Source organism: Lithobates pipiens, unplaced genomic scaffold (genome assembly GCF_037356315.1).
Source record: "Lithobates pipiens isolate NorthernLeopardFrog02 unplaced genomic scaffold, aLitPip1_a1.2 Scaffold_25, whole genome shotgun sequence".
NCBI lineage: Eukaryota > Metazoa > Chordata > Amphibia > Anura > Ranidae > Lithobates > Lithobates pipiens.
The window spans coordinates 30,766,391-30,827,338 of record NW_027507787.1 but is presented as its reverse complement, the minus strand read 5'-3'; the positions used below and the strand labels follow the sequence as shown (position 1 = coordinate 30,827,338).

At 45.3% G+C, this 60,948-nt stretch overlaps 1 long non-coding RNA gene across 1 annotated transcript; it reads right to left on the bottom strand.

Annotated features, from left to right (window-relative positions):
• Positions 1–14,458: 14,458 nt before the first annotated feature.
• LOC143929864 (uncharacterized) lies at positions 14,459–15,008 on the bottom strand. Its single transcript, XR_013262611.1, has 3 exons — positions 14,928–15,008; positions 14,686–14,816; positions 14,459–14,596 (listed from the first exon to the last, which is right to left on the bottom strand). It is a non-coding gene; the product is annotated as an uncharacterized LOC143929864 (long non-coding RNA).
• Positions 15,009–60,948: the final 45,940 nt, after the last annotated feature.

The following is a 60,948-nucleotide window of genomic DNA, read 5'->3' as shown; positions in this document are numbered from 1 at the left end:
AGATATTTGGCCTCTTCTAGGGCTAGAGCACACTTCTCGGCATTTATGGTCAACCCTGCATCACTTATGGCATCCAACACGGCCTGTACCTTACAGAGGTGACTTTCCCAATCAGGGCTAAAAATGACCACATCATCGAGGTAGGCGGCTGAGTAATCACGATGTGGTCGCAGAATCAAGTCCATCAACCTCTGGAAAGTTGCAGGCGCTCCATGTAACCCGAATGGCATCACTACATACTGGAATAGCCCATCAGGGGTGGAGAAAGCAGTTTTCTCTTTAGCCTCGTCAGAAAGTGGAATCTGCCAATAGCCCTTTGTGAGATCGAGGGTGGTTATGTACCTGGCGTTACCCAACTTCTCAATCAACTCATCTACCCTGGGCATAGGATACGCATCGAACTTGGAGATCTCATTCAACTTTATGAAATCGTTACAGAACCTCCAAGTTCCATTGGGCTTTGGGATTAGCACAATTGGGCTGGACCATTCACTCTGTGACACCTCAATTACCCCCAGAGCAAGCATACGTTTTACCTCGGCAGATACGGCTTCCCTACGTGCCTCGGGTATCCTATAGGGCTTAAGGTTTACTCTGCTTCTAGGCTCAGTTTCAATGTGATGATGGATGAGGTGTGTACGCCCTGGGAGGTCAGAGAACTTGTTTTTGTTTTTCTGTAAAAATTCCTGAGCCTCCTGTTTCTGTGATACTGATAGAGTATCACCTACCTTGACTGGAGGGATTGGTTGTGACAAATTATTAACAGTATTTGTCGCCCCCAAGGATTCCCTGTCTTTCCAGGGCTTGATCAAGTTTATGTGATAAACTTGGAAAGGCTTCCTTCTACCTGGTTGGTGCACCTTGTAGTTCACCTCACTGATCTTTTCAACAATTTCATAAGGACCTTGCCACTTCGCCAAGAATTTACTCTCAACAGTGGGGACTAGTATAAGGACCCTATCGCCTGGGTTGAATGTCCTGATTCTTGCGGACCGGTTGTAAATTCTACTTTGGGCCTCTTGAGCTCTCTGGAGGTGTTCCCTTACCAGGGGCATTACAGTGGCTATACGGTCCTGCATTTGTGCTACATGCTCAATAACACTCTTGTATGGGGTGGACTCATTCTCCCATGTCTCTTTTGCAATGTCTAGTAGACCCCTAGGGTGATGACCATAGACCAACTCGAATGGTGAGAACCCTGTGGACGCTTGGGGCACCTCCCTAATAGCAAACATGAGGTAGGGTAATAAATGATCCCAGTCACGACCATCTTTTGCCACCACTTTCTTCAACATATGTTTCAAAGTTTTATTAAATCTCTCCACCAATCCGTCCGTCTGGGGGTGGTATACAGAGGTACGGATGTGTGAGATTTTAAATAGTTTGCATAACTCCTTCATTACTTTTGACATAAATGGCGTACCTTGGTCAGTTAGGATTTCTTTGGGGATCCCAGTCCTAGAGAACATATAAAACAACTCACGTGCAATTGTTTTAGATGCAGTGTTTCTTAAAGGTACAGCCTCAGGATAGCGGGTCGCATAATCTAGGACTACCAAAATATACTGGTGTCCTCTAGCTGACTTTACAATGGGACCCACTAAATCCATGGCAATACGCTCAAAAGGCACCTCTATAATAGGGAGCGAAACCAAAGGACTGCGAAAATGTGACACTGGGGCACTAACCTGACATGTGGGGCACGACTCACAGTATTTTTTTAATGTCATCATATATGGCCGGCCAAAAAAACCTCTGGAGAACCCTCTCTCGCGTTTTGTCAGTCCCCAAGTGTCCCCCAAGAACATGGTTATGTGCCATGTCAAGCACCTGACGCCGGTACGGCTTAGGTACCAGAAGCTGTTCCACAATCTCATCCTTAACCTTATTAACCCTATAGAAAAGATCATTAGTCACCGAAAAATGTGGAAATCTTTTTTCAGCATCTGGTTCCTGAGGTACCCCATTCATTACAGCAACCTGCTCTCTCGCATTTTTGAGAGTGGGGTCCTGTAATTGTGCAGCCCCAAAATTATCTCTAGACACCTCTAAGTCTAGTATATTTTGCTCAGTGGGAGGAGCCTCCTCCTCCCCAGCCAGGACCTGTAAAGGAAAACAATCATCTTCATCCTGCATACTTTTATCATTCACAGTGGACAAGGCAACCCCCTTAGAGGTATCCTCACTCCTTTTGGGGATTTTTCTTTTTTCCCAGAGAGCCCAGAATAATGGAAAATCGCGCCCCAATATTACATTATGCATGAGGTTTTTAACCACACCCACTTCATATTGTACGGTGCCTTGTTCAGTCCCGACTTTAGCCAGCACTATAGGGTACACTTTTGTATCACCATGTATGCACACAACACTCATATGCTTTTTAGACTCTAAGTCCCCAGTCACCAGGCTAGCATGCACCAAGGTTACAAGGCTTCCTGAGTCCATTAACGCTTTAACAGGAAAGTCATTGATTGTAATATCGCAGATTTGCGGTTCAGTCTCTAGTCCAGGAACTGCAGCACAAGATGGTTCCGCAAATAGCGACTGACGCCGGCTAGCGTCACATTCCATGGGTTCAGAGGTAAGAGGGCAATGGGCCGACACGTGTCCCGCCTCATGGCATCTCCAACACTGGATAGGGCCTGGTCTCTTTGGCAAGGAGTCCTTTTCAGAGCCCCTTAGCCACCCGGGACCATCACCAGTCTTTTGTCCCTGAGACACCACTTGAGCCCTTTTCCCCCCATCAGCACCCCTCCACACTCCCCCAATAGATGGAAGTCTCTTACCAGCTGACGGCACAGATCTGGCGCTCCGGGGAGGTGAAGATGCTGCAGGAACATCACGGAGGTAGTTCTCAGTCGCCTGGAACCTCTCCACAAGGTTGACAAGTTCGTTTGCGTTCTTAGGATCACCTTGTCCCACCCAGCGTTGCAGGTCAGTAGGAAGCGCTCGGAGGTAGCGATCCATCACGACCTTCTCTAGGATTTGTGCAGGAGTAGAAGTGTCTGGCTCCAACCACTTTCTTGCCAAATGGATTAGGTCATACATCTGGGACCTCGCTGATTTGTCCAGACTGTAGCTCCAGTTGCGTACCCTCCGGGCACGGACTGCAGTAGTAACTCCTAGTCGGGCAAGTATCTCCTCTTTTAGCCGAGTATATTCCTTAACCTCTTGCTCACTGAGGTCATAGTAGGCCTTTTGGGGTTCACCTGTTAAATAGGGCGCAATTACCTCTGCCCACTCAGCGGCTGGTAACTTCTCTCGCTCAGCCACGCGCTCAAATACTGTTAGAAAGGCCTCAACATCGTCCTCAGCAGTCATCTTTTGCAGCGCTTTCTGCACAGTCCTTCTCCCAAAAAAAATCTCTGGAGCGGCTCCCATCACTATGGGTGGATTAGTAACCACAGGCGCCTCACGATTTACTATCAGGTGCTCGATAAGTTGTTGTTGGCTTTGGCGCAAAGCTTGCAACTCTTCCTTATGCATCTGCTGTTGTGCCGCCATGGACTGTTCATGTCGTTGCTGTTGTTGCAAACTCACTTGCATAAACTGCTTCAGCATCTCCTCCATGTTGCTGGACTGTTCCTGGAGTGTCATTGCAGCTTTCACCCAAGACATAAGCAGCTGTAGCCAAGTCTGTCCACACCGTTGCCCCTAGCAACCGACTTTGCCCGCATTCGAACACCAATTGTAAGGGATCTTCCCGGGGTAGGGTGTGTTTGGACACAGTTCACAGCAGACTTGGAATTTATAAAGCAGATCTTGGCGTTTATTCGTGGTACAAACAGTCCAGCAAACAAAATATACAGCAACACCGTGCTTTCTAAGTACAACAAAAATAAAAGTCCTAGCCCGGCTGGGCGCTTACTAACAGGTTCTGCTCACCTATCTGACACTTACAAACACAGCGTCTTTCGCCTGGATATCGCAGGGTGAGTTTTAGCTCCAGCAGTGGCTGTGCTTGCAGCTTCCTTCAACACACAGATTGTTCATTCCCTGGCTGAGAGCGATCACCTGCAGACTCTGCAGAGCCTTTAGCTTCCCAGGCTAATTAGGATCAAAGCTCACCTGATCCCAAACCCAGAACTGGATCGGGGGATGTGGAATGACAGGTCCCTCTACCAAACCTACCTGCCATTCCATATAAACCCAGGCCCGGCAAAATTAAATAACAACTCAGCAGCATATCGCTGCTGAGAAACTGATCCATCCTGGATTTACCATCTCACACTGTGTAGCAACCTAGGTGAGATGTACACCCCCTCGATCACTTCTCCAGTGACATGTCTACAATATATATATATATATATATATACAGTGGTGTGAAAAAGTGTTTGCCCCCTTCCTCATTTCCTGTTCCTTTGCATGTTTGTCACACTTAAGTGTTTCGGAACATCAAACCAATTTAAACAATAGTCAAGGACAACACAAGTAAACACAAAATGCAATTTGTAAATGAAGGTGTTTATTATTAAAGGTGAAAAAAAATCCAAACCATCATGGCCCTGTGTGAAAAAGTGATTGCCCCCCTTGTTAAAACATACTATAACTGTGGTTGTCCACACCTGAGTTAAATTTCTCTAGCCACACCCAGGCCTGATTATTGCCACACCTGTTCACAATCAAGGCATCACTTAAATAGGAGCTGCTTGACACAGTAAGGTCCACCAGAAGATCCTTAAAAGCTACACATCATGCCGAGACCCAAAGAAATTCAGGAACAATTGAGAAAGAAAGTAATTGAGATCTATCAGTCTGGAAAGGGTTATAAAGCCATTTCCAAAGCTTTGGGAATCCAGCGAACCACAGTGAGAGCCATTATCCACAAATGGCGAAGACATGGAACAGTGGTGAACCTTCCCAGGAGTGGCCGGCCGCCCAAAATTACCCCAAGAGCGCAGCGACGACTCATCCAAGAGGTCACAAAAGACCCCACAACAACGTCCAAGGAACTGCAGGCCTCACTTGCCTCAGTTAAGGTCAGCGTTCATGCCTCCACCATCAGGAAAAGACTGGGCAAAAATGGCCTGCATGGCAGAATTCCAAGGAGAAAACCACTGCTGAGCAAAAAGAACATCAAAGTTCGTCTCAATTTCTCCACAACACATCTTGATGATCCCCAAGACTTTTGGGACAACATTCTGTGGACCGATGAGACAAAAGTGGAACTCTTTGGAAGGTGTGTGTCCAAGTATATATGGCGTAGAAGGAACATTGCATTTCATAAAAAGAACATTATACCAACAGTAAAATATGGTGGTGGTAGTGTGATGGTCTGGGGCTGTTTTGCTGCTTCAGGACCTGGAAGACTTGCCGTGATAAAAGGAACTATGAATTCTGCTGTCTACCAAGAGATCCTGAAGGAGAATGTCTGACCATCTGTTCGTGTACTCAAGCTGAAACGAACTTGGGTTCTGCAGCAGGACAATGATCCTAAACACACCAGCAAGTCCACCACCGAATGGCTGAAGAAAAACAAAATGAAGACTTTGGAGTGGCCTAGCCAAAGTCCTGACCTGAATCCTATTGAGATGTTGTGGTATGACCTTAAAAAGGCCGTTCATGCTCAAAAACCCTCTAATGTAACTGAATTAGGACAATTCTGCAAAGATGAGTGGGCCAAAATTCCTCCAGGACGCTGTAAAAGCCTCATTGCACGTTATCGCAAACGCTTGGTTGCAGTTGTTGCTGCTAAGGGTGGCCCAACCAGTTATTAGGTTTAGGGGGCAATCACTTTTTCACACAGGGCCATGATGGTTTGGATTTTTTTCACCTTTAATAATAAACACCTTCATTTACAAATTGTATTTTGTGTTTACTTGTGTTGTCCTTGACTATTGTTTAAATTGGTTTGATGTTCCGAAACACTTAAGTGTGACAAACATGCAAAGGAACAGGAAATGAGGAAGAGGGCAAACACTTTTTCACACCACTGTATATATATATATATATATATATATATATATATATATATACACATACACACACACACACACACACACACACACACACACACACACACACACACATACATACACATATCAGTGTTTTCTTATTCAATGTATTTTAACAGTTTTAATGAGGGCACAAGCAGACCTTTGACCCTGTCAAACTTAATTAATGTATTGTGCATAACTTTCCCATATTCCACATAATTATTTCTAAACCACCTGTATAAGATGTTCTTATATTCTTATGTTCTTATCTCTATGACTTATATACATTTCAAGGAGTTGGAAACAATTCTATATAACTTGAATTTATTTTAATGAACTTTCACCCTGTCAAAATATCAGCATGAAGCAGAGAGGTCATCTAAAGTTTAAAGACTTTCTATATCTACGAACTAACATAAAATATATATTGGTTAATACAAAATTCTACTACTTCTAAGCAATCTTTTGCAAACAATCAATCAATCGCGTTTTTTTTAAAAGCCAGCAGCTACAAATAGTGACACTTACCTGTCCAGCGCGCCCGCAATGTCGGCACCCGAAGCCGATCGCTAGGTCGTCTGTCGGGTCCTGCCGCCGCCATCTTGGGTATGGGAATCAGGAAATGGAGCCTTTCGGCTTAATTTCCCGGTTCCCTACTGCGCATGCGCGAATTGCGCTGCGCAATAAGGACGCTCCCCGCTGCCTCTGGGAGCTGTGTGTTTCCCAGCAGGCAGCGGGGCACTTGCGGGAAGGGGCGGGCACTTGCGGAAAGGGGCGTAAGTTACGCCCCTTTCCGCAGAGAGCTGTCCCGGAAGTGGGTGCAGTTACCTGGATTATCCAGGTAACTGCACCCCCCTCCCCCCTGAAAGGTGCCGATTGTGGCACTGGAGGGGGGGAGGGTTCCGATGAGAGGAAGGTCCACTTTAGGGTGGACCTCCGCTTTAAGCAGCAAATGCTGGTTAATGCACAGACCCAGGCCCACCAGGAGCAAGTCCTGGTACAGACTAGACATGTGCAGTTCATTTCGTTCCAAATTGAAATTCGGACGGATTTTCATTTTTTGGAAATTCAGATGTATCCAAATATCCGAATTACATTATCTAAATTAAATTGGTCTGAAATTCAAATTTGAATTGATTCGAATAGTTTTTGAATCAATTTCGAATAGTTTTTGAAATCAAAAAGTTTTCGAATTTGAAAAGTTTTTGAATTCGAATAATTTTCCAATTTCCAAAGATAATAAAATTGAATAGAAAATAAAGGAATAAAATAGAAAAAAATAAAATAGAATAAAAAAGAATATAACAGAAAATAAAATAATATAATATAATAGAGTAAAACAGAACAAAATATAACAGAAAATAAAAGAACAGAATAGAATAGAAATGAATAGAATAAAAAAAAAAATAAAAAAGAATGAATATAACCATCTTCTGAAATTCGAATTTCAAATAGAATAATTTGAAATTTGAATACATAAGAATAGAATACAAAAGAATAGAATAGACTATAATAGAATAGAAAAGACTAGAATTCAAAAAACAATAGAATAGAGAGAATATAACCATTTCACAAAATTCAAATGGAATCAATTTGAATAGAATAGAAAAGAATAGATTGGAATAGAATAGAAAATAACAGAATAGTATAGAAAAAAACAACAGAATAGAATATAATAGAAAAAATATAACCATCTTCTGAAATTCAAATCTTGAATAGAATAAATTCAAATATGAATAGAATAGAATAGAAAATAATAGAAATAAAATAATAATAAAAAATGATTAATAAACAAATAGAAAGATAATAGAATTAAAAAAAACAACAGAATAGAATAGAAAGACTATAACCATTTCCCAAAATTCAAAACTAATCTATTTGAATAAAATAGAATAGATTAGAACAGAAAACAACATAAAAGAGTAGAAAAAGCAACAGACTAGAATAGAAAGAATATAACCATCTGCTACACATACCGATGCAGATTGATATGTTAAGAGCGACTCCCTCTGTGGAAATTCTCTGCTGCTATTCACTACCAATATCTGTATAGATTATAATTCTACTTTTATTTTTGTGCAATTGAGCTTCAGATTGTTGGAATGATATTTACATATAATTTTTAAAAGCTTGTTAGATTGTATCATGGATTGACTCTGTATTAATGAGCAGTGTGAACTGAAGCATTGATGGAATGGGGACACAGGTGATGCGCATGTGTGGTGATTATACACCGCCCATTGAGAGCAATTTGGGGAAAATAAAAGTCAGTTTGTCTTGCCTAGTGACCAGGTCCATGATTAAGTCAATTTTATGACGAAACATGTCGGATTTTGGCTACTAGGCGAATGAGAGAGGTACATATAGGATGCTGAACATCTTACATTGATCCTTGTAAAGCGGCAGTACAGTTAAGGAGCGGTGAGAGACTATACATCATTCCCGCATATCCTGGGTCCGCCGTGACCACCTATGCTTCAGTATGAGTTATTCAAGAGTGCTGTGACTTTTTACATTTGGCGTGTTTATTCATCCTTTAATGTGAGTGCAATGTGAGAGGTTTTTTTTCACTTTCAAAAGGTTTATTAGAAAAGTTGCGGTACATAACAAATTGAATAGAACAATAATGTGTACAGCTTTTATGGTACATAATCTGTCATTAAAACAATAAATCAATGAGAGGTTTTTTATGTGTGATTAAAAAGTTTTATACTGTATCACGCTATGGAAGCAAATCTTTTCTTTGTTGCATGAGAGTATCCATGGGAACAGCCGTGGCATCTATGGGAACAGCCGTGGCGTCTATGAGAACAGCCGTGGCACCAGCCCTGCATTCCGAATTGGAAATTTGGATATCCCATTTAAACCCTGTAAAGGGGAAAAGCACATCCAGTCAAACACGAAAGTGTGAGGCATATACAGCGGGTGAGTGTAATAACATAAGGGGAGAGGAGTCACATCTAGAGCGGTGTGGTGGAGGAGTGTAGATGTAATCTGCTGTTTATTCAAGAAACACTGGTTAAACGTTTTTTCACTGTTTCTTCACTATTTCATTATTTGGATTATGATCTGAAGATTCAACGTATGGACTATGATTTTACTGGGATACATTATATTATGTTCTCAGGAACTTTCACAGTGGTGATGGTAACAATGTTTTTAGGAAGTGGACATTGTCTGATAGAACTTGAAACAATTCATTTGATTCTCGTTATTTGTTTATTTATCTTTAGTGTTGAATAATATTTAGTCACAGGGTGATTTATCTCAACAGATTGTATATATTTGCCATCACTATTCATCTGGTGACATGCACTATACAATAATTTGTGTTAATTGATTTCGATACAAGTTATTAATTCTTTTTTTCTATTTTTGTATTTTTGTATGCACAGGGCAGGGTTTGCACAGTGTAGTAACATTTAGTAATTCATGTTCACTGGACTGGGTCTATAGTATTCAATATTTTTGAATTCACTGGTGTGGATTTATATTCAGCGCTGCTTATTCTATTGTTTAGATAAGGATTATTGTACATAAAATGTGAGTTTACATCATTGCTCTTTTTTTAATTATAGTTGTCATACAGTCTGCACCCAGAGGCGCCTCCTTCTTCTTGTTTTTTTTTAGTGTCTTGGGAAAATGGGTTCTGTTTCCACCGGACGGGGGCTGTGAGGGTGGACTTCTCTACATACCCCTTTTCTCCTCCCTTTCTTCCCCTTCTCCCCCCCCCCCCCATCCTGTTCTTGCATTGCTGTTGAGCATATTGTGTCCACATTTGCTATTGTGCACTATTTATGGACTTCCTCATTTTTATCCACACATATTACACATAACAGACTTGGTATTTCTATGCTCTTCTAGCATTTTGTTGTTTATATTACTTTATATTGGATTACTGCGTTAGCTCTTTGCGACAATTACTTGTTTGGGATATTTACATTCCCTGTGATAACAATAAAAGGGATGAAAAAAAAAATGAAAGGAGCAGTGTAAAAATAAAATAAAAACGCAAAATACCGTATTTATATATAACACGCACTTTTTTCCCCTTAAAATCAGGGGAAAATCGTGGGTGCTTGTTATACGCCGATCCTCCGCGATTTCTGATCAATTTTTGGGCTCTGGGCAGCTTTCAGCCACCTTGGGCCCTTCTCGCGGCTTTTGCCCGCCTTCGGCCCTTCTCGGCGGCTTTCGGCCGCCTTCCGCCCTTCTCGGTGGCCAGAAACCGCAGAGAAGGGCCGAGAGCGGCCGAAAGCCGCCGAGTACGGCCGAAGGCGGCCAAGAGCCGTCGAGTACGGCCGAAGGCGGCCGAACTACCGGGCGCCGCCGAGATACACAGGACATCTCGGCGGCGCCATTTTTAAAAATAAAAGCCGACATCACTGAGTGGACAACGATGCACGAGACTGCAATGACGGACAGGCTGCATGACAGACAGGCTGCATGACAAGGCTAAAATGATGGACAGGCTGCATGACGGACAGGCTGCATGACAAGGCTGCAATGACAGACAGGCTGCATGACAAGGCTACAATGACAAGGCTGCAATGATGGACAGGCTGCATGACAAGGCTGCAATGATGGACAGGCTGCATGACAAGGCTGCAATGATGGACAGGCTGCATGACAAGGACACTGACAAATGACAAATGACACTGTCAAGGCTTCAGATGGACACTGATAAGACTGCATTGATGGGCATTTAAATGTACGTTTTTTTTCCTTAAATTTCCCTCCTAAAAGTTTTTTTTCCTTAAAATTCCCTCCTAAACTTGGGGTGCGTGTTATATGCCGGTGCGTGTTATACGCTGATAAATACGGTAAATAATAATAAGAAACAAATTAAAGCACCCCTGTCCCCCCCCATGCTTGCGCACAAAGGTGAAGCATAGGTCTTTTGTCATATGTAAAGAAAAATTGCACCATGCATGTGAGGTATCACAGCAAACATCAGATCAAGGGCAGTAATTATAGCAGTAAACTCTCTCTGTAAATTTAAAGAGGTAACCTGTAAAGGCTTTTAAAAATGTATGTAGTTTGTCGCTGTGGCACAGGTGTGTGCAATTTTAAACCATGACGTGTTTGGTACCTATCTACTTGGCATAAGATCATCTTTTATATTTTACCAAACATTTCAGCAATATAGTTTGTTTTTTGGCATTTATATTACAAAAAGTGTTTTACTTCCCAAAAACTTGCGTTTGGAAAATCACTGCGCAAATACTGTGTGCAAAAAAAAATTGCAACACCCACAATTTTAATCTTTAGGACCTCTGCTTTAAAAAAAAACAAACATATACAGGTCCTTCTCAAAAAATTAGCATATTGTGATAAAGTTCATTATTTTCTGTAATGTACTGATAAACATTAGACTTTCATATATTTTAGATTCATTACACACAACTGAAGTAGTTCAAGCCTTTTCTTGTTTTAATATTGATGATTTTGGCATACAGCTCATGAAAACCCAAAATTCCTATCTCAAAAAATTAGCATATCATGAAAAGGTTCTCTAAACAAGCTGTTAACCTAATCATCTGAATCAACTAATTAACTCTAAACACCTGCAAAAGATTCCTGAGGCTTTTAAAAACTCCCAGCCTGGTTCATTACTCAAAATCGCAATCATGGGTAAGACTGCCGACCTGACTGCTGTCCAGAAGGCCATCATTGACACCCTCAAGCAAGAGGGTAAGACACAGAAAGAAATTTCTGAACGAATAGGCTGTTCCCAGAGTGCTGTATCAAGGCACCTCAGTGGGAAGTCTGTGGGAAGGAAAAAGTGTGGCAGAAAACGCTGCACAACGAGAAGAGGTGACCGGACCCTGAAGAAGATTGTGGAGAAGGACCGATTCCAGACCTTGGAGGACCTGCGGAAGCAGTGGACTGAGTCTGGAGTAGAAACATCCAGAGCCACCGTGAACAGGCGTGTGCAGGAAATGGGCTACAGGTGCCGCATTCCCCAGGTCAAGCCACTTTTGAACCAGAAACAGCGGCAGAAGCGCATGACCTGGGCTACAGAGAAGCAGCACTGGACTGTTGCTCAGTGGTCCAAAGTACTTTTTTCGTATGAAAGCAAATTTTGCATGTCATTCGGAAATCAAGGTGCCAGAGTCTGGAGGAAGACTGGGGAGAGGGAAATGCCAAAATGCCTGAGGTCCAGTGTCAAGTACCCACAGTCAGTGATGGTCTGGGGTGCCATGTCAGCTGCTGGTGTTGGTCCTCTGTGTTTTATCAAGGGCAGGGTCAATGCAGCTAGCTATCAGATTTTGGAGCGCTTCATGCTTCCATCTGCTGAAAAGCTTTATGGAGATGAAGATTTCATTTTTCAGCACGACCTGGCACCTGCTCTCAGTGCCAAAACCACTGGTAAATGGTTTACTGACCATGGTATTACTGTGCTCAATTGGCCTGCCAACTCTCCTGACCTGAACCCCATAGAGAATCTGTGGGATATTGGGAAGAGAAAGTTGAGAGACGCAAGACCCAACACTCTGGATGAGCTTAAGGCCGCTATCGAAGCATCCTGGGCCTCCATAACACCTCAGCAGTGCCACAGGCTGGTTGCCTCCATGCCACGCCGCATTGAAGCAGTCATTTCTGCAAAAGGATTCCTGACCAAGTATTGAGTGCATAACTGAACATAATTATTTGAAGGTTGAATTTTTTTGTATTAAAAACACTTTTCTTTTATTGGTCGGATGAAATATGCTAATTTTTTGAGATAGGATTTTTGGGTTTTCAGGAGCTGTATGCCAAAATCATCAATATTAAAACAAGAAAAGGCTTGAACTACTTCAGTTGTGTGTAATGAATCTAAAATATATGAAAGTCTAATGTTTATCAGTACATTACAGAAAATAATGAACTTTATCACAATATGCTAATTTTTTGAGAAGGACCTGTAATGTTTGGGGGTTCAAACTAATTTTCTAGCAAAAAAATATTTTTTTTTTAATGTAAAAAAGTAAGATAAGCACAAAACTCCCCAAATTACCCCTTTTTGGAAAATAGACACCCCAAGCTATTTGCTGATAAGCATGTTGAGACCATGGAATATTTTATGTTTTGCCATGAGTTTCTGGAAAATTACCAATTTTTTTTATATTTTTTTAACACAAATTTGTCACTTAAAGGATATCTTGCCCACACGTGGCATGTATGGTGATACCACATGTGTGAGACTTTTTGGCAGTGAGATCTGCAAAATACTCACCATACATCTTAGCAAATACCTTTCCGAAAAAGGGTAATTTGGGGGAGTTTTGTGCTATCTTGACATTTCTGGGCCTCAGAAACTGTGATAGGTAGTGAAATGAGCAATTTACGCCCTCTGAAATCCTGAAAGCGGTGATTGGTTTTCGACACTCGTACGCAGCTAGGCTCCCAAAAAGTCTCTCACATGTGGTATCCTTATATGCAGAAGAAGAAGCAGAATGTATTTTGGGGTATAATTACACAGTGACAACTTTGTGTGAATTAGTTTTTTGTTTTTTTTGTCAATTTTCAATCAAAAATATTCAATGGGCTCAATATGCCTCTCAGAAAATTCCTTGGGGTGTCCACTTTCCAAAAAGAGGTTATTTTGGGGGGGTTGTACTGTCCTGCCATTCTAGCACTTCAAGAAATTCAGTCATAAACTAAGAGCTAAAAATTCCTGTAAATATACCATAGTTTGTAGATGCTATAATTTTAGCGCAAACCTATAAATGTACACTTATTCTGTATTTTTTTGTTTATATCGAAAAAAATAACAAAAATTCCAGTGATGATCAAATACCAGAAAAAAGAATGCTCTATTTGTGGGAAAAAAAGGATGCAAGTTCTCTATTTGTGGGAAAAAAAGGACACAAATTTAGTTTGGGTACAGCATTACATGACCGCGCAATTACTAGTTAAATTAGTGCAAAAAGTGCTCTGGTCAGGAAAGGGGTAAAACATTCCGGGGCTGAAGTGGTTAAGGACTCTAGCTGGTAGATGTAAAAAACAGATGTAAAACGAATGTAAACCTGATGATAAACTGATGAAAAACTGCTGTAAACGTCATCCGTTTTTTGCTTTGAAAACTGTTTAAATGAATGTTCAATACAAAACAAGATGAAGGGATCAAACTATAAGACACCACATCCCAAATATAAAGGATTTGAAAAAACAGGGCTAAGAGGTAACAAACCTCGGGACTTTTGAGGTGTCAAATATAAAGGTCTAACCACCAAAGGTAAAAAATAAAAGAACTTTATTACAAAATAGTAAAAACATGAGAAAAAAAACACAATAGTGCATCCATAACATAGGATAAATTAATCAAGCATGTGTGTACAAGGCACTACCACTCCCGACATGTTTCACTCAATAGAGTTTCTATAGGAGATTGATGGTGTGACTCTTTTGTATGCTGAAATAACAAAATACAGTAAGTAACATCTCATGAATGCAGGACCAAACAACATTCATAGAGAATTGTACCAAACGTTGAAAATACAAGGACATAGAAACAGATGGTCAAAAATGGAAACCGGTCTCACCACATATTGCTTAAAATCCACAGATGGATGAGGATAATAAAAAATAGAAAATTGATTAAGGAGTAGGGACAACCAATCAACTAGCAGAGCCGTCTAAATTGCTTGCAGAGAAGGGCAATACAGGTACTAAATCTATAAAGAGATAAATAATTACATAATATTCAATAAAGTGGCCAAACTGGGAGAAAGGGAAAGAAACACCCCACTTTACCAATGGTTACCTTTAGGTGGGTTCAAAAGTTGAATCAGTCGCTATATTAGATTTAAGCAGCTTGCTGGTCTATGATGGAATGAATAAGGAGCATCACAGGCACCGGCGTATAAGTGAACGCTAGATAGTTGCCAAGTGCACCTAAGTAAAAGAAAAACACTCACAATGTTGTTCTATAATAAAGGAGCCCTCCCCAAAGTATTGAGAGTGCCTAGAATGTAGAGTGAAATACAGCCCATAGAGAGGTCTTACCCAAAGGTTTGTAAAGTATGGTTCCACGAGTATGGCAGGGGATATCCACAAATCCCTAATGCGGCTGTCCCTGACAGACTGTGAAGGCAGAGTATGACTGCCTAATATTGACCTCCTCTGACTCGGTGGCATCTGACGTCACCGCCGAGTCGTGGGAATGCTGAATGCGCACGCATTGGGAGAAGCCGACCGCGCATGCTCCAAAGACAGCCTGCGCGTCATCGGAGCGTGGCCGCCATCTTGCAAGCTCCCCTGCCCGCATCAAGATGTAAAGGGGGCAGGAACCACAATGAGGAGATAGACGGGCCCGAAGGTAAGGCCCATCCCCATTATCTGGACAGGAGTACACAGGAATGCGGCCGGGCAAAAACCAAAACCCTAAAGTGAGGCACATCCACGGCCGAGTGATTGATTAGCACTTTGGCCAGTGGGGTGCCCCAGGCGCCCATACAAGCACTGAGAACAGCTATGGCTGGCAGCGAAATGAAGTCATTCTTAAATCACAAATTGCCATTAGAGATTAACTTCAAATAAATGCAAAAGAAATTGCAAAAAAATAGCAGTAACATCTGCAGAATTCCTAGACACATCTAATTCAAAAATAAAAAGCAATGTGGAGAGACATCTGGCTCAATCATCTTGAACCATCTGTTTGTACATAACAAAAGTAAACCAAATTGAATAGCATTTGATTACAAAGTACATTATACATAGATTAGGCAGAAAAAATTGCAAATACAAAAGAAAATAATAAGAATGAAAATAATAATGATAATAAAAAATGTATTGAAAAAAAAAAGGGGGAAAAAGGAAAGATGTGTGATCACAAAAAAGATTTAAAACTCAGGGCATCATTGAGGCCGTGGGGCATAAGGGCACCAAGGCCAAAGGTCCACCGCGCCTCTCGTTGTAATAAAATGCGGTCATTATCGCCTCCTCTGTCGCCTGGAGGCACATATTCTAGAGCAAAAAAATGCATTAGGGTATCATCAAAATTGTGATATAAGCCCATATTTTTTCTTCCTACGTACTAGAGAAACGTGGTCCTTAATTCGGTGGAAAAAAGGGCATTTGGTTTTGCCAATGTAGAAGGTGTCACAGCTGCAGATTATAATATAAACTATTCCCACCCACTAACAGGTAGCCAGAAATTTAGGTCTATACAATCTACCATTGGGCAACAAAATATGCTTAGATGCATATATATATAGTGACAGAAATTGCACTTATGACAAGGTTTAGTGCCATAAGATTTTGTCTGAACAGGCGACAAAGGGGCATAATGACTATACACCAGCGTGTCTCTTAGAGACTTGGATCTCCTGAAAGTGATCTCTGGGTGATCTCCCAGATGTTTAGAAACATTCGGGTCCCCTTTAAGGAGATACCAATATTTTTTAAAAATGTTTCTCACTTGGTGTTGAAGCGTGTGATTATTCTAATCCCAGGGTTGGATCTAGTGATTTTCTTTCCATGGATCAGAGCAGATCTATCTCGCTGCTTAGCTTTGAGATAGAACCTCTTCAAACCTTTTTTACTGTATCCCCGAAGTCGCAGACGTGACTGGAGTTCCTTTGCCTCAGATTCAAATTGAGTCTCTTCACTGCAGTTTCTTTTAAGTCAGAGGTATTGGCCATAAGGTACACTGGTTACCAATGGAGCCGGATGAGAACTAGTTTTGTTACTTCTTAGCCCGTTTTTTTCAAATCCTGATTAAATGAATGGGCTCCATGTGAAAGAGGCCTCAGTCTGCTGTTTTCAATAGAACTAGCTGTCCTGCATGTGTAGCAGTTATAGGGTTGAGACAAACCATTTAACACCGATGAATGCTTACAATGGTCAGCTTTTATTTATGTAAAACCTTTATCCCAAAAAGGAAAAATACTGTTGTTGTAACTGCTTATAGGAAAGTGTTAGTTGGAGTTTGGCTTCAATTTGTTGTGTATTTAAATCTACTAGTACATCTAATGCCACTTACACATGACCGGTTTTCCCATTGGAATAAACTCTGAAGGTTTTTTTGACTGAGTTCCGACAGAGTTTAGCTGAAACTGTCGTGCGTACACATGATCACACCAAAGTCCGATCGTTAAGAACGCGGTGACGTACAACATGTACGAAGGGACCTCGAAAAAGGAAGTTCAATAGCCAGTAGCCAATAGCCTCCGTCTTGTATTTGCTTCTGAGAATGCGTCATTTTTGGTCTGTCGGAAACAGCATACAAACAGTTTTCCGGATAGGAATTGGTTCCGTCGGAAAGATTTAAAATGTTCTATTTCTAAGTCCGTCAGAATGAGGCATACACACGATCGGAATATACGATGAAAAGATTCCGTCTGACTTTTTCTGTCGGACATTCTGCTCGTGTGTACGCGGCATAACACTCCTCTCCCTCCAGACTGACAATGCTACTGTCCAAATGTTTCTCTGTTTCTCCTTCATCCAGAGTTTAGATTCTAATACAGGAGGTGTGTTGTTGACCAGATCACCAGGTAAAACGGAGAGGAAAAAGACAAAAAAAAGAAAACGAATGCAGCTGCCACATCAAAAGAATGGTAAGCTGCAATATAATACATTATAGGTTTAGGTTTAATCTACTTAATGCTGAAAATTACTGTCTATTGCTCTCAGCCTCCTCCAAGTCTCTAACGTCCTTTTTCTTGCTGCTGTTAACAGACGTCCTGTTGCTTTCCCACCTAAGCATTTTTTAGCTTGAAGCTACAAAACACTCAAACTTAAAAAAAATCATTGTTTTCTTTGGTACCTGAGTGCACAAATGGTGTGAACAGACATCATAGAGAACAAATGTTTTTTTTTTAAGTTTGAAAGCTTTGTAATTTGAAGCTACACAATGCTTTTATTTTATTTTTTGTTTGAATTATAATTCAATTTGTTATATGTTTTGTTATATTTCCTATATTTTTGGATGCATAGAATGCTCTTTTTGGTTAAGTTCTATTGTCAGATACCATGTTTAATTGTATTTGTTTTCTTTTTTTAAGGCATAATAAAAAAAATTGTGTAGAATAATACTTGGCTATGTCAGAACATATTTATATATACATATATATATATATATATATATATATATATATATATACAGGCCTTTCTATGATGTATATTTTTCATGAATGCTTTGAGAAGAACCAAAGCCATCTTGTTAAGGAGTTGTTCTTTTTAGAGGTTAATTTGAGCTCACTGTCTTTAAAGGGGTTGTACAGGTTTGTTTTTTATTTTCTAAATAGGTTCCGTTAAGCTAGTGCATTGTTGGTTCACTTACCTTTTCCTTCGATTTCCCTTCTAAATGTTTTTTTCTTTGTTTTCTTTGTCTGATTTTCACGCTTCCTGTTCCTCCTCAGTAAGCTGTTCTGGCTGACTAAACACCGCTGGGATGATGGATGATTCAGACAAAGAAAAAAAACATTTAGAAGGGAAATTGAAGGAAAGGGTAAGTGAACCAACAATGCACTAGCTTAAAGAAACCTATTTAGAAAATAAAAAACAAATCTTTACAACCCCTTTAAAGAAGACATTGTTTTTCTGTCTTACATGGAGGTTGTATAAGTCTTGTGTCTGTACCACCTTCCTAGACCATAAATTGAACACTTAGGCAAGATAAGGGAACATGAGCTTTACAGACCTAATTGGTATTTCCAGAATTAAGCAACAGAGACAAGAGGGCTTATTCACATTTCCTCTCATATTGTATTTTAAATAATGTTTTCTTTTATAATATGTTTATAGTATATATGTGTTAGTTATTCATTTATAAACCTGTCCACATATACTGCAAGTGTAGGTCCTATGAAGAATTTGTTAATGAATAATTTTTTAGGCTAGGGCCGCGTACACACGGGCGGACTGTCCGCCCAACTAGGTTCGTCAAACAGTTTGACAAACAGTCCGTTCAAAATTAGCATGAACGGACTTGACCACACACGACGAACGAACAGTCCGCTGAAAACTTGCGCGATGACGTGAACGGCACGTACGACGGGACGAGAAATTCGGCGTCCGATACACTGCAATGCAACCTTCGCCGTGTAAATTCTTTCTGAGCATGCGCGAGACTTAGTTTGCCGAACAAGCCTACACACGAGCGGACTGTCCGCTCAAACCAAGTTTCAGCGGACAGTCTTACGGAAATTCCGAAAAACTTTGTTCGTCAGACTGTCCGCTGAAACTGTCCGCTGAAGCCCACACACGAGCGGACTGTCCGCTGAAACACTGTTCAGCGGACAAAGTTGGACGAACAGTCCGCCCGTGTGTACGCGGCCTAAGAGTTATATTCTGGTGACTTCACATTCTAGGAATGTACAAACCAGCACAACTAATTGTGTGGGTACATTTTCTCATAGTCATATATTTTAAGAAGCGCCAGGATGGCTGGGGATAGTGACACTTAATTGTCAACCATTACACAATTAATGGTGTTTTGCTAAGCCAAGGTCAGAAGGTCATGCCAATCACATTTAAGGTGAATTTTAAATTTCTGATACAACACTGCCCCTAAGTGGCTAAAATTGGTAATTCTTCAAAATGTGATTGGCTGGGGTTGCCATGGTGATGTGGAAGATCCATCGTCATATGACATCATGAAATTATAATAAATGAAATACACACCCACTTTTAGGATGAGATAAAAATAGCTACAGACCACAGATCTGGAGGCTGATGGGAGAGAGAGATCAGAAGATGGCTGGATGATTCCATCTCTATAGAGCCTGAAGGAAAGATCTCCAGGGAGCTTGCTGTAGCTCCCTAAAAGACAGATAGATGTAGGGAGGTTGGAAGTGATCCCTCTGGGGGACTCATCATCGCCTAGCTGAAGCTTCTTAAGCTTGGTAAAGTATTGATCTTTGCATATTATACCTTTTTAGGTAATTGAATTGTTTGGCTGAGAATAATGTTTGACTAATCCAATCTATTGTTAGTTCTGTTTTGGAGTGAAAGGAATTCTAACTGCAGTATGAATTTGTTTTGCTTCTAAAACAAGGGAGATACATAAATGCTGATATCTCCCTATACTGACTTAAAAGTGTCAGAATTGGATTGGTTATAGTATGTGTTAAACCATTAATTCATTCTAAATTTAACAGAAGCCTTGATCAAATTATCAAGCGGTGCACAATATAACAATTTTGTTTGTGCATTTAAGAGTATAAGGAAGTCTGTTTGAGAGAGATCACATCACATAGTTTAAGATAACAGATTGTTTACATAAGCCCGTGCAGTCACGGAAGTTATTCACAAGAAGTACCAAGTCTCAAATATACCCAGTTATTCAAGAATTGATGTGTGGTATTTTGTTTTAGAGCTTGAATAGAAATGTAAATGATCTGTTTCATCATTTATCTGATATGTAGAAGCATACATTTATCATTTTATTTGTTTTATCACGAAATATACCTGATATTATTTGCACTGTATTTTAAGTAAATAAATAGATATTTTTAAGCAACAACATTTGTATCACTCGTCTTCAAAATAGCACGGATAAACAAACTTAAATTTCTTGTTTGTATTGTTAGAAAATTGTAAATCTCTCAAATAAAAGATTTGCATATTTTCATATTTACAATACTATTTTAATATTTCAGTATAAACAGTATAATGACAGCTATGTGTTTTCAAAAAGAAAGGAAAAAAGCTGCGCCAAAAGATAAAAAAAATACAAAAAAATAAACCCTTATGAAATAGTTATGTGTTTTACTTCAAATTACAGTTTGGGAGTAAGCAGTTACATTTAAAAAAATACAATGTAAACTTAACAAGGGACACCAAAATAGTTATATCTTTGATCTTAAAAACTACAGGATAATTGTGTTGTGGTAACTTGCCCAAAAAAAGCAAAGAAAAAAAAAGCATAATAATATTATTCTTGATATCACTAGAAAAAAAAAGCCTTTGAAATGTGTTTGCAATAACTCCATTAGTATCACCAGCAAAGCAGCTTCATTATTATCCCATTAAAGAAGAAGAGAATGTGCGCTGCATTTCGAGGTTTCATAATTTTCCACGTCACGAATGTTAATTCTCCATTACGAATGCTAGTTTACAAGACCGACCGATTCTGGCTTATTCTTGCTTCCGAGCATGCATGTTTGTACTTTGGACTTTTGTCCGACAGACTTGTACACACTCTCGGAAATCCGACAACTGACATTTGTCCGCGGAAAATTTTAAAACCTGCTATCCAACATTTGTCCATGGAAAATCTGACAACAATTGTCCGATGGAGCGTACAAACGGTCGGATTTTCCACCAACAGCATGACATCACACATTTCCCATCGGAAAATTGTGTGTACGCGGCTTAAGACTGTCCAAAACTCACAATTACTTAAGGAGAAGATTGCCCTCTAATTGCTATGTGCTAATCATTTTGGAGTATCCCATACCATAAACCCTCTCCTGTTAGGCCTCTTTCACATGGGCTTTCCAATCAGGTCCGCCTGTCAGTTTTTCAGGTGGAGCTGATCGGACCCTCCATTCACTCCTATGGAGCGGCGGATGTCAGCGGTGACATGTCCGCTGACACCAGCTGTTATCCGATCTGATCCTGTCCCTGAAATCCATACGGATGGGGACCCTATTTTCTATCTGTCTGGCGGATCGGATGGGATCAGATGAAAAACAGACAGATGGTCCATTTTCATCCAATCTCCCCATAGAGGAGAGCGGGGCTCTGACAGGTCCATCTCAGCACAGTGAGTGGATGCAGATCTGTCATCCACCTGCTCAGCGGGGATAAATGGATCGATCCTCCGCTGAGAGGACTGCCTGTGTGAAAGGACCATTATGTCGCATACACATGATCGGAATTTTGATCGGAAAAAGCTATGATGGCTTTTCTGACGGAATTCCGTTCAAGCTTGTCTTGCGTACACATGGTCACACCAAATTCTGACCGTCAAGAATGCAGTGATGCACAACACATACGGCGGGACTAGAAAAAGGAAGTTCAATAGCCACTACGCCACCCTTTGGACTCCTTCTGCTAATCTCGTGTTAGTAGAAGTTTGGGGAGGGACGAATCGTGCTTTTCAGACTCATGCTTTTTCAGAACGTTTTACTGCTGTTCAGTTTGTGCTTGTGAATTTGTATCGTATCTGGTTTTCAGTGCGTGTAGTCAGTTTGTATCTGTTTTTCAGTGCGTTCTTGTCCACTCGTTACTGATTTTCAACTTGCTCTTCACAGGCCTTGCTGTTCTTCAGTGCGTTCTGTTTAGTTCGTTCTGACCAGCTGACCGTTTTGAAGCCATGTTGCAGTTACGTACTCATCGTACAGTTCGTGCTGTGCGGGGGCTTGGTGTTGGGGTTCTTACTTTGAGTTCATAGACCAAGAATTGGTTACTCCAGCCTGACCAATTCTCTCATATGCCTTTGCTGCGTGAGATCCAGGAGAATAAACCTGATGATTTCAGGAATTATCTCCGGATGACGGACTCCGTTTTTCATTGTCTTTTGGCTTTGCTGTCTCCTTATATTAGCAGGCAGGACACCTGCATGTGGCAAGCCATCACTCCCGAGCAGAGGCTAGTCGCCACGTTGCAGTACTTGGCGACTGGGAGAAGTCTGTAGGACCTCAAGATCTTGATAGGCATCTCCCCCCAGGCTCTGGGGATCATTCCAGAGACCTGTTCTGCCATCAATCAGGTCCAGCAGAAGGACTATATTAGGGTAAGTTTTATCCTTTATTAACATCACATTATATATATTTAATGTTTGCTAATGTATTGTATTTATTTCATTGTTCCCTAATTACCATGATTGGAATATGCTGTGAATGTCCCCTTTATCCTTATGCATGCTGGATTTTTTTAATGCTCCTTTTTTGGCCTACATGCATATTTGCCTTCAAAGCATGCTATCCTGGGCCCATACACACCTATAACCTAGTCCCTTAACAATGTATTTTGTCAGCTCCATTGTAGTGCTTTACCCTAAACACCCCCTAAAATGTGTACAAATGTTATGTGTGTGCTTAAATTAATGCAGAGTGCCAGTGGCTTTTTTTGGGGTCCCAAAATCATTTGGAACCCTCCCTCCCCCCAACCGCTAAGTCAACCAATACCAATAATCTATCTGCTGCCTTTGCCAAATCCATACACACTATACCTACCTCTTTTGTGGTCAGATTTAGGGATGATTTCCCCAAAGCTTGTAGTGCAAGGGCCTGCTTTCAAATGCTAAAAATGTGCTTCCATACAGTGTGTATTTTTAATTTTTGTATTATGAAACTTCTTACCTGTCCAGTGGGCTGCCAATAGTGTAAGTAAGGAGGGGCTGGTCAAATTAACACACATTATGCATTCAGCTCTCAATGAAGTGGAGAGGGTTACCTGTCCAAAACATCCCTCCCCCCTAAAATTTTTAGAATGGGCCATCGGGGGGGTGGGGGGAGCAATCTGATAAGTAGACCTTATATTTTTGTCTTTAAAGAGTCGTTCGAATAAAATGTTATATGTTATGCCGATGTTGGCCAAGAATCTTTGTATCTAATCTGCTTGCAATGTTATATGCAAAATTACTAATATTTTTTTTTATGGTTTGACTCCATAGTTTCCTTCAAAGCCACAGGAATGGCAGACTGTGGCATCCCATTTTGCCAACCGTTGGGACTTTCCCAACTGTGGAGAGGCAATTGATGGGAAACACATGCTGGCGTCAGAATCATAGTATTTTCTATTTATTAACATTCAATTTGCAACAGTCATGAGCTGAAAATTGTGCGTGATTGGTGAAGCAAAAATTAAAACTATGTCCCGTTTTCATACACAGGAAGACCTCAGCCAGGACGAAGCTCTGGAATGTGGCAGACAGGAGGAGGCAGGGCCCTGTAGCCTCACCCAATCCCAGGTGCCTCCCCTCCGCCTTACAACAAAAAGGCCCAGGAAGGGGAGTAATGTGGAGGAGGCAGCACAGGGCCTCATTAAGAAAGATAATGCGGCCCTGAAAAGCTCCCTCCCCCGATGCTGAAGAGACCTATGGCTGCTCTGTAGCTGCTAAATTGCAGCAAATGGAGGAGGGCCAGCGCCTCAGGTGTGAGAAATTTATTTTTGAGCCCATTCAGAAGGGGTTGAGTGGTGAAATAAGTGATAACATGCACTTATGTGCGCTTGCCCATCCTCCTCCTCCTGCTTCTACTCCTGCCACAAGTCCACCTCCAGAGCCACAGCCTCCAAGGAAGGCTGCAAGGAAGGCTGCAGGGAAGCGTGGACAGAAGGCTGCAGCAAAGACAAGAAAGTGATGGCCTGGGTTCAGTCTGGTCTGACAGAAGACGCAGTTGTTGTAGTGCCACAGCCTGGGGACATATATGTCATCTGCTACTGTTCCCGATCTCTGGGTGTCCTGGACCAGATTGTGCTCCCCATGATATCAATTTCTCAAGCTAACAATGTATTTTTTCCAAAAAGTTGATGTGTGCCCTTGGATAGAAAGGCTTTGCAAATTCCAACAGTTTCTCCAGCATTTCCTTCCTCTTTATTTTGTCATGAGCCAGAATAAATGGAGATTTTTTTATCTGAAAATACTTACCTATGTTTTTCTTCAAAAAGGACAGTTTGTGAGTAGGCAAGTACATTTCAAAAATACAAGGTCAAATTAACAAGGGACACCAACACCAACCTCCTTGAGTTAAAAAAATACAAGATAATAATAGTGTTGTGGTAACTTGACACACAAAACGAGAATATATTATGGAGATCACCAGAAATAAAAATGCAGACCTTGATAAAAAACGAATAAAAAAACAAACAAAACATTATTATGGAGACAAATTTTTTTTTAGATTATTCTTGAGATCACGAGAAATAATAAAGAAGTTTGTGAGAACTCTGTGTGAATATGAGCAGCAAACCAACTTCATTCTTCTAGCATTCTAAAGAAGAGAATGCGCTGCATTAAACTATTTTTAAAAATGTCAGCGTGACGAATGTGCCATCTCCATTACGAACAGTAGTTTTACCAGACTGAGCGCTTCCATCTCCTACTTGAATCTGAGCATGCGTGAGTTTTTGCACTTCGGAATTGCATACACACTAATGGATTTTCGGATAGGAACTTTTTCCGATCTAAAACTTGAGAACATGCTCTCAATCTTTTGCTGGCCGAAAATTCCCCCAGCAAAAGTCGGATGGAGCATAAACGCAATCACATTTTCCGACCAAAGGCTCTCATCGGACTTTTGCTGGTGGAATTTCTGATCGTACGGGGTATTAGAGTTTCTTCAAGCAATAAATCTTAAAAAGTAATTTCCTAGACTGTGTTATTAGAGCAGGTGTGAATAGTCTGGTACTTGTGGGGATGGGCAGCCTCTCTACTATTAGTGAAAAACCAGTTATTAACAGTGGCATTCAACGATTTTGCATTGCTGGAGTCAGCATCTTCTGCCCAGTTTCTTCCAGGTGTCAGGCTGCTGCCAGACTGTATGGGATGACACCACTCCTGTGCATGTGCAGTAGTCAATCATCCTGGCACACCCGCTCTGTGCCAGAGCAGCTCAGTGCAGCTCAGTGTACATTCTAAAGAAGACTGCAAGCAGGCAGGTAGGTTTATTTTATTGCAGAAGCAAAATTGGGATTGATTTACTAAAACTGGAGAGTGCAGAATCTGCTGCTGCTCTGCACAGAAACCAATCAGCTTCCATGTTTTATTGTCAAAGCTTAATTGAACAAACTGAAGTTAGAAGCGGATTGGCTACCATGCAAAACTGCACTAGATTTTGCACTCTCCAGTTTTAGTAAATCGACCCCATTGCAGGCCTCTTCTGCAATAAAACACCAGCCTGCTCACAGTTTTTAAAAAGGAGATTTTAGTTCTACTTTGAGTAGTGGATGCGTATGGGATGTGGGATGTATGTGAGTATTTAAAAGAGCAACACAAGCGCATTCGCTGTATATTAAAACATTGATGCCTGTTTGTTGGTTCTAACACCCCCCACCACCACCACCACCACTCTATTCAAATAAAAAAGTTTGTCATGTAGTTACATTTTAAAGCCCGACACTGGTCAGCAGGGGTTAAAGGGAATCTGTGGTCAATACAAGCAATAAATATGATTGACAATCCAATATAAGATTACTTGAAAAATCGAAGTTCATGTTGTGAGTGTTGTCTGTCTGTTGGCCAACTCTTTTTACAACTTCTGGGATTCCCTGCATGCTTTGTAGCTTCTCCTCCATAGTTTACCATCAATTTCTAAGGGCTACATACAGTGGTGAAGCTAGACGTTCTTTCACCCAAGGAAAAAAACTCAGTTCCGCACCCCCCTCACCCTAGTACTGAAACAAGTTCATTCAGTGCCCAGGGCAAAGATGGCAACTACCAAAAATGCCTTAACAGGCCCCTGGTGTCTGATTTTTGAGACACAAAAAGGGACTGAGGACAGATTCCCTAGTCCAGTGGCGAAACTACCAGGGTTGCAGCAGTCGCACTTGCGACTAGGCTTTGGCATTCCACCACTGTGGGGGGCCCCAGAACCTGGCATCTCCCCTGCACGTCCTGCTGTCAGTTCACTATGCAGTAGAGGGGTGGGAGGAGTCGAACGGCAGCTCTGTGGCGCCTGTGAGCCGTGGGATCTCCCTCTGGCTATCAGTTCACTTCCCTCTACAGTGGTGAGGGGAGGGGCCTCCATAGTTGCCAACTGTCCCGATCTGGGGAGATCCCAACCTCCTCCCCATCAGAGGATCAGGCGGTGCTCGGGTGCACATGCTCCTACTCCTGCAGAACATGCCTGATGCGGAGCCTGCTAAGGCTTGCATTTTGATTGGGCTGGACTCAGGGAGGGGTGTGGCCAGCCTCGAAGGTGATGGTCCACCTTCTGGTGCAAGGCTCAAGCTGCATGGAGAGACCCTGTGAGAGACTGGAGCAGACAGTGGAGGATTTCAAGTAAATGTGCAGCAGGTTGAGCTTCTCTTAAATTAACAGATCTGGAAAGTAGCAAAGTGTGAGCTTATGGAGATGCTGAGGCCCCCTGGATTTCAGTTAAGGGTGGAGGTGTGCATGCACACCTTCACCCTTAATTAAAATAGGGGGAACCTCAGTGCAGCCAGTGCAACACTATGTTGTCAGTGATCAAGATTACAGATTTCATTGATTATTATTGTCACTAGGACATTAGGCTGCCAATGGAGATGTTCCTAATATGTATGAAGATGTAAAAAATTGCTAAAGTCACCATATATACTATGATTGCTATTTTATTTATTACCGTAATGTGAATGTGGATATTTATTTGGGTTTATTATTATAGTTTATAGTAAACTACAATAATAAATCCAAATAAATATCTGTATGTTCACATTACCATGAAAGTAATATAAAAGTACCGTCACAGTATACTGTATATGGTCACTTTAGCAATCTTTCACATCTTCATGCATATTGTGATAATATCTCAAATGGCATCCTAATGTCCTAGTGATAATAATAATAGAGACATGCAGTATTATCACTAGCCTTCGGCACTCAGAGAATGTACTCCAAATCTCTCATGGGTTTTTCTGGGTTCCAAGCGATGTGACCACTAAAGCTACTGCAGCATCTATCCCCGCCATTCACCACATGTCACAAAAGTTAAACAATAAACTTTAGAGACAAGAAAGCTTCCGACAACACATAAATATGTTAACTTCTTGTAGAACTACACCCATGTTAAATGAATGCCCTGTCCCTAATTAAAGTACATGTGCCACTTACAGTGGCTTTCTGGATATACAAGCAAAAAGGTGTCCCTAGAAACTTTTTTTAAATGTTGGAAACTATGGGGGCCTCCGACCCGGGCAGGTATTGGCATCAGTAAACAAGTGAGTCACTCTGCTTGTACACTGAAGCCAATGCCTGGCTGGGTCCGAAGCCCCTCCCCTCTCCACTGTATAGACTCAGGAAGTGAACTTCAAGCCGGAGGGAGATCCCCCAGCTCGCAATGGAAATAAAGGGCCCTGGATGAGTGGCAAGGGCCCCAGGACAGGGTCAGGGGGGGCCCTTCATAGTTTCTTTCACCGGGGCCCAAAAGGTTCTAATTATATCTCTGCCCCAGTCTCTTTCCCTCATCCCTAGGCTGCACTGGACAGTGAATGAATGGGAAGTGCTCTTGCTGAGCAACTTCCTGTTCATTCACAAACTGAAGCATAGTAAACACAACTCTGTTCATTCACAAAAAGAAGGGACTGGTAAATAGCATATTTACTTGCTACTTCACTTACAGAGTGCTGGGTTCAGGGGTGCACTGTGTACAGAGTGCAGGTTTCAGGGGTGCGCTGTGTACAGCATGCAGGTTTTAGGGGTGTGCTGTGTACAGAGTGCAAGGTTTAGTGGGTGCACTGTGTACAGAATACAGGGTTTAGGGAGGCGCTGAATACAGAGTGCAGGGTTAAGGGTTTTGGTGTGTACAGAGTGCAGTGTTTAGGGGTGCACTGCATACAGAGTGCAGGGTTTAGGGGTGCACTACGTGCAGAGTGCAGGGTTAAGGGGTACACTACGTACAGAGTGCAGGGTTAAGGGGTGCACTACGTACAGAGTGCAGGGTTTAGGGGTGCGCTGTGTACAGAGCGCAAGGTTTAGGGGTGCACTGCGTGAAAGGTGCAGGGCTTAGGAGTGCGCTGTGCACAGAATGCAGGACTTTGAGGTGCACTATGCACAGTATGAAACAGCTGATACAATAGGCGGGAAAAGAAGAAGCCTAATAAGGCAGGAAAGACAGAAAGTCCCAGGCTACCAGGCAATAGCTGTGCAGTCAGTGCTCCAGCCCCGTACTCCTCTGGTCCCGCCACTCCCCCCCACCCATGCTCTTCTGTTCCCCCCCCATAGGGCTTCCCTCCTCTTCTCCTGCTGGCAGGCTGGCTGTGCAGTAAGCAGGCAGGCTGAATAAAGGCATAGTCCTCAGCATGGAGAAGTTCAGCATGATCGGAAAGATGGCCACAAACTAGTTGCAACATAAGCCTCCTGGGCAATTGTTCCCCTCATCTTTTCTTCCCCCGCTCTCCATCCTGCTGCTGCTGCGTCAGGGAATCTATTCAGGATGGAGAGCGGGGGAAAGAAAGACCAGGAGAACGAGTGTAGAGGAGGGTTATGTTGCAACCATTTTGTGTCCGTCTTACCGATCATGCTGAACTTCTCCATGCTGAGGATTATGCCTGCCTACTGTACAGCCAGTTGGCGGGAGGAGGGGAGCACTGCACGGGGACCAGAGGAGTATGGGGTCAGACAGCTTAAGAAGAAGGGGTATAGACAGGAGTGACAGTTGGGGCTGCATACTGGTACCAATCACTGTATTTTCTTCCTGCAGCAGCTGAATGCTGGTGGGAGGAGGAGGGGAGAAGAAGGCTTTCAGCTGCTGCAGGAGGATCAATATCAGTTGCGGCACCCTCTCAATGCTGCGCTCTGGTCACATGCTCCCCTCCCCTCCAGTTTTTCCACTGGCTACATATCCCATGGTACCTTCTCATAAAAGCAGTGATTCCTGTACTGACTCTCAGAATCTCTATAGTTCAGAAGGCAGGCTCTGTGATAGTTTAAATGCTTGTTAATTCTAGGGATGGAGGAATAATCTGTAATGCCTAAAACTGTAGTAAACCATTTTTTCTTAAAATTATTTACATAATGTACTACATGGCAGCATAGTAAGGCAGACTTTTTAAATGGAGCCTTACAGCTTTAGAGCGCTGAGCTGTCCCTATTCCCATGCTTACATTTTAATTTCTTCATTCTGGGTTTGAGCTGTTCAGTTTTTGAATGACTAAACTGCGATGACATCATTCTCATGCATGTGCACAGAAGTCATAACTGCAGCATGGCACTTTTTGCATTCAGGGACCATAGTACAATGCATAGTACACTGTGCATGCACAGTGACATCATCAGCTGGGGCCATTGTGAATATGTCCTAAATGGTACAAATTTAGAAGACATTCATGATACCATCACGCAGGAATTATTATTAAAGCGGAGCTCTAGACTCCTTCAGAAAAAAATTAAAAGTCAACAGCTACAAAAACTGTAGCTGCTGAGTTTTAATACTAGGGCCAGGAATCCAGGAGCAGTGGCATTGCTAGGGGGTGGCTACTGGGGCTATAGCCCCAAATCAAGGCCCATAGCCCCGAGTCTCTAGGGCAGGGGTCAGCAACCCGTGACCCTCAGGCCGCACCCACCCCCGCAACTGCTGAATGCGGGCACCCGGCCCTCAGACATTTTTGCTACTGTCCTCTTCATTGGACAGCAGTGAGCGACCATTATCACAGGGCTGGATGGGGGAGGGAACTGCTGGAGTTAACTTTTTACATTAAATAGCAGGTGATTGGTTGCCAGGTGATCCTAGCAACCAATCACCAGCCTGTTAATGTGAAAAGTTAACTTCAGTAGTTCCTGCCCCCATCCAGCCCTGTGATTTAGATCTCTGCTGCTCTGCTTGCTGTACACAGGAGTAAGGTATGAGAGTTCTACATATAAAGTGTGTGTTTGTGGGGTGGGGTGCAGGGGGCACTACAGTGGGGGGTGCAGGGGACAGAGAACACTACAGTAGGGTGTGCAGGGGACAGAGGATACTACAGTGGGGGGTGCAGGGGACAGTGGACACCACAGTGGAGGTGCAGGGGACAGAGAACACTACAGTGGGGGGTGCAGGGGACAGAGGACACTACAGTGGTCGGTGCAGGGGACAGAGGTCACTACAGGGGTGGTGCAGGGGACAAAGGACACTACAGTTGGGGGGTGCACTGGTGAGGCTATATTACTTGGCACTGGTGAGGCTATATTGCTGGGCACTGGTGAGGCTGCATAGATGGGCACAGCTGAGCCCTGCATTCTTTATGTAGTTCACTCTTGAGCCCTGGGGCTCTCTGGTGACCCTGATGTAAGAAAGGGGATCTCTAGGGACCCTGATGTAAGGGGGAGGCTCTCTGGGGACCCTTATGTAAGGGAGGTGGGCTCTCTGGGGACCCTGATGTAAGTGGAGGGGCTTTGTGGGGTCCCTGGTGTAATGTGAGATTCACACTCAGATATGTAACAATATTTTATATATATATATATATATATATATATATATATATATATATATATATATATATATATATATATATATAATTCATGTGTATGCCTGCCCAAGCATATGACTTTCCTTACTTCACTGCTTCCAATGGCTCTAGCCCCAGATCTTTTGTAGACCTAGCATTGCTCCTGTCCAGCAGTGTCCTCAACTGAGCCAATTTTCCAATCGGCTATCGAGTGCGGCCATCGCCATCTTAATTAAGCAAAGCACTCTGCGCTTTGTAAATAGGCCAGCTGTGGGGGAAGGAGGGGGGCTGAAATTCCACCTCAGTTCGGCACGAAAAACGGAGCTGGAAGTGGGAATGGGTATCTATCAAAACCACTTACCCGCCCCCCCACAAGGTGCCAAATGTGACGGGGGGGGGGGGAGGCAGACAAGCGAAGCTTCCCCTTTTGTGTGGAGCCCCACTCTAACTTACATGTAGTTTTAAAGTGATTGTAAAGCTTATGTTTTTCTAATTAAAATAACAAATATGTTATACTTACCTTCTCTGTGCAATGGTTTTGCACAAAGCAGCCCAGGTCTTTCTCTTTTGGGGGTCCCCCACTGGTGCTCCCGGCTCCCCCCTCCCTGCCGAGTGCACCCAAGTTGCTTGCTATTTGCTATGGGGGCACTCATGTGTGCTTACTCTCGGGCCCCGCTCTATTTGTCCATAAGACACACTCTGGCTCCTCGTCACTGGCTCTGATTGACAGCAGTGGGAGACTCAGCTCTAGTTCACTTGGCTGGATCAAGATCAGGCGCAGGTAAGTATTTGGGGTGGCTGCGGGGGAAGTTGCATGTAGAAGTTTTTTTAACCTTACTGCATAGAATTTAGTAAAGTAAAAACAACCTTCTGCCTTTACAACCACTTAAAAGAGAAGTATTGGAATGCTTTTTTTTTTTTTTTTTTTGGAATAGTACTTACCTAGGTGGTCAGCTTTAAGACTGAGATCCAAGCGATCAAACACCACTGGTTACTTGGTTCTCAGGGCTCCCTGAGCAGAGAGTCACTGTTAGTCACAGGCTCTCTGCTCCGCACCCCCCCGCTCATCGGAGTGCTGAGCTCTAATCTGTCTGTTGCCTATTAAATAACAAATAATGAATAATAAAAGAATTGCAATAAGTGTCACTACCACGGCCAAAGTGTTTCTACACGTATACTGTAACTAACACTCTTTGTTAATTTAGTATTTCAGCAGCCTTTTACATCAGTGTTACAATACATATGTTGACAATGCAGCTAACTGTTTGACTTGTTCTTTCAGGTCAGGTCAGGTCTTCCATCTCACTCATGCTGCTTGGACCAGCTGCATCTTCTACCACCTCATTCTGTGTTTATTCTAAAGACATATGAAGTCCTAGGAACTTGTTTGCATAGCTTAGTAATCAAATGTTACTATTTGAAGTTTACTTTTTATGAATACAATTTCCCTATTTGCATTATTATATTATTATATCCTGTTTTCTTAATTCTATATGCACAAAAGTAACATTAATAAATGGGAGTGCACTGCTCCAAAGTAATGATCTCTCCTAAGAACAGCTGTCTCTGCAATCAGGCAGGATGCTGGCTCTGTTTGCAACAGAGATAATGGAAGAAATAGAACACTGAATAGCCGCACTCCAAAAAAGTTCACCTTTATTAAAAAATGTATATCAAAACATCACAGGGCAATACAGACTAACTGCACAGCTCTGACGCGTTTCACACCAGCTATGGTGCTTAGTGACTAACCACCATAGCTGGTGTGAAACACGGTGAGCTTTTTTGGAGTGCGACTATCCAGCGTTCTATTTCTAACATTAATAAATGCATTGGTTCCTGAAACTATATTATAACAGACAGTTTTGTTGGACAGACTAATCTGGCCATAGATGACTTCATTTTTCGATAAGCCAGCAAACTTTTTATTGAAATACTTCCCATGGTGTTGTTGTAAGAAAAGCCCATGGGGAACTCCTTTTTTTTTCTTTTTTCAAATATAGTTACGGGGTGTGAAGCTAGCTAAAATCCATGTTTGTGTGGCTTTCCTTGGCAGACTGAAAAAAAACCTGAATTGATTCTCCCATCCACACAAGAGAGGGAGATGGGGAATCCTTCCCACTGTACTATTGTATTTTAACAGCGTGACTCCTCCACTGTCAGAATACACTGTGCAAACAAAAATTTACCAACAGTCCTGTTTTAGAGGAGTTGATTATTAGATTGACTCCTCTTGTACAGGAATGGCCATAAATGGATCAAAATGTGGCCTGTCCCTGCTCAACGGACCACATTTGTATCCATCTATGGCCATTCCCGTACAAGAGAAGTCAATCTAATGATAAACTCCTCTCAAACAGGACTGTTGGTAAATTTCATTTGCCCAGTTCAGCATGGATAGGCCTCATTTTGATCCATCTATGGCAAACTTAGTGGTCCTTTACAGGAGTGGCAACAGAGTGATATAAACAAGTGGTTGAGCCATGGTTTCAACCGCCCAGCTAAATTCCACCATGGCAGTCTAATTGGGCTGTACACATCTATAGTTGCACCAATAGAAATTGGTTGTTCACAATTACTAATTCTTTGAAATGTTCAAAACTAAACATATACAAAAATGTGTGTTTAGCAATTTAAGGTCTAACTCCATGTTTGTTCAGTTGCATTTTTATTGCAATATTTCCTGCTCCCTCCTCCTTCCAATCTTTTATGCACATGTAAACAGCACGGTCTGTTAGTGAGATAATATCTTTCCGATTGCACAGACACGCATTAAAAATCTTCCCAGCTAGGAGCTCTAACTTGGAAGGGCCATAAGATTGTATAGAGTTCAGAGCACATGCACAGGACAGACCAGGATTTTTTAACGGCAGGCTGTGCAATCTAGTCATTGATATTTAGCTGGATTGGGGGATGATAAGGTAGAAGGGCTATGATGTGTACAGGTACACTTAACCCCAGCCTACACTTTTTTCCATATCTTGCATAGATATGAAAGAGATTCATTTCTGTTGGCTAAAATGGATTTCTATGTACCTGCAGGGGAGGTTTCTTGTTGTCGCAGCCATTATCTCGACAGGAAGTAAGGGAAAATTGTCTTAGTAAAGTCATAGCCAATAATTTAAACCAGACCCATTCTCCATTTTACTAAAAATGTTGTTATTGCTGTTATAGATTATAAATTGTTATAAATTGTTATAAATGTTAATTAATTTACTTTAATATTTTAAGTACCTTACTTCATTTTCATTAGTTCTTAAAACACACATTTAACATTTACAAAAACAATGTATAATATTGAGTAATCTAGACAAAACTTTTAAAGTATGTGAATTTCCATATTCTAATTGAGTTGCATTTACTTACAAAATTATCTTTACATTTGACTGAAATAGCAGGACGCATATTTGCCAGACGTGCAACCGCACAAGTTTTGATGCTGTATATTTTAGTTTGTCTTTTGGAACTTTGAAAGCCTGCACAAGGCAGCTCCCATATGCTTGAGGCACATCGGGACAAAAGTGCACCACCAATGACAAGAATTTTTCCAAGTCATTACAAAGCCACGCAATGTCATTGAAAGGTAAGAGTGAACATTGAAGAAATTATCATTCACATGCTTTAAATGTTGCTTAACATACCATCCAAAATGTTTATTTTATTTGCAGATTAATATATTTATACTAAATGGACATCCGTCCGTTGTATACACCTATTTAGATAACTGGCTTGTGCACACGCAAAGTTTGCACTTACTGCATTCTGCAGAACACAACCAAGATGCAGGGCGAGGGACTGCCAGCTGTTAAGCTTAAAAACGATTTTGTGCCACAAAAATGAATGTTTCAGCCGGTTCGGTTTTTGAGATATTGGAATTCTAATTCAAATTATGTATAATCAAGCCCCGCCCACTTTGCACCCAATATTATTAAAATTTAAAAACAAAGATGCATCCATTTACACTGCATCTGTGCCGATTCGTGCTGCAAAAACGAACGCATGTGCTGAATGTATGTGCTGGTTTTCGTATATTGCGCATTATAATTGATGAAACCTCTCCCACTTTGCACCACATGTTATTACATTTTAAAAATAATTATACAATTTGTTTTTGTGCTGCGTTTGTGCTGATTTGTACCATGGAAACAAACTTTCTGTTTGTTCGGTTTTTGAGAAATTGAACATTCAACGTTAGATTATGTAACCTAAAGTCCCACCCACTTTGCACTATATTATTACATTTCAAAAACAAATATACCATATTTATGCTGCATTGGCCGGAAAAAAATGTGTTTTTTTCATATAGCATCTCATTTTGTATCAGAAAGAATGATTATAGGACTCATTTATGCTTTTAGCCTGAGCTACCCTGAAAACCTAAAATGTACCTTTGACGTTTTTCAGAAGATCTTTTTAGAGCTAGATGTGGGGAATCTATCTTCAAAAGTTTACACTTTAACCGCTTGCCGACCAGCCACCGTCATTATACTGCGGTAGGTCAGCTCTCCTGCGCAAACCGAAGTAGGTGTACGTTGGTCTTTGCACAAGAAATAGCAGGCGTGCACTCCTGCTGCGTGCCACGTGAGTGTGCCCACGGGTCTGTTGGACTCAATGTCCACTGGCAACCCATGATTGCAGTATACAGAGGGAGAACGGGGATCTGCCTAGGTAAACAAGGCGATTCCCATGTTGCCAGATGGCATGTCATAGATCTTCTGTTCCCAGTGATTGGGAACAGCTATCTCTGTCATGTACCTGGTAGCCCACCCCCCCTTACAGTTAGAACACATCCAGGGAACACACTTAACCACTTGATGGCCCCCTAGTGTTAACCCCTTCCCTTCTAGTGTCATCTATACATTGATCGGTGCACTTTTATAGCACTGATCAATGTAATAATGTCACTGGTCCTCAAAAAGTGTGATTCGGGGTCAGATTTGTCCGCTGCAATGTCGCAGTCCCACTAAAAAGTACAGATCTCCACCATTACCAGTAAAAACAGTAAAAAAGTCCCTAACTCTATACCGTAGTGTGTAGACACGATAACTTTTGTGCAAACCAATCAATATATGCCTATTGCAATTTTTTATAGAAGAATATATATATCAGCCTAAACTGATGAATAAATTAGTTTTTGTCTTTTATATTTTTTTGGATATGTATTATAGCAGAAAGTAAAATTATTATTTTTTCAATATTGTCGGTGCAAAAATTGTTGGTGCAAAAATGAAAACCGCAGAGGTGATCAAATAACACCAAAAGAAAGCTCTATTTATGTGAAAAAATAGATGTCAATTTTTCTTTTTGCACAGCGTCGCATCACCACGCAATTGTCAGTTAAAGCAACGCAGGGCCGAATTGCAAAAAATGGCCTGGTCATTAAGGGGGCAAATGCTTCCGGGGCTGAAGTGGTTAAAGTGCAAATTACTTTCCTAAAAAGCTTAAAAAAAGCTAATACGTTCTGTATTCTATGTTCTTTACAGATATACTGTATATACATGTGTGTATTTCAGTTTGATTTGTTAGCTGAGAAAGAGGCATTTTTTTAATTTATTTTTTTAAATGTTTACATTTACATTTGATGCTGCTTTATTACATTTGTAACACTTTGTAAATAATAAATGTCAATTTGTTTTGAAAGCTTGTTTCGTGAGACTATTCCTTTTAAAAAAAAAAACTATATTATTGTATTATTTTTATATAAAAACCTTCAAACATATATCAAATACATTTGGAAAATATTTTTTACCAACTTAAAAAAATTGAGTAAGTTACAAGTTAATATCACTTAAAACTAAGTAACTAAATAATCCTGACCATGACACTACCTGCCTTCAGTTTGCATGTTCTACCCTGTGCCTGCGTAGGTTCACTCCCACACTCCAAAGACATGCTGATTAGGGATGAGCCGAACACCCCCCGGTTCGGTTCGCACCAGAACTTTCGAACGGACCCCAAATTCGAACGAACGTTAGAACCCCATTGAAGTCTATGGGACTCGAACGTTCTAAATGAAAAGTGCTAATTTTAACGGCTAATATGCAAGATACTGTCCTAAAAAGGGTTTGGGGATCTGGCTCCTGCCCCAGGGGACATGGGTCAATGCCTAAAATGTTTTTAAAAATGGCCGTTTTGGCGGGAGCACTGATTTTAATGATGATTAAAGTGAAAAAAAAAGTGAAATATTCCTTTAAATATGGTGCCTGGGGGGTGTCTGTAGTATGCCTGTGAAGTGCCACGTGTTTCCCGTGTTTAGAACAGTCCCTGCACAAAATGACATTTAACGGAAATAACACCATTTAAAACTGCTTGCGGTTTTAATGTTATATCTGGTTCCTGCAATATGGTTGAAAATCATTGAGAAAAATGGCATGGGTAGCCCTCCCTGCCCATTACCAGCCTATTTGGGTCTTGTACGCATATTAAGGGAAAACCCGTACCCATATTAAAAAAAGGAAATGCGTGTGGCCCCCAGGCCCTATATACTCAGAACAGCAGTATACAGGCGGTGCAAACAAGACAGGGACTGTGTAGGTTTGTTGTGTTAAGTTGAATCTGTTTGTAATTTTCAACCGGTACATTTTTAAAGTGTAGCTCCAGTCAAAAAAACTATTTTTAAGCTTTTTGGAAAACATAGGGAAGGGTTATCACCCCTGTATAATTTGTTTTGTCGTCCATCTTTTTTCATCTCACTTGCTGTTGTCTCCTTCCGTTTGCAAGTAGGAGATGTTTGTAAATTGGATGTTTGAAAGTAGGGGCCTGCCCTATGTGCTCTGCAGAAATAGCGGAACAAGGTGTTGGTTTTGCCACAACATTGTAAGCCCTCAAAGTGACTCTTGGTGGGCGCTGGAGCGCCCTGCTGTGAACGATTATATCAAGAATTGTAATTACATGCCATTGTTGAACAGTGGTAGAAAAATTGACCTTTGGTGGTTGTGGTGCTGGTGCCACAACACTATAAGTCCTCACCGTTACTCTGGGTGGGCACAGGAAGGGGCCCTCCTGTGAAATATTATATCAAGAATTGTAATTACATGTCCCTGTTAAACAGGGGCAGAAAAATTTGGCCTTAGGCACTGCTGCTGGTGCCACCACACTGCAACCTCTTCCATATACTCTAGTTTTATTGCAGGAATTAGCCCTGCTGCAAAGCATTGCATCAAAAATTGTACTTAAACGCCCCTGTTAAACAAGGGCAGAAAAATTGGGCCTTAGGCACTGGTGCTGGTGCCACCACACTGCAACCTCTGCCATATACTTTAGTTTTATTGCAGGAATTAGCCCTGCTGCAAAGCATTGCATCAAAAATTGTACTTAAACGCCCCTGTTAAACAGGGGCAGAAAAATTGGGCCTTAGGCACTGGTGCTGGTGCCACCACACTGCAACCTCTGCCATATACTCTAGTTTTATTGCAGGAATTAGCCCTGCTGCAAAGCATTGCATCAAAAATTGTACTTAATCGCCCCTGTTAAACAGGGGCAGAAAAATTGGGCCTTAGTCACTGGTGCTGGTGCCACCACACTGCAACCTGTCAGGGAAATAGCCGCAATCTCACGAGGTACGTTCGTGTTAGCGCGCGTCAGCGCCTACGTAAACGCAGAGTAGTTTCTAGACGAACGACCGACGCTACGTCTAACCGGGCGTGCGTACGCGGGGATGCCACGAATACACAACGTACCCGACGTAGACGTACGATCGCTCCGACGCGTTCACGACGTGACCCGGTCATCTCGCCCATTTAAACGACCGCCTGACAGTCTCGCATTGCTGGATTATCGTCAGCTCTCCCGTGAACCTGAACCTGAACCCGTGCTTCCTGTTATCTGACCTCCAGTGTACCGACCCGGCTTGCTTGACCTGTTCCTGTTATCCTCCTGGCTCTGACTCCTGGCTTGTACCCGACGTTCCTGATCTGCTCTCTGCACCTGATCCCGGCCTGTATTTGACCATTCTCTGGACTTCCGCTGCCTACTCTCGGATTTCCTTGCACAGTTGCCACCCGGACTTACTTACCCAGTACTTGACCTCTGCTGCTGCTACCTGGCAACCTGTGCTACTGTGGGCACTGCATCCCTGTGTCAACTTCAGGGTTGTGCTGCGCTCGGCCACAAGGGGAGCCCTCTCAGCATCTCGGCCTCACTCCCGACCGTGACAGTATAATCCAGCCATGTCAGAGGTCGACAGAGGCGACTCCCCGTTGGAGGCCGTTTTACAAGAACTTTCAGCCCTTACTCCAGCTATTCAGGAGCTCCGAGAGAGATATCATTGGCTGAAGGAACGCCTGCAACACCCGCTAGAACCACCCACCTTCTCTGGTCAAGTTCCTGTTTCTACTATCTCAGCTGCCCCAGAACCACGAGTCCCAGCCCCGGAACGCTTCTTGGGGGACCGAAGGAAATTCAGATCCTTCAAGAACTCATGTTTCCTCTATTTCTCCCTGCAACCTCAGACCTTCTCTTCAGAAGCAACCAAGGTGGGGTTCACCATTTCATTACTGAGGAACGATCCCCAGACGTGGGCCCATGGCCTGTTGGAGCAATGCAGCCCTTATGTAGAGACTTTGGATCTGTTCTTTGAAGCCATGGCTCGCTTGTACGATGATCCTTTCCGGGCAGCTACAGCCGAAGCAACTTTGTACGCCCTTCGCCAGGGTGAGCGACCTGCAGAGGACTATTCGGTAGAATTCCGAACCTGGAGTTCTGACTCCGGCTGGAACGAAGCAGCACTGAAACATCAGTATCGTATGGGGTTGTCCGAAGCCCTTAAGGACGAGTTGGCCAGGTTGGAGATCCCCACTACTCTTGAGGACCTCATCTTACTCGCCATCCAGCTCGACAGGCGTTTACGGGAACGTCAGGCTGAACGCACTCGGACTACTTGCTCCATCCAGGCCCCACCTTCAGCTCACCCATCAGTAGGCCCCGTTCTGAGGGGCATTCCCCGTCCCGCTTTAACCTACGAAGAGAGACTTCTTCGCCGTCAGGCACACCTTTGTTTTTACTGTGGGAAGTCGGGACATTTCATTAACAACTGCCCCACAAGGCCGAGTAAACCAGTCCCAGGCACCCCATCTCATCTTCAAATAGCAAAGTCAGCTTCTGCTCACATCACTCTTCCAGTCACATTGATGGTGGCAGGCAGCAGAGTCCCTCTACAAGCAATTATCGATTCTGGAGCCTGTAGTTGCTTCATGGACTTAACCTTGGCTCAGAGTCTGGCTCTCCCATTGAACCTCAAGGAACAGAGACTGACCGTCCGTTTGGCCGATGGCTCCTTGCCTAGTTCTGGTCATGTCACCAAGGAAACTAGTCCCATCCTGACGCTCACCGATTCGGGTCACTGGGAATTCCTTAAATTTGACGTACTGAGCTCCCCGATGTTCCCCGTTATCCTAGGGATCCCTTGGTTACAGGCTCACAACCCCCAGATCGATTGGCCCTCAAGGGTGGTCTCCTTCTCATCTGCCTATTGCCAGCAGCACTGCCTAGATTCCGTCCCCCGCAACCTGCCCAGTTGTCTGACTGTCCAACCTGTACCCAGTCCGGCTCCTCACATACCAACAGTCTACCAGGAATTCAGAGACGTGTTTGACAAGAGGAAAGCCGATATCCTACCTCCACACCGCCCCTATGACTGCCCCATTGAATTATTACCTGGGGCCTCCATCCCTTTTGGTCGGATATTCCCCCTTTCGGAGACTGAACTGGAGGCTCTCAGACAATACATTGACGAAAACCTGGCCAAAGGATTCATTCGTCCCTCTTCATCCCCTGCCGGAGCAGGTATCTTCTTTGTGGAGAAAAAAGATAAGACCCTGAGACCATGTGTGGACTATCGGGAATTAAACAATATAACCCTCAAAAACCGCTATCCTCTTCCGCTTATCCCTGAACTCCTCCAGAGGTTCCATACCTCACGTATCTTTACGAAACTCGACCTACGTGGGGCTTATAATCTTGTCCGTATCCGGGAAGGGGACGAGTGGAAGACCGCCTTCAGAACAAGATTTGGTCACTTTGAATATTTGGTCATGCCCTTTGGACTATGTAATGCCCCGGCAACCTTTCAGCATTTCATCAATGATATCTTTCGGGAGCATCTTGACCACTTTGTTGTCGCCTACCTTGACGACATTCTGATTTTTTCAACCTCACTAGAACTTCACAGGGTACATGTTAAGAAAGTACTATGTATTCTTAGAACTCACGGGTTATATGCCAAAGCTGAGAAGTGTGACTTTGAGAAAGAATCTATCCATTTCCTGGGACTCATTATTACCACAGGTGGAATTGCCATGGACCCGCAGAAGGTGAGATCTATCCTGGATTGGCCCGCTCCTTCTGACAAAAAGGGTGTACAGAGGTTCATCGGGTTCGCAAACTTCTACCGAAGATTCATACGGGGTTTCTCCACCATTGTAGCCCCCATCACCCTGACCACTCGCCAGCACACCAAGTTCCACTGGTCCCCAACAGCTCAGTCCGCCTTTGACCAGCTCAAGATCCTTTTTACCTCTGCACCCATCCTGCAGCATCCAGATCCCGCCTTGCCCTTTGTGCTAGAAGTTGATGCCTCGGAGGTGGCCACCGGGGCGATCCTATCCCAACGTCAAGGCCCCAAAGCTTTACTACATCCTGTAGCCTTTTTCTCCCGGAAAATGAGTCCTCCAGAGAAGAACTATGATGTAGGGGACCGGGAACTTCTTGCGATCAAAACCGCTCTGGAAGAATGGAGGTACCTCCTGGAAGGTGCCGCTCATCCCATTCTAATTTTTACGGACCATAAAAACTTGGAGTATCTCCGTACGGCCAAACGTTTAAGACCCCGACAAGCCCGATGGGCTTTGTTCTTTTCAAGATTCAATTTTCATATCACCTACCGCCCAGGATCTAAGAACAGCAAAGCGGATGCTTTATCTAGGATGTTTCCTGATACCCCAGAAGGAGCCCCACCCAGTACAATTTTGTCTCCCCAAAATTTCCTGTTAATACAACCAGACCTAAGGTCTTCTATCGAACTGGCTACCAGGCAGTGTACGGAGACCGAAGTTTCCTCCCTGAGAAGCCAAGGAGGGCTTCTATGGCACCAGGACAAGATTTTTGTTCCCCAGCAAGCCAGGTTACTAGTGTTGAAGACCTTCCATGACCACCAACTTGCAGGCCACTTTGGAGTACGGAAGACGACGGACCTTGTACGGCGGTCCCTATGGTGGCCTACTTTAAGGGCGGACTGTAAGGTTTACGTAGATTCCTGCACCATCTGCCAGCGCAGCAAGGGATCTAACACCAGACCCTGGGGTCTGTTAAGGCCACTGCCAGTTCCGGAGAAACCATGGAAGGAAATTTCCATGGATTTTATCGTGGAACTACCTCCCTCTGAAGGGTTTACGGCCATCTTGATGGTCGTAGACCGCCTATCCAAGATGGCGCATTTCTTGCCGCTAAAAGGGAGCCCCTCTGCCCTAGATACGGCAAAGACTTTTATAAGAGAAATTGTCCGGTTACACGGGGTACCTGATAGCATTGTATCAGACAGAGGGGTACAATTCACCTCCAAATTTTGGAAAGAACTATGCAAATTGCTCTCAATTAAAATATGTTTGTCTTCTGCCTATCATCCACAGAGTAATGGACAAACCGAAAGGACCAATCAAACTTTGGAACAATACCTGCGATGCTTCTGCTCTTTCTCCCAGGATGATTGGGTTTCCTTGTTACCGTGTGCAGAATTTGCTTACAATAATTCTGTGCACGCCTCCACCAACCAGTCACCCTTCTGGGCAAACTATGGATTCCACCCTTCATTCCTGCCTAACACCATTCCTGAATCATCTGTCCCGGCAGTCCAGGACAGAGTAAATTTCATTCACTCCAACTATCAAGTACTTCAAGACGCCATGAGAAGGGCCCAGGAGGAATACAAGAAGCAGTATGATAGGAGGAAGAGAGTCAATCCCACCTTCAAGACAGGGGATAAGGTGTGGCTTTCAGCAGCAAACCTAAAACTACCTTGTCCCTCCCGAAAGCTGGGACCTAAATTTCTGGGTCCTTTTGAGATCAAACGGGAGATTAATCCCGTAGCCTTTGAACTTGTTCTGCCTGAATCATTTAAAATTCATCCTATATTTCATGTCTCCCTCCTTAAACCTGTTACCTTTAGTCCATTTTCAGGAAGAGAAGAAGTGCCCCCGCCTCCAGTTCAGGTTGGTGAAGAAACCGAGTATGAAGTCGAATCCATTCTCGACTGTCGTCGGAGAGGTAGGACCATCCAGTTTTTAATTAAATGGAAGGGGTATTCTGCTGAGGAGAACTCGTGGGAGCCTGCCAATCATGTACATGCTCCTAAACTTTTACATAGGTTCCGCAGCCGGTATCCTGAGAAATGGGCTCGGTTGGGCATCCGGAGGCTGCCCCTTGGGGGGAGGCACTGTCAGGGAAATAGCCGCAATCTCACGAGGTACGTTCGTGTTAGCGCGCGTCAGCGCCTACGTAAACGCAGAGTAGTTTCTAGACGAACGACCGACGCTACGTCTAACCGGGCGTGCGTACGCGGGGATGCCACGAATACACAACGTACCCGACGTAGACGTACGATCGCTCCGACGCGTTCACGACGTGACCCGGTCATCTCGCCCATTTAAACGACCGCCTGACAGTCTCGCATTGCTGGATTATCGTCAGCTCTCCCGTGAACCTGAACCTGAACCCGTGCTTCCTGTTATCTGACCTCCAGTGTACCGACCCGGCTTGCTTGACCTGTTCCTGTTATCCTCCTGGCTCTGACTCCTGGCTTGTACCCGACGTTCCTGATCTGCTCTCTGCACCTGATCCCGGCCTGTATTTGACCATTCTCTGGACTTCCGCTGCCTACTCTCGGATTTCCTTGCACAGTTGCCACCCGGACTTACTTACCCAGTACTTGACCTCTGCTGCTGCTACCTGGCAACCTGTGCTACTGTGGGCACTGCATCCCTGTGTCAACTTCAGGGTTGTGCTGCGCTCGGCCGCAAGGGGAGCCCTCTCAGCATCTCGGCCTCACTCCCGACCGTGACACAACCTCTGCCATATACTCTAGTTCTATTGCAGGAATTAGCCCTGCTGCAAAGCATTGCATCAAAAATTGTAATTAAACGCCCCTGTTAAACAGGGGCAGAAAAATTGGGCCTTAGGCACTGGTGCTGGTGCCACCACACTGCAACCTCTCCCATATACTCTTGTTTGATTGCAGGAATTAGCCCTGCTGCAAAGCATTGCATCAAAAATTGTAATTAAACGCCCCTGTTAAACAGGGGCAGAAAAATTGGGCCTTAGGCACTGGTGCTGGTGCCACCACACTGCAACCTCTCCCATATACTCTTGTTTGATTGCAGGAATTAGCCCTGCTGCAAAGCATTGCATCAAAAATTGTACTTAAACGCCCCTGTTAAACAGGGGCAGAAAAATTGGGCTGATGGCATCAACCAGAACCAGAAATGTTCTTCCAACATATCAGCGGAGGAGGAAGAGGATAGACAATCAACATAACAGGACAGTCACTCAGCATCAGCATAGGCAGTCTTAAAGGGATGTGGTATTTCAAAAAAAATTATTCGGTTACATCAGCTTCAGGTGCTTGGTAGCTGTGGGTGATCCAAGACTGATTCATCTTGATGAAGGTCAGTCGATCAACTGATTCGGTGGACAGGCGCACCCTGTGATCGGTAACAAAGCCACCAGCAGCACTGAAGGTGCGTTCCGAAAGAACGCTGGAGCAGGACAGGCCAGGAGCTCAATTGCATACTGTGCAAGCTCTGGCCAGTGATCCATCCTCAAGACCCAGTAAGCCAGAGGATTTTCGGTGGGAAAGGTGTCCAAGTCTGACCTTGCCCCTAGGTATTCCTGCACCATGTAAATCAGACGCTGGCAATGGGTGCTGGAACCGATCATACCTTGGGGCTGCGGACTAAAAAATTGTCTGAAAGCATCAGTCAGACGGCCACCTTCTCCACCGCTCCTTCTGACCGATGCCTCAGCAACACGTTGTCCAGGACCAGGAGTTTGTAACCTCCCAGTCTCTGGGAACGCGTTGCACAGACCTTTCTGCAAGGCCTCCCGGAGATGTCTCATCCTCTGCTCCCTCTGCGATGGCAAGATAAGGTCGGCAACCTTACCCTTGTACCGTGGATCAAGGAGAGTGGCCAGCCAGTAATGGTCCCTCTCCTTGATCCGAAGAATACGAGGATCCTTCCGCAGGCTTTGCAGGATCAGGGAGGCCATGCAGCGTAGGTTAGCTGAGGCATTCGGTCCGGAGTGCTCTGGGTCACTAAGGACAACATGATCCGCAGCTACCTCCTCCCAGCCACGTACAAGTCCACGTGTTTCTTGGGACTGTAAATCATCCCTACAAGACTGCTGCTGCTGCTGCTGCTGCTGCTGCTGCTGATGCTGATGCTGAGTGCCAGCCTCCACCTCCATGCTGACACAATCATCCTCCTCCTCCTCTTCCTCCTCCTCATCCTCTTCCTGTGTGATGGGTGGCACAGCAGGAACACGGTCTGGATAAAGGGGGCCTTGAGAGGCAAGGAAGTCCTCCTCTTCCTGCCTCTGTTCTGCCTCAAGTGCCCTGTCCATTATTCCACGCAGCGTATGCTCCAAGAGGTGGACAAGAGGTACAGTGTCACTGATGCATGCACTGTCACTGCTCACCATCCTTGTGGCCTCCTCAAACGGTGACAGGACAGTGCATGCATCCCTGATCATGCCCCACTGGCGTGGTGAGAAAAAACCAAGCTCCCCTGACCCTGTCCTGGTGCCGTAGTCGCACAGGTACTCATTGATGGCCCTCTGCTGCGTGTGCAGCCGCTGCAGCATGGCCAATGTTGAGTTCCATCTGGTGGGCATGTCACATATAAGGCGGTTCTTGGGCAGGTTCAACTCCTTTGGAGCTCAGCCAGCCGAGCACAGGCATTAAATGATCGGCGGAAATGCACACAGACTTTCCTGGCCTGCTTCAGGACATCCTGTAAGCCGGGGTACCTGCCCAAGAACCGCTGCACCACCAGGTTAAGGACGTGAGCTACACAGGGCACATGGGTCAGTTGTCCCTGTCGGAGGGCGGAGAGGAGGTTTGTGCCATTGTCGCAAACCACCATTCCTGGCTTAAGCTGGTGTGGCGTCAACCACCTCTCGGCCTGCCCCTGCAGAGCTGACAAAACATCCGCCCCAGTGTGGCTCCTGTCCCCCAAACAAACCAGCGCAAGCACGGCATGGCATCGTTTTGCCTGCGTACTTGCGTAGCCCCTGGAACGCCTAAGGAGCACCGCTGGTTCTGAGGACAGAGCACTGGAAGAGGCCATGGAGGAAGAAGAAGAGGAGGGGGTGGAGGAGAGAGGTGTGTCACAACCAATAGTAGCATTTTGGAGGCGTGGTGGCGGAACAACCTCCAACACTACTGCACCTTGTCCTGCATCCTTCCCAGCTGCCAGAAGAGTGACCCAATGGGCCGTGAAAGACAGGTAACGTCCCTGTCCATGCCTGCTGGACCATGAGTCAGCGGTAATATGCACCTTACCGCTGACCGCCCTGTCCAGCGAGGCAAGGACATTGCCTTCCACATGCCGGTAGAGAGACGGAATCGCCTTCTGTGAGAAAAAGTGGCGTTTGGGGACCTGCCACTGAGGAACCGCACATTGTACAAACTCACGGAAGGGGGCCGAGTCTACCAACTGAAAAGGCAGCAGTAGAAGTGCTAGCAACTTAGCCAAGCTAGCATTCAACCGCTGGGCATGTGGATGGCTGGGAGTGAACTTCTTCCGCCGGTCCAGCAGCTGGGGCAGGGACATTTGCCTGCTATAATCGGACGTGGGTGTACCGCTAGCATAGTTCCCGGAAGCACTTGGCTGTGACACACCTAATTCTACACATTCATTCCTCTCAGAGCAGGTTTCAGAGAGGACTGAAGGTCTAGTGGGGTTGGAGATGCCAGCTGATGAGGAGCAAGGAGAGGTCCGCTTTGTTCTTTGGTGTGGGTCTTTGAGGTACGCTTGCCAATGAGCTGCATGGCTGGTCAACATATGTCTGGTCAAGCATGTGGTGCCCAAGCGGCTGATGTTTTGGCCACGTGAGATACGCTTGAGACATATGTTGCAAATAGCAGCGGTGCGATCTGATCCACTCGTCTCAAAAAAGGCCCACACCAAAGAACTTTTAGAATAACGCGCAGAGGCAGCGCTCTGCACAGGCGGAGCTCTGCGGTGTGATTCAGTCGGTGTGCTGCCCCTAAGCTGGCCCCCGGAGGGCATCCTGCCTCGTTGGACATGTGCCTCCTCCTCCTCCTCCTCCTCCTCCTCCCTCCTTCCAGGCACCCACGTGGAGTCAGTGCCCTCATCATCCCCTCCCTCTTCATCGCTGTAGCAAACCTGGCAGTATGCTGCAGCTTGTGGAACATGACTGCCAGATTGCTGTCCTTCTTGAGCATCCCCTCTGTCTGCGCTCACGCTACTGCCTTCCTCTAGCTGAGTGTCATCATCAGAGCCCACAAAACACTGGGCATCCTCCTGGAGCATGTACCCAACACTGTGCTCAAAGAGTTCAGGAGACTCCTCAGGAGGACGTGGTGGGTCTAGGGAAGGAGTCACTGATGATGACATTGAGAGGAGGGAAGACGATGCGTTGGCAGCTGCTTTGCTACTACCCTGAGACTGGGTGAGAGAGGATGAGGAGGATGAAGAGGGCTTGGTCATCCACTCTACCAAGTCATTGGCATGTTGCGGTTCAACATGTCCAGCTGCCGAAAAGAAGGACAAGCATGTCCCATGGCCACGTGCTGATGACAATGCACCGCGTCCACGACCAGCACTGTTGTCTCTAGACACAGCCTGCTTGCCCTCTTTTATCGGCTCGCGCCTGTCTGCCTCTCCTTGCTGGCCTTCCAGACATGGTAATGGCCTGAAGGGAGTTGGGTAAAACAGCAGTTGGGTAGTGTATATTGTGCTGGAGGCACACAACACCCACTAACTCCTGCAGATGCCTTTATTATAGAACACCAGAGATAAAGGGGTATATACAGATGTATACTGTGCTGTGCTGGAGGCACACACAACTTCCAATAACTCCTGCAGATGGCAAGTGGGCTCAAATAGAGAACAGCTATGTAGGTGGATATAGCGGTATGTACTGGGTACAGAGCACGCAGACAGCACGCACTATCTCCTAACACTACTGACTGCAAGCTCTATTATAAAAGATAGATCACTACTACTAGCTATATAGGTGAGGTGAATATAGCGGTGTATACTGCGGTCAGGGCACGCAGACAATAACCAGAGAACACCAGAGATAAAGGGGTATATACAGATGTATACTGTGCTGTGCTGGAGGCACACACAACTTCCAATAACTCCTGCAGATGGCAAGTGGGCTCAAATAGAGAAGAGCTATGTAGGTGGATATAGCGGTATGTACTGGGTACAGAGCACGCAGACAGCACGCACTATCTCCTAACACTACTGACTGCAAGCTCTATTATAAAAGATAGATCACTACTACTAGCTATATAGGTGAGGTGAATATAGCGGTGTATACTGCGGTCAGGGCACGCAGACAATAACCAGAGAACACCAGAGATAAAGGGGTATATACAGATGTATACTGTGCTGTGCTGGAGGCACACACAACTTCCAATAACTCCTGCAGATGGCAAGTGGGCTCAAATAGAGAAGAGCTATGTAGGTGGATATTTTTTTTATTTGTAAACTGCTACCAATACATCAACTTATAACATAAATTTGACTCAGACTTTGAGAAAAGGTGACAAATAAAATAAGCTCTTACTTGAGCAACAAATTAGACAGGGCTATATAGGCCCAAACAGGCCAACAAAGACCATCTTAACTTACCCGCAAAGCGGGAAGTACAGTCACCTAAACTATTGACAACTTAAAACTACACTCTATATCTACATATACCACACAATTATTTACATTATATTATGATAAAGGCAGGAACGTAGCGAAACTCTCAATGCTTACCATATTTTTAAAAGAAGGTTACCAAAAAGCTAAACAGGGAGTGATAGGATAGAAAGACCCACCACCAAGGAAAAGGAAGGGGGGGGTCATCAAGGCGGCCGGAAAGAGAACCCCCTCCACAACTTGGCACACCTCTCTCTCCCCATTCTTTCCCCCTCAAGATACCTCACCTTTTCCAATTCCCGAAGGATATCACCCACCACCTCATGCATGGGCAGGTACTTACCCCTAGTGGAAATCAAACACCGAGCGTGCCAGGTGTAATAGAGACAGACTACATTAACTAGGTAAAGTGACGACAAATCAAAACCCCTTCGGGCTCCAAAGTTGCCGTACACCCTCTCAGAGTAGGTAAGGGCCTGGAGACGGGGATAGCCGATGGCATCTCCCACCTCCCCCAGAACCTCTGAGTTGAAAGGGCACTCGACCAAAAAGTGGTCCATAGTCTCCAGCGCCCCTCCACACTCAGAGCGAGGACAGCCTCTGTCCTCTAGGTTCCGGTACTTCAAGTTCGATCTCACATAGAGGCGTCCGTGGAACGCCCTCCATGCGAGATCCCAGAACTTGGCAGGAATTCTCTTGGAATTCAGGAGGGCTAGCCCCTCCTTGAGAACCCTGTCCGGACAGTCCCTTAAGGCTAGAGGCTTCAGGACATCCGAGGCCATGACCCTCTGGTGCAGCTCACGCCGCCCCAGGGAGCCCACCTCCAAGGCCGTCAGCCTCCAACGCCTCAGTACCTTTAGGGCGGTTGGAACATAGGCAGGGAGGTATCCATGGGACCTCCGAAGGTCTCCAGGACGACCTCCCTCCTCCCACCCACTCAGGAAAGCCAGAAACCAATCCTTACACGAACGCTCCCACAGAGAGGGTTCGTCCACAAAGATGGATTGTAGGTTGATCTTTATAAACACCACGGTGAAAAAGACCGTGGGGTTCACCATGTCCAACCCACCCTGCTCTCTCCGTCGGTACGTGACTTCTCTTTTCACCAGGTTCAGTCTGTTTCCCCACAGGAGCAGGAAGAACAGACCACAGACCCGTGCATAGAGAGACTTTGGCAAAAGACAAGCGTAGCTGACATAGAGAAACTCGGGAAGCAGATAGGTTTTAACCAAGCTCACCCTTTCCCTCAACGTCAGCTTCCAGCCTTTCCAGGCGTTAACTTTCTGGGTGGCACTTACCAGCCTGCGCTCCCAGTTTTGCTTGGGATAATCACCCGGGCCGAAATAAATGCCAAGAATTCGAACTTCTGGCCGGGGCATGGGAAAAACGTCCGGGAGGGTGAACTGCTCACCCTCCCTACCCAGCCAGAGAGCTTCGCTCTTATCCCAGTTGACCAACGAACCGGACGCCTCGGAGTAGCCCCCAATCTGTGTTTCCACAAACTGGGCCTCCTCTCGGCTAGCCACCACCACCGAGACGTCGTCGGCGTAGGCCACTACCCTCACCGCCTTATCTGGGCCACTGCCGGGCTCCGTCAGGACCCCCCTCAAACACTCGCAGTCTAGCCTCCTTACAAAAGGGTCGACCGCAAAGACGTAGAGAAGGGGACTCAACGGACAACCCTGCCTAACACCAGAGTCCACCGGGAAGGTAGGACCCACCCAACCATTGACCAGAGGGAAGCTCTCAGCCCCCCTGTACAAGATCTTAAGCCAATCAATGAATTGATCAGGCAGGCCGTATCTTTCCAGAAGAAGCCAGAGGTACTCGTGGTTCACCCGATCAAAAGCTTTCGCCTGATCTAGTGCCAGCAGGTACCGCCCTTCACCCGTCGCCCTGCACCTTTCCACAGCCTCCCGGACGTTAAGGACAGCACTAAAGGTGCTGCGGCCGGGAACTGTGCAGTGCTGGGAGACTGACAGTAGCTTGTCTGCGACTGCAGACATACGCACAAACAATACTTTTGCCAGAATCTTTCTGTCTGTAGAGAGAAGGGCAATGGGACGCCAATTCTCTACCACAGACGGATCCTTCCCTTTGGACAGAAGGATCAAGGCTGACCTTCTCATCGAAGGAGGGAGCAGGCCGGATGCCAAACACTTGTTAAAAACCTCCTTCAGACGAGGAGCCAAGAGGCTCTTAAAGGTTTTGTAGAATTCTGCCGTGAACCCATCGGGCCCCGGCGACTTCTTTGGTGACAAAGAGTCTATGGCCTGTTCTATCTCAGCCACAGAGATCTCTTCTGCCAAAGAGTCCCGAGAGTCAGACCCCACTTCAAGCGGAGTCTCGTCAAGGAACTGTTTGGCCTTTCTCAGATCCAACGGCTTCTTCCGAAGGATGTCTGAAAAATGGGCTCTGACGATCCCCAAGATGCCTGGTTTGGACCTCACCAGGGAACCCGAGGGATCTTTCAGTCCGTGTATGACCTTCCCACTCACCGCGTCCCCGCAGCTTTTGTAGGGATCCGGGTTGGTAAACTTCCCGTAATCCCTCTCCAGCTTCAGGGAGGCGAGACGGTCATACTGACACTCCTTCATCTGACGCTTCAGATCTGAGATCTGGTCCTGAGGGCCACCATCGGAAACCAAGCGATCCAGTCGCCTGCGCAACCTTTGGTAGGCCTGGTACCGGGATGCTGCCCGGCGGCCTGAGACTTCCCGGAAGAAGCCCTCCGACCTCTTCTTCACTACTTCCCACCATTCCTGGCGGGAGCAGCCGCTCTCAAGGAGCGAGGCTTGTTCCTTAAAGAAGTCTTTATAGGCCGACCTAATTTCAGGGTCCTCAAGTAGCGACCCATTTAGTCGCCACAGACCCCTACCTTTCTGAGGGGTGTCCACCACATTCAGAGTGACCGATACCATACAGTGGTCAGAGAACTCGACCGCATGCAGCACAGGAGCCGCAAAGGACGAGTCCCCCTTCAAAAAAAACCTGTCTATTCTACTCTTACTGCTACCTCTGGAGTATGTGAAACCAGTGAGGTTGGGGAAGTGGCGAACGTGCACATCCACCAACCCAGCTTCCCTCACTATTCTATTCAAAAAGATACTATCATATCCCAGAGGGCCTGAGGTGCCTGCCCGGTCCTTTGACCTGGTGACCATGTTAAAGTCACCACCAAAGACCACCTGCTGGGATGTAAACAGGTATGGTTTCAGCAGCGTGAGAAGGTCCTTCCTCCCCCTCTGGGACTGAGGACCATAGAAATTTATGAGGCGGAGGAATTCCCCCCTCACGACTGCATCCACAATCAAACATCTACCCATTTCTAATTCGATCACTCGTCGACAAGCCACCGAACCAGTCTTAAAAAGGACCGCAACTCCACTGCAGGGCTCAGCCGCAAGAGACCAGAGGGAGGGCCCATGTCTCCACTCCCTCTTTGCTAGATGCATCTCTGCCACAGATGCCAGCCAGGTCTCTTGCAAAAACAAAATGTCGGCTTCAACCCGGCCGAGAAAATCAAAGGCTGCAAACCTAGCCGCCGCAGAACGCACACTTGCGACATTAATGGTCGCAAGGCGTATTGGAGAGGGCGCCGTCATCCTTAGTGAAAAAAGTCTACGTTCCTCTCTTTAAACTTACAACATTAATCCACCTCGGAGTCCGAGGAGAGGACCCCAAACCGGTTCCAGAGGGCAAGCGAGGGATCCCCCCCCGCCCCCGAACTGGTTTCAGGCTGAGGACCCCCGCCGCCCTCCTTCCCCGGGCTCCTTCTCTTCTTTTTCTTTGTTTTCTTCTTTTCCCACTCAATATGTGGGGGCTCCCTCCCACTCTCTCCGTCCGATCTACCACTTGATAGGTCCTTGGGCCGTTTATTTGCCCCTTTCCCAGGACCAGTAGTGTCCATAGGGGTCTCTGAAGGATTTTCTGCTGCCAGGTAAGCTTGGCATTTGGCACCCACCCCAGAAGAATCTGGGGGGGGCATGGGGTTAACAGCCAGGCCTAGGCTTGGGGGGGTTGTATCCAAGGACACAGGGGATGGGGGATGGGAAAGGGGGGGAGGAAGCTTAGTACGAGGGGGAGGGATGGGCCGGGGGGGCAGGGGAGGGAGGAGGGGAGGAGCCGGGAGCACGGGGAGCTGGGGGAGGATGGGAAGGGGGGGAGGGGGGGGGTCTGAGGCTTTTTAATGGATGATTTATTGGCTTTTACCGGCTTATCAGCCTGTCTACCTGTCACTACTCCATCCCTCCTTGACCCAGGCTGGGCCGGGGGGTCTACTGGGCAACCACCTATTGGGTCTTCAACCACCCTACCCGCCCCCTGCTCACGCCTGGGGGGCCTAACCCTTTGAGGGAGGGGGGGATCCTCCCTCTGTGGCTCTGGGGGATTGGGGGCTCCACTTTGTCTAGGGTCACCATCACCCCCTGGGCCTGGGGCAGCCCCGCCCGCCTGATGCCCCCGGAAAGCCTTGGGGCAACGGCTGAAGGGGTGCCCCATTTCCCCGCAGAGGTTGCAGACTATCAGTCTGCAACCATCAGATGAATGGCCGAAGCCATTACATCTCACGCACCGAGGCATTGTGCAGTCTGCACTGAGGTGTGCAGGACTGCCGCACTTGAAACACCTACGGGGCTGGCCGGGGTAGAAGACCAGGATCCGGTCTCGCCCGATAAACGCGCTACCAGGAACGTGCGCCACGGTGTTGCCCTGGCGCTTGAGCCGGATCCTGACCTGCCACGCACCCGTCCAGACCCCGCGCTCGTCAAGGCTCTTCCTCAGCCCTGACTGGAGCTGTCCGTACCGCGCCAGCCAGGTGGCGATGTCCTCAGGCGGGAGAGACTCGTTCCTGACCAGCACAGTGATGTTTTTAATTTCCTCCTGCCTCGAGAGAGGCACTACCCGGAAACTTTTCCATGGTTCAGACCTCCCGACAATCTCGTAGAGGGTCAGGAAAAGCTCCATGGAGACCACGGAGACGAAGCTAATATCGAACTCTTTCGAGTTCGCAGGATGTATCACTGCGAACAGGTCCGAAACCTTAAACCGAAGCTCCAACAGGTAATCAATCACTTGACCCCTGCTGGGACAAGCGGTCGCTCCCTCCCACCTGAGCTGCACCACGTTGCGTCTGCGCCTTTCGGGACCCCCTGTACCCCTGGACCAGGCATTCGCCCCTTGGAACTGCTCCTCGGGGGGGGCCCTGAAGTTCTGGGCACCAAACTGGCCGTACAGGGGCCTTAGGGGCACAGATGCACCTGCCACCTGGGCAAACGAACGCCCAGTTTTCAGGGCACTCAGGAGGTTAGCCTCGGCTTGCGTGCCCAAGATGGTATTGGGGCCTGCGGGGGAAGGGTCAGGCTCCCCGTGAACCAGGCCGGAAGGCCCAGGCTGAGCTGATGCTGTTTTCCCACCCTCTGGCCCACCTGTGACCCTTACTTTCCTCCTCACCCTTACCATGGGGGGCGGGGCACTAGCCACCTCTACTGCAGGACCCTGGGGGGAGGCGACTTCCATCACCTCCTCCCGTTGGGATCCCTCTAGCTCCCTTATAAATTTCAGTGCGGAGCATTCCGCTCCCAACTCTCCCATAGGGGATTCACCCCAGCTCCCCTGCCTGGCCGGGAGATCCACACCAGGGGATTCCCCCTGCCCCTCCGAGATAGTACCCAGTGGGTCTCCCAAATCCTCGTCCATTCCTTCCGCCTCGACCGAGAGGCCGTGGGCAGTATCATGTGGTGACTCCACAGTCTTTTCGGACATTTCCTGCACTTCCGGGGACGCATTGTCAGTCACTTCCGGTTCGCGGGAGCCACTTCCGGTCGCGGCAGTCACTTCCGGTCCGCGGGAGCCACTTCCGGTCGCGGCAGTCACTTCCGGTCCGCGGGAGCCACTTCCGGTCGCGGCCCCCTACGCCGGAAATGACGCGGATTTTCCCGCGACATGTCCCGCCATGGTGTCCGCAGCAGAAGAAGATCTCCTTTCCCCATATGTCTTCACAGACGCCACAGACGCCATTGGCGCCACAGACTCCAACCCCTTACCACGTGCGGCCGCGGCGGGGGCCGCCATTACGGCCGGCAACCCTCGCACCGCATGGGGGACCGACGGATCACCCTGGATCACTGGGGGGGCCTGTGCTGCACCATCAGCCGCGGACTTGCTGACAACAGGTTGTACCGGCCCTTCCAGATGGCTCCGGGTGAGGACTACTACCAGTTTTTTCCCTTGGCACTCCACACTTCCCGCTCTTCCCTCTCCCCTGGAGCCTCCCAACACTTCACCGGGTACCCTACCCGGGTCAACCCTTGCCCCAATCACGGACTGGGCAGGCGGACTTACATGGACCCGGGGACCCTCCGTGCTTACTGCTCCAAGGGGGGCACCGTCCTCACTGATGTCTGTACCGGGATGCTGGCTTCTCTCTTCCTCCACACTTGCCAAAGGGTCTTCCACAGCCGGCTCGGGTAAGCTCTTCCGTGTTCCCCTCCTTCCTGCATGGGAGCCCTCCTGGCTCATTCTCAGGAGTTCCCGTTTTATTTCAAGCAGGAATCCTCTCTCTCCTACTCCTTTCTCACAGAGACCGCCCAGGAGCTGCCAGAGGTCTCTGCATTCAGATTTAAGCTCTTCTATGGTATCTCTGTACTCTGCTCTCTTCCTGCTTCCTGAACGGTCTCTGGAGTTCCTGAGAGCCGTCAGCCTTTCCATCTTCTTGCCGTATACCTCTACTGCCTTCTGGATCAGGGTTTTCACCCTGACCCTGCGCCTCTGCAGCTTCAAGCCGTCTTCACCCGGCTGTGCCCGGGTCCAGTCGCTTAACTCCACTTGGGTGGATAAAAACAATCGTTCCTCCCTGGAGAGGCCTTCCTTTCCACCAGGGGGATGAGCTGTAGCCCCAGGCCGGGAAGAGGGCCCCGAGCCTGGGCTGGCCGACGCCATAAGGCTGGATGTCCAAGACAGCTACGGTTCTCCACAGAGCTCTACCACACACGTCTGCTCTCCTCGGAAGCCTCTCCTGTGTGCTGGGTTCAGAGCACGCAGACAGCACGCACTATCTCCTAACACTACTGACTGCAAGCTCTATTATAAAAGATAGATCACTAGCTATATAGGTGAGGTGAATATAGCGGTGTATACTGCGGTCAGGGCACGCAGACAATAACCACTACACAACAGCAAGATAGAAAATCGGCCGAAAACGATCGGTGTGTACTGTGTTGAAGGTACACAGAACACCCACTGCTTCAGGCGCCAACACACTACACGAGGCCGCCGCGATGGCGGCCTTATATAGTGTGGGGCGTGCACTACACAGCCTGAGCTATGATTGGCCACAGGCATCCTGCCTGTGGCCAATCATGGCTCTCCTCGCTGCTGGCGCTGCGATTGGCCAAGCATGCGGGGTCACAGTGCATGCTTGGCCAATCATGAGCCAGCAATGCACTGCGCCATCGCAGTGCATTGTGGGCCGTGAGCGCCACGCGAATTTGACGCGAACGGACCAAAATGTTCGGATTTCCCCGAACGGACGAACAGCCAATGTTCACGAAGCTCATCCCTAATGCTGATAGGGTAATTGGCTCCTGTGTAAATTGGCCCTAGTATGTGTATGTATGAATGTGAGTTAGGGATCTTAGATTGAAAGCTCCTTGAGGGCTGGGACTGGTATCAATGTACAATGTATATGTAAAGCTCTCTGTAAATTGACAGTGCTATCTAAGTATTTGAAATAAATAAGTTAAACTATGTGTTCCTCACTTAAACTTTTCTGTACACTGGAAAAATTTAGTTGGCTTTACTTAAACCAGTGGTCTACAAACTGGAAATATTGAGTTGGCTTTACTTAAAACTATAGTTCCAGACTTAAGGTATGTATTCCTAACTGAAAACATTATGGTCTATAAACTGAAAAAAAATTGAGTTGGCTTTACTTAAAACAACAAAGTTGAATACACGAAAAGTGTAATGAGTCAGACAAAAATAAGTTTAGTTGACAGTACTTAAAAAGCTAATGCAAATAGTTGCCTCAATTTTTTTTTTGAGTTGGCCCAGCACAATATTTTTTACAGTGTACTCTTGGGTCCTAACAGAGGTGCAGAACCTTTCCCAACCCATACCTCCCAACAGTCCTGACTGCGGGATACAGTTCCAATTTGCGGGATGCTGGGAATTTTAACCCGGCGTCCCATGAATTGAAACTGCGTCCCACAGTGTCAGGGACATGGCTGTCACGGTGCTTGCAATGCCACCCAGAACACTCATGGACACCCACAGAGGGTCCCAAGATGTGCACAAGCATGCGCCGCACATAAGCGCATGCCGGTGCACATCAACGTGCATTGGCGCATACCGTTGTGCATCAGCACGCATTGGTGCATACTGGTGCGCATCGGCGCACAATACTGCATATGCACGACGGCGCACAGCTGGCGTGACAGACGCTGGCGCCAGTGGTCCTATTTAAGCCGGTCTGTAACCACAGGACATTGCTGGATTATCTCCCCAGCTCCCTTGTGTACCTTGACCTTGTTTCCTGATCTGAGATACCCATTGTGACCCGCCTTGCCTTTACCTTGCTTCCTAATCTCCTAGTCTGACCCTTGGCCTGCTCTTGGAATCTATTTCTGCTTCTTGATCACCCGGCTTGACCTTCAGCTTGTACCTGGACCCTGCCTGTGTTTGACCTTGGCTCGCCCCTGTGTATTCTCTGGACTGATCTATCTGTGTATGACCCCTGGCCTGGCTCCTGGTTTCTCCATTCATTTGAACACAGCAAGTTCTGCTCTGCCAGCTCTGGCCATCCCCCAGAGGCCGAGCTCATCAAACTGCAAGCAAGCACTCAGCCAACCGTGCTTCTTTGGGCACCATGCTTTCTGTTCCCAACTTCAGAAATGCGCTGCACTTAGCCACAAGGGGAGCCCTCTTAGCATCTAGATCTCCATACATGCACCTGACAGTATAATCCAGGCATGACAGAGATCGACAGAGGCACATCCCTGTAGATGCTATGTGTCAGCAAGTTGCCACACTTACCCAAGTAGGGCAGAGTTTGCAAAGCTCCTATGTTCAACTAGAGGGTTGTCTGCAACACTTATTTTCTGATTCCATGTCTGCCGATCCAGGACCTACCTCCACCTGCACTCCTTCTGCTGCACTGCCTCAGGAATCTCCCTGCACAGTGCCTATTCCTCCTCCTTAACCATGTCTGCCAATCTCTGAGTGATTTTCGGGGGACCGAAGAAAGTTTAGGGCTTTCAGAAATGCCTGTCTACTACATCTGACTCTGCAATCAAGAACTTTTTCTCTTGAAAATATCAACGTTGGATTCATTATATCCTTGCTCTTGGATGATCTTCAAGCCTGAGCACATGGACTATTAGAGCAGAAAAGTCCCATTACTGATTCTGTGGACTCCTTCTTCAGGGCTATGGCACAGCTATACGACGACCCCCAAACGTATAGCTACGGCCGAAAATGCTCTGCACACCCTACAGCAGGCGCAGCGTCCCACAGAGGATTATACAGTGGACTTCCGCACCTGGGCTGCGGACACCTGCTGGAATCAAGCTGTCTTAGCCCCTGTACACACGGTCGGAGAATCCATCGGAATGTGTCCTATCGGAACGTGTCTTTGGATAATCCGACTGTTTGTGGTATGCATCAGACTGATTCCGTCGGAATATCCGTCGGACCCAATTTTCCAACATGTTGTAAATATTTCCCGACCAACTGGGCCGATCGGACATACTCCGATCATGTGTAGCCTACTCCGACGGATAAGGTGCCACGCATACTCACATTCAAATTCCGACACGGAAGTGCTCGTTCAGGTAAAACTACTGCTCGTAAGCGATATAGCACATTCGTCACGCTGCAATGTTAAAAATTCTTTCATCAAGGGCATTCTCTTGTTCTTTACAATGCTGCAAGAACTAACTTCTTTTGATGCTCATAGTCACACACACTTCTCCCGAACGGATTTCATTCATTACTCTTTTTTAACCATTTCAGCAATACAATTTTAGTTTAATTCCTAAAAATCTCCTTTAAAGACAGTTTGCTCATTTATCCTTTTTTTGGGGTGTTTTTTGTATGTAAACTTACCACAACAACATTATTGTATTTTTTATCTTTGGTTTTTCTTTTTTTTTTTTTATTATTCTTTATTTTCAAAATTATCAAACATTATCTCTTCTTTACAAAATTCCATCTACATAACAAAATCTCCGTTGAATATCCTCTTTATCCCACTCTCTCCCTCCCTCCTCCCCTGCCTCTCTCACTCGATCCTTCCAATATTGTGACTCACTAACATTCAAGCAACTTCAGGTAGTTTTCAGTTTTTCTAAATTGCAGCCATTGCCTCCACTTGTTCTGATACCTCTCCTCTAAATGCTCTGACTTAGAAATCGTATCTTCGATATTTCTTATCCTTTCCAATCTTGCTACCCATTCCTTCATTGTAGGGGGATCCTGGGTTTTCCATCTACGCGGGATCAAGGCTTTAGCAGAGTTCAATAGACAAGCGATCAGGGACTGTCCATACTCTCTCTCTCCCTTTTCTATATTATGGAATAAGCACACCCATGGATCACACCTAATCCTTTCACCTGTTATGTTAAAACTTGCTTCTATAATTTTCCCCCAGTATGACTGTATTTTAGGGCACTCCCACCACCGAACACCCTCTCCAGCACGATAAGGGGTTCTCTTTACTAATCTTATTTCCTTGCTGTGGGGTTATGTACCACCTACTCAAGAGTTTGTATGACATCTCTCTTGTTTGTGAATCTTTAGCTACTGAGTAAGTACGTCTCATTATCCTATTTCTCTGTTCATCATTACTTAAAGAACCTATTTCTCTTTCCCACTTCCCAAGGTAATCCGGGTATTTATGTTCCACTGCTTCTATCAAAATTTTATATATTTTTGATGTCCTTTTTTCAAGGCTTTGACGGCTCACTAGCAGTTTTTCTAGCGGTCTAAGTTGATCCTTTTCCCTCAGTGGCTGTGGCAAGGACTGGGTGAAATAGTGTAGTTGTGAATATCTCCATTTATCTAGTGTCTTATATCCCCATTTCCCTATAATTTCTTCATATGTGCATAATCTATCTCCTACCATAACCTTGTGTAAACTAATACTGTCTTTCTTAGCCCACCTACTAAAATATATGTATTCCTCTTGCCCTGGCCTAAAAAATATATTATCCAAAAGCGGAATTAATGGTGAGTTGTGTACCCAATCATACCTCTTATTTATTATATCCCAAACCCGAAGTGCGTTTTTTGTCAATATACTTGTGTTAACCCCTAATTCTCTATATTTTGCTGGTATCCATATTAATTCTCCTACATTCTTTGTGCTTAAATTAATTTCTAATTCCACCCAGTCCTTGCCTTTTTCATTATGAATCCAATCCGTAACTCGTGATATCATAATAGCCTCATAATACTTTTTAAAGTCGGGTACTGCCAACCCTCTTCTCTCTTTACCTCTAATCATAATGTTAAATGCCACCCTCGCTGCTTTCCCCCTCCATATAAATCTTCTGACTATAGTTTTTAGTTTATTTAAGTACACTTGTGGTAGTAAGATAGGGATCATTTGGCATGTGTATGTAAATATCGGTAAGATAAACATCTTCACTACATTTATTCTCCCCATCCATGAGAGAGCCCTATATTGGATCTTACCAAGATGTTGCTTAATTTTTTTCAGGAGGGGGATATAGTTAGCCTCAAACAAGCCTCCCATTTTTACTGTCAATTTTATTCCCAAATAGCCTAGTTCTTTCAGGCACCATCTGAAAGGCAATTTACCCTGAAGTGCATTCTGTTCAGTTACCGATAAGTTTAGGTTTAATATCTCAGACTTGGCCATGTTCACCTTGAAATTAGAGAGTTTCCCAAATTTTAAGAGTTCCTTCATTACCCCCGGGATAGAAATCCTAGGGTTGGACATATATAACAGAAGGTCATCTGCAAAAGCAGCAGTCTTGTACTCTCTCCCCTTCACCTTTATTCCCTGGATATCTTGATTTTTCCTAATAGCTGCCAGGAGGGGTTCTAATATCATTATGAACAAAAGCGGGGAGAGTGGGCATCCCTGTCTTGTCCCG